This window comes from Marmota flaviventris, chromosome 12, assembly GCF_047511675.1.
Source record: "Marmota flaviventris isolate mMarFla1 chromosome 12, mMarFla1.hap1, whole genome shotgun sequence".
NCBI classification, from domain to species: domain Eukaryota; kingdom Metazoa; phylum Chordata; class Mammalia; order Rodentia; family Sciuridae; genus Marmota; species Marmota flaviventris.
Window position 1 is genome coordinate 78068363 of NC_092509.1, and position 69974 is coordinate 78138336.

General features: G+C 47.7%; 2 protein-coding genes and 5 long non-coding RNA genes across 7 annotated transcripts in view; 4 read left to right on the forward strand and 3 right to left on the reverse strand.

Moving 5' to 3' along the window:
* Btg2 (BTG anti-proliferation factor 2) overlaps positions 1 to 1664 on the reverse strand; it is a 3903-nt gene extending 2239 nt beyond the window's left edge. The window contains exons 1-2 of the mRNA XM_027945623.2: positions 1439 to 1664; positions 1 to 201 (exon numbers count right to left, since the gene is read on the reverse strand). The exon at positions 1 to 201 is cut by the window's left edge and continues 2239 nt beyond it. Coding sequence (XP_027801424.1) covers positions 1 to 201; positions 1439 to 1580 — 343 coding nt within the window. The 5' untranslated portion in view covers positions 1581 to 1664. The remainder of the gene's footprint in view (positions 202 to 1438) is intronic.
* Positions 1665 to 2726: 1062 nt separating this feature from the next.
* Positions 2727 to 7043, forward strand: LOC114100761 (uncharacterized). The gene is made up of 3 exons (XR_003584137.2): positions 2727 to 2950; positions 4292 to 4403; positions 6160 to 7043. It is a non-coding gene; the product is annotated as an uncharacterized lncRNA (long non-coding RNA).
* A 2798-nt stretch (positions 7044 to 9841) lies between these two features.
* On the reverse strand, positions 9842 to 15249 carry LOC114100854 (uncharacterized). The gene is made up of 2 exons (XR_003584151.2): positions 15112 to 15249; positions 9842 to 10410 (listed from the first exon to the last, which is right to left on the reverse strand). It is a non-coding gene; the product is annotated as an uncharacterized lncRNA (long non-coding RNA).
* Positions 15250 to 15666: 417 nt separating this feature from the next.
* Positions 15667 to 25718, forward strand: LOC114100856 (uncharacterized). The gene is made up of 2 exons (XR_003584153.3): positions 15667 to 16240; positions 24948 to 25718. It is a non-coding gene; the product is annotated as an uncharacterized lncRNA (long non-coding RNA).
* A 9910-nt stretch (positions 25719 to 35628) lies between these two features.
* On the forward strand, positions 35629 to 40605 carry LOC117794566 (uncharacterized). The gene is made up of 3 exons (XR_004618460.2): positions 35629 to 35683; positions 39141 to 39210; positions 40070 to 40605. It is a non-coding gene; the product is annotated as an uncharacterized lncRNA (long non-coding RNA).
* Positions 40606 to 56066: 15461 nt separating this feature from the next.
* Chit1 (chitinase 1) lies at positions 56067 to 68913 on the forward strand. The gene is made up of 11 exons (XM_027945566.2): positions 56067 to 56323; positions 56951 to 56980; positions 60453 to 60654; positions 61214 to 61270; positions 62754 to 62919; positions 63112 to 63236; positions 63935 to 64058; positions 66047 to 66232; positions 66567 to 66674; positions 67806 to 67932; positions 68483 to 68913. Exons 1-11 carry the CDS (start codon positions 56299 to 56301, stop codon positions 68725 to 68727), a joined length of 1395 nt encoding a protein of 464 aa, XP_027801367.1. The 5' UTR covers positions 56067 to 56298; the 3' UTR covers positions 68728 to 68913.
* Positions 66899 to 69974, reverse strand: part of LOC139701415 (uncharacterized) — a 13557-nt gene continuing 10481 nt past the window's right edge. The window contains exon 3 of the long non-coding RNA XR_011703992.1: positions 66899 to 67255. This is a non-coding gene — a long non-coding RNA (uncharacterized lncRNA). The remainder of the gene's footprint in view (positions 67256 to 69974) is intronic.

The window sequence follows — 69974 nt, forward strand, 5'->3', positions numbered from 1 at the left end:
CTCCTATGCGATAGGACACCTCGTAAGGGTCCACCCACAAGGTCAACTCGCTGGGCAGCAGGCTATGCAACTGGGGCTGGCTGAGTCCAATCTGACTGGCCACCTTGCTGATGATGGGGTCCATCTTGTGGTTGATGCGAATGCAGCGGTAGCCAGAGCCTTTGGATGGCTTTTCTGGAAACCAGTGGTGTTTGTAGTGCTCTGTGGAGAGGGAAGAGAGAGATGCCTGGTTAGAGTTGCTGGGTGGTAGATATTACGAGCTGGGAAAGTGGGTGAAGGGACAGGAGGAGAGGAAGGGGGCCAGTGGCAATTTCAAGTAAGAGAGGTAGTTTCTCTTATGTTCTGAGAGACCCCTTAGCCGCTCCCAGGTCAGGGGTGTATGTGCTAAAAGAGGATCCCAGAGCTCTAGAATACTCTCCAATGGCCAAATGTATTGCTTTTGGCACACCCCCAGTATAAGGAAGGAAGGGTGTGACTGGGCTGGCAAGTCCAGGCAGGGTCTACAGGACCTGTGTGTGAGCAGAAGTTTCAGAGCCACAAAAGCTATCAACATTGTGAGGCCTACAACAAGATCTCCGGCCCCCATCCTGTGCCCAGTGGGCCCCATGCCTCCTTCAGAAGAGTCACACATCCTTAGCAGTGGCCGGGCGGAGTAAAAAAATGGATTGTTTTGACGAAGCAGCTGTGTTTGGCAGAAGGCAGGTCCTGTGCGGGCACGTTCACAGATGACTATCTCTGTCTAAGACCGCCAGCCAACAGGCTAGAAACAGCTGGGAGGTAGGTCTCTCCCCAGCCAGCCAGAGGCTGCTTATCTCTACTCAACCTCTCAGTCTCACGCCCGCCTCCCCAACACAACAGGGCCTGGAGCAGTTACTAGCTACAATAGATGGCAGACGGCTAAGAGGGACCAAAGAGAAATACAAAGAGGGCCCAGATTCTAACTTCGAGGGAGTTAACAACCGGCAGACCAGACAGGCCCAGCGAAGGCCCGCAGGGCCCAAAGCGTGGCTGGGCCTCCAAGTTGTTAAGAAGGCTTAATTATGCATAAGGACCCCTCGGTTGGGGGGGGCTTCATCGCCCGCAGCACCCCTGGAGGGTTCTCCAGGTCTCAAGGGTCCAGTGAGGGAAATGAACCTTCACTCAGACCGCAGGTTTCCCTTCTTCCGGGTAGAGCCAGAGACTTGGGATAGCACTCCAGGAAAGGGTCTTCGCCCCGGGGACGTGGAGGGGCGCGCTCCATCGGAACCACCTCAGGCCAAGTCCCAAGCTCAGAGCCAGGGAGGGGAGACCAGACCCAGGAGACAGGCAGCTGTGTCGGGGAGGGACAACCGAATCCTGGAGCCGCTCCTTTGGGGGTCCTGACGCGGGAGGGGGAAAGACGCCCCAGGCAAGGAAGAGATCGATCCCCTGTGACGCCAGCCCCTCCGTCGGTGCTCACCTGTTAGTGCCTCCTGGAGCGCCCCACTGAAAACCTTAAGTCTCTGCTCGCTCACGCAGCCCCGGGTCCTCAAGAGGCTGGAGAGGAAGCCCACGGCGGCGGCGATCTCCGGGAGCATGTCGGTGCTCTTCCCGTGGCTCATATCCTGCGCGGCTCGGGGAGCAGGGAGAGGTCTCTCGTGGGAAGTGCCAGTTCTCCGAGATCCGCTCGCCGGGCCCAGGCTCAGGCTCTGCCCGGACTTTCCCTAGACCGCGCCTTTCATACTGTTCGCGGAGGTGGGGGAGCCGACGGCGGCGCCCATTGGCCACGGCCAGCGGATGGGGGCGGGCCCTCCGCCGCGCCGCCCCGCCCCGCCCCGCCAGCGCGCGGCAGCTCGCCCCCGCCCGCCCGGCTGCCGCCGCCGCCTCCCCCGCCTCGCCGGCGCTGAGGTCATCGCCCGCTGACGTCAGTGCTGGGAACCTGCGCTGGGCTCGGGAGCCGGGAGCCGAGGGAGGTGTGCGGAGCGAGCTAGCGCCGCGAGGGGGCCGAGAGTGCTCCGCTGAGAAAAGCAGCGTGCAGAGTGGTCCGCTCGGGGCATGCCCGGACTGGCCTCGCCGCCCACCCAGGCCGGGGTTAAATGCCACCTCCTCCTGGAAGCCTCAATTGCTGCGGCCTCTCCCAAGAGGTCCCCTTTTTTTGATTGCCACAGCGCTTTCCAGCTACACACACAGTCAGAACCACTCACTCGGGCCTCTTGTCACCATTCTGTCGCGTTGCCGTGTTTCTTTCTTCTTGTGATAGTGGAAATGGAAACCAAGAGCTCTCTACCACCGAGCTACACCCCCAGCCCTTTTTGTTTTGAGTCTCTCAAAGTTGCGGAGGCTGGCCTCGAATTTATGATCGCCCACCTCCGCCTCCCGGATCGCTGGGATTACCTGCATGCGCCCCCACACCCAGATTCACGTTTTTCTTAACTAGTCTGAATGGGATCCTCTTGGCTCTTCAGCAATGAGGACTATATTCTATTTTCTTCCATAACATTCCCACCTCCCCCGACAAGTTCTGCTCATCCTCTTCAGCAATGTGTTTTTTTTTTTTTTTTTTTTTTCTCCCTGCGTAAAAACATCCAACTTTCATTACTTGGTGCGCGGGGGTGGGGTTTTCAGGAGTTTTCTGTACACTCGGGTCATTTTCCCAGTTCTCACTTTTCCTTTAAGTGCTCTGAACTGTACGCAATTTTCTATCCACTCCCTCCTCCTGCCCCTCCCCTCATTCCGCCGCTTCCTTCCTCTTCGCAGACCCAGGCGTTTGTAAACGCTGGTATTGGCTCCTCGCGGGAGGGAAGCCGGCCTCAGGTTTCCTTCTCCACCCTCACAGCCCTCCGCCGTCACGGGCACTCTCGGTGTCGTCGGTTGAATGGAGCCACTTCCAATCCCCGTCCTAACACAAGATCGGGCACACACAGATGCCCATATTTGTTCAAGGAGTCAAACCCAGCGGCCTGCGTAAATTCCGGTTTTCCTTGAAACCCAGGTGACCCTCTGGCCACTCCTAGAAGCCGTCTTCTGGTCCATCCCCTGACACAGTGCCCCAGCCTTCTCTGCCTCCCTCCCTCCTGTGCCACCTCTGGATCCCTCCCTGTCCTTTCCCCCCCTCCATCTCCTCCTCTTCCTTTTTCTCCCCTTTCCTTCCCCAAGGAGATCCTATTCACACAGACCCTTTTGATCTTGACTTTTCTACAGTGGACCTTCATTTCTACCTAGTTGTGTTCTTCCATCTTGCTCCTCTTCCCACCTGATCTGTCCCTCCCTGTGAATGTCCTCAAACAGATTCCCTTCCTGATCTTCATTTCTGCCAGAGATGCCTGCCATTTTTCTAGTCATTGCACCCAGAGAACTCAGACCTGTTTTTAGCTTCCCCCTTACTTCATTTCTCAGACCCCATCCCAGAATGGGTTGCTTCTTCATACCTAGATGATGGCAGTGGACTCTGTCCAGTCCCATCCACAAACCTTCCTCCTCTCCATTGGTGGAGTGGCCTTCCTGAAGAATTGTACAGACTTGCTCTTCTCTTTGTTCTATCATCTGAGACAACTTCTCTCCCATTTCTCCACTTCATTAAGTTTGCACTCCTTACCCAATAATTAAGACCTTCTGTAATTTAACCCCACTTGCTTTTTTAGGTTACTGCTACTTTATGCTCTAGTTCACTGTCCTATAAGTATCACAGCCCAGATGCCTCAGCATTCTGCCCATGATCCCCATCTTTGAGCTGGGTCCCCATGCCATGCATGTCTGAACACTCCTGGCCCTCCTGCATCATGGCTCACATCCTTCTCTCCTGGATACCTCTCTGCCACCTTCCACTAGTTTTTTGTTTGGGTTTGATTTGGTTGGTTTTGTTTTATGTTTTTTGCTACTATAGATTGAACCCGAGTGATGCTCTGTCACTGAGCTACATTTCCAGCCCTTTTTACTTTTTATTTTGAGACACTGTTTTGCTAAATTGATGAGGCTGGTCTTGAACTTTCAATCTTCCTGACCCAGCCTCCTGAGTTGCTGAGATTACAGGCACGCGCAACCACACCTGTTGTTGACATCTTGTCCCAACAACAGTTTTAAACTTATTTGGAAACAGGTTATGATGCTCCTAAATCCCATATTTTCAGAACAATTCAGATTTCAAATATTATTCTCCACTGCTTCATATAACTAATCAAAATGCCCTGGAATTCTAACGTTGTCACATTAAACACATCCTTTAGATGGCTTCTTCACTAACTCCTCCCCACAAAATCGGCTTAGGCCAGATGAGACTATTACCTTTGTTTACTAAGGGGGAAGTTTTTTGTTTTTGTTTTTGTTTTTTAAACAGGAAACAGCACTGAATGGGAAAAAATAACCTAGAGGTGCATCAAACCAAAGAGACAGGTGTCATCAAGTCCGGATTTGACCAATGTTAACCACCAAGGAAGTCAACAAAATAGGTCAGAGTATAAGCATCTATACAGGATTGTTCAGGACAGAAATCTGGATTCACTTAACATCTTCCTGGATGTGTCTTTGACCAGGATCTTGTGTTCCTGGCCTGACATCCCACATCCAGAATTAATGGAAAGGTTCGGGATGTAGCTCAGTGGTGAAGCGCATGACTTGCCTGCAGGAAGCCCTGGGTTCAATCCCCAGCTGTAAAAAAAAAAAGGCAGAAGTCATGGGGGGGGGAATGTTTTTTTTTTTTTTGTTTTTTTTTTTTTTTTTACAAACCATGACCTATTTTTGCCTTAGGAAATAGATTTTTCTGTGTTTATGTAAACGTTTATATCAATCACTAGGCCACACAGTGAGTTCTCAGTAGAGTCAGGACTGGACAAAATTTGCTGCCTACATATATGATGTCCTTTTTTGTTTTAGGCCACAGAATTCCTGGGCTCTTGTTACCATAGCCCAAGCTCCCATGTGGGCCCACAGAGCTGCCATTCCATATGATGATGCAGTGAATGGGGCAATAGCCCAAATGTGGGGGACAAGAGCAGGAAGATCATAAACCCCATCTCCATACCCATAGGTCAGGACATCTCAGGTCCTCATTTAAAGTTTCTGAACTTTGTATAAGGCAGAGATAACCCAAAAGAACCAGAGGCGGCTCCTCCTCCTCCTCCTCCTCCTCCTCCTCCTCCTCCTCCTCCTCCTCCTCCTCTCCTTCTCCTTCTATACCTGGGATTGAACCACCAAGCCACATCCCCAGCCCTTTTTTATGTTGAGACAGGATTTCACTAAGTTGCTGAGGCTGGCCACAAACTTGTGATCCTCCTGCCTGAGCCTCCTGAGTTGCTGTGATTACAAGCAAGTGCCACTGCACCAGGCTTCTTCTTTTCTTTCTACACACAAATTCAGGAAGAGGAAGGTTTATTTATCCCACACCCAAAGTTCCAAGTTGTAGGTGGACACAAAACCTTTATTTTATTTTTATGTGGTGCTGAGGATTGAACCCAGTGCTCATGCATGCTAGGCAAGCACTCTACCACTGAGCCACAACTCCAGCTCCTAGATTTCAATTTGTGCCTCATCTAGGTCATGAACTTGGATTTTATGTGACCCCAGACCCACTGACCCTTCTGGTCCTGTTTCCCCTCTTGTCCATTTGCAAGCCCACCTGTGTGAGCCACCCAAGAGTGGCCACAGCATTTCAAACTTTCCTCAGACCAAATTCCCACCCAGAAAACTGGGTCCCTTTCCGGGCCTCTACACTGTTCTTTCCTATGGAGCTATCACTCTCGGGTCAGGAGCAACTAGATCATTGTATGGGATTTCTGTCTTCCCCAGAGCCCTATAGGGTACATGGGGACTTGACTTGGTTGCAAAGCTTACCCCCCTAGTTTTCTGACCGCCTGAGGTAGAATGAGGCAGATCTATAGGCAGAGGCTAGGCTGAGATATTCTGGGAGAATTGACATCAGCTCTCCGGCACAGAACTGTGAGTGATGTTGGTCACTGTGTCGATCATTGTGGCTGGGGGGCAGTCAATCTATTTGAGTGAGTGTACATACTACAATGTGTCCACATGCTTTGAGCTTGGTGAATGGGAAGGAATAGGGATATGTATTTGCAGATGTTAATATGTACTTTATGGGTGTCTGCTGAAGACCACCCTGTGCAATGTGGGTGTTTTGTGGGGTGTGCATTTTGGCATGGTATATCTGCATGTGGCTGCAGTAGATGTTAATTTGATCTTTCCTCTTTTCAGACATTATTGGTGATGACCTTGCTGTGTTGCCCAGAATTGATAAGAAATATCCCCCAGGGAGAACCAGAGGCCTCTTCATCACTTCCTAACCAGAATGAAAATACTACTAAGTTCATTCATAATTTTTCTGCATCAGGACCTCTTTTAGGCTTCCCTGTCACAAAGATGCAGCCAAGATTAACACTAAGCCACCTCGTGGGAGTTACTCTCAAGAATCAATAACTGGGGGTTGTGGCTGTGGCTTAGCCATAGCGCACTTGCCTGGCATGTATGAGGCACTGGGTTTGATTCTTAACACTGTGTATAAATAAATAAAATAAAAGTCTATCAACAACTGAAAAAAGAAGAAATTAAAAAAAAAAAAAAAGAATCAATAACGGGCCTGGCACAGTGGTACACACCTGTAATCCCAGAGACTCATGAGGCCGACGCAGGAGGATCCCACGTTCAAAGCCAGCCTCAGCAATTTAGGAAGGCCCTAACAATTTAACAAGACCTTGTCTCAAAATATAATATAAAAAGGGCTGGGGATGTGACTCAGTGGTTAAGCACCCCTGGGTCAATCCCTGGTACAAAAAAAAAAAAAAAAAAATCAATAACAGAAGCCAGGCATAGTAGCACAGGCCTGTAATACCAATGACTCAGAAGGCTGAGGCAGGAGGATTGCAAGTTCCAGGTCATCCTCAGCAATTTAGCGAGCCTCTGAGCAATTTAGCAAGACCCTAAATCAAAATCAAAAATTAAAAAGGGCTGGGAATGCAGATTGGTGGTAAGGTGTCTCTGTGTTCAATTCCCAGTGTTACCAAAAAAAGAAAAAAAAAAGAAGAATAACAGTCCACAGGGTACAGACACCTGTAATCCCAGAAAGACTTGGGAGGCTAAGGCAGGAGGATTGCTAGTTTGACGACCGCCTCAGCAACTTAGCAAGACCCTTTCTCAAAATAAAAAATAAAATGGACTGGTGATGTGACTCAATAGTAAAGTGCCTCTGGATTCATTCTCAAATACCAGACCAAACCAAACTAAACAAAAAAGTGTCCTCTCCCCCAAGAAAAAAATACAAGAATATCTAATAGCACTTGTCCTGCATTCCTGTTGGGCACGACTGGTTTCTCAGAGAGTACGTCCTTCAGTTCACCCTAGTCCTCACCATTCCCTACAACTTCCCTGTTGGGGCCAAGTGTAGTTGCCATTTATTGTGGATGTATGTTTGGGTTATTATTATTATTATTATTGCAATTAATATTCACATATATCATCTACCTTGACCCTGGAGGGATTTGAATTTGCTTCTCCTAATAGTTTGGAATTTATTCTCTATCCTGATAGAGAATGACCCCAACTTTTCTACTAAGCTCCCAACTCTTTTTTTTAAATTAAGAATTGGACATCTTTTGAAATATTTTCTATTTTAACCTAAACATGAAACAAATCAAGATACTTTTCTTCTTTCCCTGCTTTATATTTCTTTCTCTGTTTCAATATCATTATCCTTCTCTTCTTGCTTTTAGGCTAGGTATGGTGGCACACTCCTATAACCCCATCCACCTGAGAGGAGGATTGCAAGTTCAAGACCAGGCCAAGCATGGTGGCCTACACTTGTAATCCCAGCAGCTCAGGACACTGAGGCAGAAGGATCACAAATTTAAAGCAATTTAGCAAGGCCTTTAGCAATTGGTGAGACCCCCTGTCTCAAGATTTTTTTTTTAAGGGGCTGGGAATATAGCTCAGTTGGTAGAGTGCTTGTCTCACAAGCCCAAGACCCTGGGCTCAATCCCCAGCACCAAAAAAAAAAAAAAAAAAAAGATTTAAAAAAAAATGGTGGCACACTGGGGATGTGGCTCAGTGGGCTCAGTGGTTAAGTGCCCTGGTTTAATCCCCAATTCCAAAAACAAACAAACAAACAAATCAATAAAAATAAAAAGAAGCTGGGGATGTAGCTCAGTGCTAATGGAAATAACCCCATTGGGCTCAATCCCCACAACCATTAAAAAAAGAAGACGAGGAGGAGGAGGAGGAGGAGGAGGAGGAGGAGGAGGAGGAGGAGGAGGAGGAGGAGGGGAGGAGAAGGGGGGAGGAGGAGGAAGAGGGTGAAGAGGAGGAGGAAGGAAGGAAGAGAGAGAAAAGGAGACCATGAGATGAAAAAAGATGCCCAAAGTCCCATGGCTTCGTAGAGAGACAGGGTGGAACTAGAACCTACCTCTGTCACCAAATCCAGTGCCCATCTTGTGACACTGGCTTCATGTATTCATTTCCTTTCTCAATAAGTATTTATTGGGCTCCCTTGGCTGAGACTGGTGGGCTCCGGAGTTGGTCTCAGCATTCAGAGCATCAACTTGGCGTGGGTGTTGGTGGGGTGCAGGAGCAGGAGATGGCTGCTTATGGATGTGGGCTAGGCCTGAGCCCAGGGTTTAGGATGAGCTCAGTTGCTCCCTTGGGTACTGATGCTTCCTCTGACAGTGGCAGGAGTTTGGGGGAAAAAGATAGACTGCAAGCCTCCCAGGGGCTGGATCTTCAGTCACTGAGGACTGGCCAGGGAGGGAGGAGGCCAAGGATGCAGGGCAAAATGGACCTCAGAGAATGATGTTCAAGAATAGGTGTCTGAGAACAGGACAGACTGGGTCCTTCCACCTAAACGTGAGGGTGTGGGGAATGGCGGTAAAACAGGTTCCCCTTGATAGGCTTCCAGGGACCCCGCCATGTTTTAGTTAATGCCAGACGGTGGAGAGAGTGCCTGCAGGGATGGGCAGTGGGAGTTGGAGCAGCAGAGGGCACCCATGCTGTGTGGAGGAGACATTCGCCTGCTGACTCTGGGAGTGCAGGAAGCAGCTGGGGGGATGGCATTGACTCCCTGACTGAACCTCAGAGATGAAAACTGAATTCAGGGTCCCAGCAAAGAATCACGACTCCAACTTGAGACCCAGCGTGTTGGAGAGGGCAGAGAAACAAATCAAGAAGCCACTTTTGCTCTCGGGGGCTAGCCACTGCCTTAAAGACTACAGGGTGAACTCCACATCTTGAGGTGACAGGGCCTCCAGGGATCCGTTGCTCAGGCTCCAAAGGCCTGCTTGGTGCTACCCAACCCCCCTTCCCCTTCCCATCTCTCTGTCCTGTAGGTTCCCTCAGCTGGCTCCACAGCCACCGGGAGGGAGGTGCTGGAAAATGTCAGGAACTCATCAAGCTTGTATCAAGGTGGACTGCATGCCAGGCCCATGCAGGGAGGGCATCTGCTCACCCAGAGGCGGGCATTCCCCTGAGGGCTGCTTCTCACCTGTGCCCCACTAACCCACTAGAGTCTAGGCAGAGGAATTCCTAGGCAGAAGAATGTCCTGGGTTTCCTAGGAAGGAAGGCCGAAGGCACATGAGGGGACAGGGTGTGAATCAGAAATGTGGCAGGAGCTGGGGGAGGGGAGGAAGACACCAACAGATGGCCAGACCAGTACTTGGCTGGAAAGTTCCCTGGTCGTTTTTGCTTCTGTGACTCCCTATGTGTGTCATGGGAGCAAAAGGATGGACACTATCTGCTAAAAGTCTGTCATCCTGGAGTCCCCCCCACCCCACCCCCCGCCAAGAATGTGACCTCCCACACCTTCCCCCTGTGGGCCTTCTCCAATGGTACTAGAAGGTGTGACCGAAAGTGCCGGAAACTCAACAGGGGAACACATGGACTTGGGGACAGGAGCAGATCTGAAGCTGAATTTATTGCCTCTTTCCAAACTTAGAGGACAGACACGTTGTAAACCTCCTAATCCTCACTCCCAGGGGCCCAGGAAGAGCCCCCTTCATCTCCAGACAGAAAACAAGAGAAGAGGCCTGGAGACTGGTGGACTTTGCCCAGATGTTGCTTTGGCGGGGGCATAATAGGGCTAGGCCTCCTGGGGCTGTCTGGGGCAAACAGCTGTGATAGCCCAAGACCTCTGGGGGCAGGAGCTGGAGCCGGGAAGAAGACGGAGCCAGAAAGGCAGACACAGGGAATCTGAGGCAGGGTACGGGGCTCCAGCCTGAGGTATTTCTTTACTGCACCATGCATGGGCTTAGGTCCAGGGAGGCCAAGGATTTGATCCATGTGGGTCAGGAAGGAGCTTGGAGAGGGGGAGAGATGGCCGGACTGGGAGTCGCCTTCCCAAGCCTCAGTTGGCTTATCTGTAACAAGAGAGTGTCGGGCCAGGAGACTCAGCCGGGCTCTTCCTTCATCTGTTATCTGTGGTCTACATTGGCAACTTTTTGGGCCCCAGTAGAATATATGATAACCTGCCATGGAGAAAGAAGTCTCCAGATAAGGTGACAGATAGAGGAGGCCTATATCCTGAGCCAATCTCCCATATCTAATTAGGGGGCCAGTCTTGCCAACTATCCTTTTGAAATAGCTTCTGCTTGGTCCCCAAGCCACAGGCCATTAGATCTTTCTGGGCCTCTCTGTTCCCCTTCATGTCCTTTCCTCAGTCCATACCCTGCTAAACCACAGATCTATCCTGTCTCTGAACTGCTTTAAAACCTTTGCAGGTGTAGTGGCACATGAGCCAGGAATCTCAGTGATTCAGGAAGCTGAGGCAGAATGATCACAAATTTGAGGCCAGCCTGAAGCAGTTTCTTGAGACCCTCAGTAATTTAGTAAGACCCTGTCTCAAAATAAAAAATAATAAAAAGGGCTGGGGATGTAGCTCAATGGTAAATCACTCCTGGGGCCAATCCCACTACCAAAAACAAAAGACAAAGAAAAAACTTTGCAGTCTCCTTAAGCGGTGGAAGTTAGCTCTCAGTTTGGCCTTCGGGCCTTCATAATCTAAACTCAGCCCGATTCCCACTGTTTCTCAAACACGTGCTTTGCACGTTGCACTTTCCTCACAGTATTTGCTCTGCCTGGAATCCTCGTTGTCCACTTCTTCACCTTCTTTCTGATGATCCTTCAAGGCTGCTCAGTTGCCTCTGTGTGAAGCTTTCCTGGATTTACCACCCTCTGCTCCCCATTGGAGTTAGCCTCTTTTTCTTCTGTGTGCTCAAAGACCTTTGTTTGTAACTCTGCAAGTCCTATGAGGTCATACCCTGGAGTTATACTTTATGGTATAGACTTGAGATTGTGAGTCCTTGAAGTCCTGGTTATACATTTGTACTTCAGTGCCTAGCACAAACCTTGGGGCCACCACTCAGTGGGTATTTAGTGAACCTTTATTGCAGATGGTTGAATTAATAATCTGTATGCAAGTGATAGAGAAAGAAAGAAAACATTATCTTTCCTATATTACTGAAGGAAAATAAGGTAGCTATCATTGATGGGCGTGTAAGGAAAGTCTCTAAAAAGGCACCAGGGTGGGGGCCTGGGATGTAGCTCAGAAAGAGGCCCTGGGTTCTATACTCAGCACTTCAATACACACAGGGTATGTGTTGACAAAGAATGACAGGCTGGGAAAGATGGGAAAAGATTCTAAATCCTACCTTGTGCATCCCCTCCACTCAGAATCGGATTGTTGGTGTTGATGGTCTCACTAAATTAAGAATGGGTATAGCTGGGTGCAGTGGCACATACCTGTAATCCCAGGGGCTCAGAGGCTAAGGCAGGAGAACCACAAGTTCAAGGCCAAGCCTCAGCAGTTTAGTGAGGCCCTAAGCAACTTAGCAAGATCCTGTCTCAAAATAAAAAATAGAAAACGCTGGGGATGTGGCTTAGTAGTTAAGCATCACTGGGTTTAATCCCTAGTACCAAAGAAGAAAAAGAAGGAGAAGGAAAAGGAGAATTTGAACTGATTTCTAATTCATTTACTACTTTGTGTTGCTCAGTGCGTGTGCCTTGGAGTAACACTGGCCAGGTTCAAATCCTAGCTGTACTATCTTAAGCAAGTTATCAAAACTCTTTGTGTATCTACTGAGTGAGGCTAATAGTTGTTTTTACCTTGAAGACTTGTGGGAGTATTAAATGAGTTTATAGTACTTAGAATGATGTCCAGCACATGGTGGTATCCAGTAGGTGTTAACTATTAGTACTTGTGATCTATACTCTGTTTCCTTCCAAGAAGAATTTGAGGCAGCATAAGATATTAAATCATAGAGAAAAGATGATAATTATGTGTGTTTATATTATATTAAATATTAGAAATTACTTAGTAATAGGAAGGAGAGAAAGATAGGTATTTGTTCGCTTGTTTGAATTAAACCCCTAAATTTGCCTCTGAGCTTCCAAGAAGCCAAGGCAAAAAGGGACTATACAATCTTGAGGGGTGGTTTACTGGGAATTGAACCCAAGGGTGCTTTACTATTCCTGCTTCAGCCTCCCGAGTGGCTGGGATTACAGGCATGCACCACCGAGCACAGGAGTACAATTTTTACTGTGAAATATTAAAACATCCTGCCCTCCACATCTACACATTTTTCAACATGGGATTGTGGTGTGAATCCCTAAGTTGGAATTTTGGAGCCAAGGATTCTTTTTTTATTTTTATTTTGTTATTGTTGGAGCCAAGGAATCTGAAGTTATTCTCAATTGGCATTTAGTGTCACCCTCAGTGGGCTTAACCCTTTAATGAGAGCACATAATGACAACAGGAATAAGCAGAATCAGGATAATGACTGGGATAATAAGGAGCAGCTCTAAGCTTCTTTCTATCTTCAGCTCAGGGTTTCCTTCCCTCGCTCTGGGCTGGGGACCTCCCTTAGGTTAGGAGTTGAGCCCTGCTGAGTGGGAAATTGCCAGGTGTCCCAGGTGGTTTCCCTGAGGCCCTGGCTGTGTAGGGAAGCAAGGTAGCTACTGGGGCAACTGCTCATGGGATTTTGCAAAGACTGGGCTTCCAGATTCAGAGCAGAATGGTGATCTTTGTGGGGAGGATCAGCTCCTAAAAAGATCACAACTCCCTGTCCCCAGCTTCTGCATTTAAAGAGGAAACTATAAAAAGTCTAGGAAGACCCCTGGCCCTACCCCTCCAGCCTGACGCTAGGCTTAGGAGGAGCTGCTCCATCTTTGCTTAAGACCTTAATCCATGCAGGTATTTTGGGCCCATCTCATGGAATTCTTTGGGAGGCTGGAAGGTTTGGGTGATGGTTAGAAATAGCTAAATTACTACGCAGAAGAAAACAGGAGGGTCGTGTATTTTTGCTCCTAAGAGGAAGAGCCAAAAGAGGAAAAGGAAATGAGACCTCTAAGAGCTCGACTAGCACATGGACCTGGTACGGAGCGGTGTGGGATGGGGACTGGAATCCACATTACTGGGGGAACCCTGGGAAGTTTTAAGAACAGAAATGCCCAAAGCTGCATTTCTAAGTTGTTTGTTCTCTTGCTGCATTAATCCCTGCTATAGACCCAACTCTTCAATAAAGTGGGTTTGGTCCAAGGCACATCAAGCCCTTGGAAGGTGTTCTTATGTAGAAAAAAATGAAAAGGGCTTCAAATGGATGGCCCACAATAGCAAAAGCACTCCTGGGTCAGCAAGCTGATTCCTAAACTGAACTGATTTGGGCAAAACAGAAGCTCAAAGCCAGAAGCACTGAGGAGGAGCCATGTCTTTTGTTTCTCCATCCCCACTCCCAGGGGACTCTGGAATAGTTTGAAGAGCATCCAACCTCCCTTCCATCCTAGAATGAAGGTGGAGCCCAGCCCTAAGGCAGCAGCTGATCTCAGCTGATAGTTGACCCCTGGGAGCCTGAAATGAGGTGTCACCCTCAAGTGCCTTTCCTTTAGTGATAACAACCACCTCCAAAGGGAGGGTACTGCCTGCTCAAGGTGCGGTGCCATCGACTTCTTGGCAACCAGCAGATCTTCCCTGGCAGGATCTGTGGGGCTTGCTGAAGCCAGAGTGGGAAGGAAAAATGGGAGCAGGAGCAAGTGCTGCCGAGATGAGATCTACCTTGTTTGGCTGACCTTGGTGACTCACTGCCATTTATATATCAATCACCTAACCTTGAGATCTAAACACCTTTTGTCCTCTTTGTCTTGAGAGATTAAAGGAAGGGAGTTTGTCCCTATCCTCAGAGGTGGAGGGTGGGGTCTCTTCAGTCTAATTTTGGGAGAAATGGTTTCTGCCCTCTGGACATCTCAAATTCCAGAGGAGGGAGTTGCAATTATAGAGAGTAAACAGACACAAAGTCACCAGCAGACAAATGTGAACAGAGGAGCAAAGCCCAGCGTGGCTCACAATTAGTGAAGGAGGAGGGTTGAAATAAGGGCACCAGCCATTAGCTGGTGTTTATGAGGAAATAGCTTGTAGGAGCTGGGAGGTATGAGCCTGGCTGATTTGGAAGGAGGGAAGCCTTATTAGCTGCAGAAGGCAGAGATGTCCTGCAGCGGCTGGTGCTATAGGAATGGATCATAAGATAAATATTCACCCTTAGGCTTTTGGTCATTCTAGTCCCCCTCACTGGTTGGACTGGAAGGTAATGTAAAAGGTGTCAACTGTCAACATCTGCTCATCAACACAGGCCCCAAACAAACAGCCCTGAGAGCAAGAAGGTCAACACCAGATGCTTTTGTTTACAAAACTTGAGCTTTACAACAGGGTCAAAGGGCATTCCCAGAGTAACTGGGTGCGGCCCCAAGGAGGCAGGTTTGGAGAGGTGAAATCTGTCAGCATCCGAGCCTCTTCATCAGAAGGGCCACCTGGACAGGTTGTTCTCAGTACGCAGTGACCAGTGACAGTGTGAACATCACTTCAGTTTAGGAAGCTGTTCTTACTCATCTGATCTACACTAGGGCAGAGGAAGCCACCCACTATATTTTATGGAGAAGGAAACTGTGGCCTGAAAGGCTGGTTTAAGGTCACACGTCAGGGCCAAGGCTGTTCTTTCCACTACCCGACACTGGCCCTGCCTCACGACCCTCTGGCTTTTGGACTTGAGGGACGCTGAGCCTTCCTGGACTGTGTGCCCCGGCGAAAGGCCAACTGGTCGTCTGCATTTCAATCTAGCTCTGCACATTTCATGAGAAACCCAACGAGGAGGCGGGAGATAACGTCTGGGAAGGCGGCCCACCTGGACTTCCTGGCTTTCAGCGAGGCCAGCGTCCGTTCTCCGAACGCGGCTCACCTCTGCCCCACCAGAGCACTGCTTGGCAGGGGAGAGCCAGCTCGAGACAGCGGGCACAGTCCCCTGCCAGCGCGCCCCCGCCCGCGCCCTCCGGAGTCCGTGCCCATATAAGGCCCGCGCTTCCCGGCGGCCGGGCCGTGACGCGCCGCGGTCCACGTCAGCGGCCAGCGGGAGGCGGCGCCCGCTCCAAAACCAGTGACGCTGCGCAGTGGGAGGCGGAGGCAGCTGCGGCGCCCGCCCGGCCGCGGTTAACCCCTGCGGGGCCGCGAGCTCCCTGCCTGGCCGCTGCTGACTGCCAGGAGGGCTTCGAGCTTCTGCGCAAATGCGGGTGCTGAGCCCGCGCCGGGTGGCCTCGTGCCCTAGCATCCTGTCCCTGGCGAGCACAGGGAGTTGAGTCTCCGAGACCACCTTTGGGCATCCGAGTGCGTTCAGTCTGCACATTTTGCCTGAGATGAGAAGGATGCGAAATTCATGGACAGCCCTAGTAGGTAGTGTGGAGTGCATTTTGGCTCTAGAGCCAAGGGAGTTTGCCCTCTGGGTTGTTGAAAGACAATCTCATGTCCCATTGGTACTTGATCTTTTCCTTCTTGAAACAGACAAAAAAGACCCGTAGGCATCAGTGCGTCTGGAGAGCCCCCAGGAAGTCTATGGGGAGGTGCTGCGGTAAAGGGACCCCCTTCCCACTAGGGCATACGCCTTCCCACCCAGTCCCCAGCCAAGTCAGATAAAAAGGTCTAGCCCCGGAATGATGGAGGAGGAGCCAGGAAAAGGAGTGTTGGGGAGTCCCCTTTCTAGGTAAAGGCCAGGAAACAGAAAAGGAAGAGATACTGTTTTGAGAAAAGCGCAAGACTCAGTTTCAACCGCATTTCATCAGAAGCCTCGTTGGAGATAGGGGTGGCCTAGTTGCTGAGTCCTGCTGTGCTCAGGTGAGACCTATTGGAGCTCCGCCCTCGCCTGCCTTGTCTCACCTGACGTGTGAGTGCGTGCCTCTGTGCATGAGCACCCGGCATGCTCATGAGCGGAGAGGCAAAGGGAGCTAACTGTAATACAAGGACTCCAAGATGAAGGGAGCGAGGTGAGTGAGAGTGTGAGGTATAGGATGCAGATGGGAAGAGTCAGATACTGGCCCTCGGGCTCATAGCCCCAGGACATGTTGGGGAACTTGGCTGACTCTGTCTGGGGGAGGGGCTCGGACTTAGGGGAAAGTCCCGGGGCCTCCCAAACCATCCCTTTACACTCAGGATGCTCACCCACCCACACTTCCTCTTCTAAGACCCACTTCCTCTCTTTTCTCTAAGATCAATCTCTGGTAGAGAATTCGTTGGATGGAAACCTCACCCCATCTCCAAGCTCTGGGTACAGTGACAGAGTAGGCATAGGAGTGTGGGGAGAGAAAGTGGCCCTCCTTGGCAGGGAACTGGTGGCAAGTTTGCTTCTGCTATGGACAGTGTCCCTGATCTTGGTCTCAGGGTGGCTAATCAAAATGGGGCTAAGTCTGGGAACTTAAAAGACTGACAGGAGAGGGGACTTCCTCTGTTTGGTGGGGGTGGGGGGCTTCTTTCTTCAGTGTCCAGGGACTGGATAATGGCAAAATTATTGGAGAACAAAAAATGAAGGGATAATGTTAGTGCCTGCATAGTGGTCATGACTGTGGGCTTTGGAGTCAGTTGGGACTTCAGTTCTGCCATTGGCAATGAGGTCCTGGGCAGATTTTTAACCTCTTTTAATCTCTATGTTCTTGTTTGAAATAAAACTATTAGTTATATTCATTCTTTTTGAGAATTAAAAGAGGTCATGTTTATTAAAAGTTTTGCATATATTAATTTTTTCCATAATATTTAGTACCTGGCACAGAGTGGGTACTTAATAAATAGTGACTGCTGTTACAGTTAGTAGCAGTAGCAGGAATCATGGAAGTCCTCTCCAGGACACCACATGGGGAGTTAGCCAGAATTATCAGGTGTGCCAGTCTTGCCTTTGGTGGCTTTGTGCCTCTCAGATGTCTTTGAGGTCCCTCATCACCTCTGCCACCTCCTCTTCCATCCTGACCCCAGCCTGGCCTGAAAGGAAGAGCAGCAACCATGGAAATACAAGGTGTTTATCTCCGGGCTCTGCCCTTCCCTGTGCCACTGAGCCCTTCTGAGCCTCAATTTCCTTCTCACTGAAACAGGGGGGACACTTTCTGGCTGGAGTCCCTTACCGTGAGAGTCAAGAGAATAAACGCTGGTGGAAATATTTTGAAAATAGCCCCCACCCCTCAGTCCTCCACTTGGTGAATTCTCTCTTCTCATTCTCAGCTACTCCCTGCACCTCAAGTCTCCCTCTGGGTTCTTGCACAGCTTTGATTGCTTGTGTTGGAGAGGTTAGTCTGACGGAACCTCCTCAGGGCAGGAAGTAAGTCACTCATTTCTGGACTCCAGTGTCAAGTCCAGGACAAGGCACACAGTAGGAGCTCAAACAAAGCAAGTTTCCTTTCATCTATCAGCACATCCCAGTGAGGGGGCAGAAGGAGGAGGCCTTGGCAGAATTTGGGGAAGCTGCATCTGTCCTCTGGGCTGACCCAAGTCTTGGGAATGAGAGGATCCATCGGAAGACAGGAGGGGAGCCTTCCCAGAGCAGCCAGACTCAGGGCTTCCGATCATTCACACCACACAGAGCCCAAGACGGTGTCAGTCTCTTTAGGGCCACAGTAGAAACCTCCAGCCCACAGCCTCTGTGGGGAGCCCCACCACCTGGGAGGAAAGAAGCATTCTGCCTAGAAGAGAAGTCACTGGGTAACCAGTTCCACTTCCTCCTGGCAGGAGCGCTCACCCAAACTCCCTCTGCCACCCAGAGCAACCCATTTCTCCCTCTGCTGCCTCATGACCAAGAATAGCTGCCCTCTCCATAATTGGTTTAAAAATAAGACACTTGCCTTACCTCACCCTTACTCTTGTGATTAAAGACCTTGGCAAGCAGGTGACCCTCGGGCCTGTACCTGCTCCCCTGGCAGAAAGAGGAAGACCCATGGCAGCCTGTGGGGCCCACATGTCCTTGTGGGGTGAACTCTGCCTACTGAAGCCACATCCATGCTCCCTGGGAGGACCTGCAAGTTAGACTTGAGTGCCCTCCGCTGCTGCTGGCTGACTTCTAGACACCCACTCTCACCAGTATGGCCCTGGCACACACACTGTTTACTACCATAACTTGTCTCTGAGAGGCTTTGCACAAGATTAGGAGGAAGCAGCTTCCTGAGAAAACCAGGTTGTGCCTGGCGTGGTGGCTCATGCCTGTAATCCCAGCAATTAGGGAGGCTGGGTTGGGAGGTTAACAAGTTTGAGGCCACCCTTGATAATTTAGTGAGGCCCTAAGCAACTCAGTGAGACCCTGTCTCAAAATAAAAAATTAGACTGGCGATGTAGCTCAGTAGTAAAATACCCCTGGGTTCAATACCGGTTCCAAATAAAAAAATAAACAAAGCCAGGTTGTATGCTCCCTGAGGGCTGATCCTCCCAGGAGAGATTTCTCATGACTGTTCCAGGCAAAAAAAAAAAAAAAAAAAGAAAAGAAAAGAAAAAGAAAAAAGAAAGACTAAGAAGCAGAAGCCCTAAATTCCAGGCCACTCAGAAAAACCTGAAAGAGAACCTCAGGAATTTTTTCCATAAGAAAAATGACCAGGGTGGCTGTTAAGACCCAGTGAAACTGTGGTTACAAAGCCCATTGTAAGGGATGCCATCACCGGATCCGTTATTTCTGCCTGTCACTCCCCAGGCCTCGGGTCTCCACCAGCTGCCATCTCTGCAAGTGGTCCTGCCTCCTGAAACCCCCTGCCGGGGCAGCAGAGTGCACCCACCCCAACTCCTCAGGGCTCACTCATTCACAGTTTACCTGTTGCTGAGGGCGGGGGGACATAGCCTCAAGTGTCTTCCACTTGAGTGATCTGCTGCTTCTCTATCCACCACGCCTCCTTCCTTGTCCTGAGGTCCTGAGAGAGGACAAGTTCACTCCCCCAGGGCTGGTCCTGGGCCTCTGTTCCCTAGCAGCACAAGCGAATCACAGTGTGTGGGGAGCGTGTTTTTAGGAGGGGCACGCAGCCAAAAGGCTTTGTGGGACAAAACCTTGTTTCTGTTCAATGGGACTACATAAACAAATCGCTCTCTGGCTATGGAGGGCTTACGTGTGTTCTTTCCTCTTGTGAATCACGCTAGCTTGGGATTCATTGGGATCCTATAATCAACACTGAACAGCTGCTGGCTGCAGGAGGGGCCCTGAGAGCCAGGCAGAGCCAAGTCCTGTGGAACCAGTTAGAGAATGATTGGGGGTTTGGGAAGGGGGGACAGTCATAGAAGTTCCAGATCTCAGTTCTCACCAGGTTGTCCTTCTGGGTCATCTCTCCTCAGAGGTGTGAAGGAAGGCAAGCCACCCAGCAGTTTCCTGTCTGAAAGCCATTGGCACAGCCCACCATTAGTGGGCCGCCCATGTTGTTGGGACCAGTGAACCTCTGAGGTGGGAAGCGCTGGCCAGCACCTGCCCTGTTGGCCAGGGAGCAGAACGTTGTGGAACATACAACTTGATTCCTGGCTTATCAATTAGGAACTGGGATGGAGAAGGGGTTTTGAACATCCCTCCAAAGGTCCAGAGACTTTTCCTTGGGCTTGGTCATTGTAACAAAAGTTTCTCCTCCCCCAGAAAGCTCTGAGACCAAACAGTATGACAGGTGGTCTGTGGAACAGACAGCTGTGGCACACTGCTTGGGCTCAAATCCTAGCTTGGACAAATACTTCATATTTCCTGGACTTCTTTCTTCATCCACAAAGTGGAAATGACAGTGGAATCTATCACATGGGATAGCTGTTGAATAATGAGATAATGCATTGATAATGTTGAATAATGAGATAAAGACCCAGGGCTGCAATAAATACTGTTATTCTAAGAAAGGATCTTGCTTGAGAGTCCCTGTAGTCTTCCCCACCATTGTGAAATATAAGTCTCTTCCGGATTCTGACACTTTGAATTAGGCCAGTGTAATATGTAGGCATACACACATACACATGCATACATATTATGTAGCATATATACGAGGATATAATATATGGGTCTGTCTAGCTGCCTATCTATCCATCCTCTGGCCTCTGAACTCTGGTGCATCAAGAGGAAGTCTCACTTTCTTCATTTGGACCATGGAGAGCACACAGGCACTTTCCCAACAGCAGTAGGGTGATATGAGTCATTCTGGCCCATTGGGAGTGGGGAGGGTTGGAGAACCTTTTCAGTGTAAGAAAACCTGGTTGGCCAATGTGCCCCGGACTATTCATTCAGTCCCTCCCTGTGTCATAATGATATGGATTATCTCCCAGAACTTTCATGTTTATTGTGTTATTTAATTTTCACAGTGATCCCACAGAATAAGCTAAGTTGTTTATTATTAGTCTGGGGATTGAACACAAGGCCCTCTACCACTGAGCTACATCCCCAGCCCTTTTTCTTTTTGATTTTGAAGCAGGGTCTCACTAAGCGGCCCAGACTGGTTTTGAACTTTAGGCTAATAAGATGTTATCCAAGAGGCCAACTGGGACCTGGAGCTCCTACCTCCTGACTCCCTGCTCCAACAAGCCATCCAGATCCCATCCATCTTTGCCCCAGGTGACACTACTAGGAAGCCCAAGGTGATTGCAGCAGGAAGGAGCCTGTGGTCTGTAATAACAGCACGATTTAGTAACAAGTTGAGTCAGGGGTAATTGGGGGCAAACACCGGGCAGAGAAAAGACTGACCCTGTCAGACTTGGCTCATCCTCTTCCCTCTTCAAACACTCCCGCTCAATTGTTGACCTCCAAGCATCAAGGAAGTACGTGACACCACTGCCAGAAACAAAATGTGCGGGGTCAAGTGCACGTCCAGTGTGCAAACAAGAAATTCCAGGTGCCCTGAAAGGGAGCGGTGTTGCTGGCCTGGCAGTCACAAGAGCTTCCTGGGCCTGCATTCTGTGCTGACTGTGGAGCTGGGAGTGAATCACTCACCCTTCACAGCACCTGCCCAGGGACAGGGGCAGAGCCTCTCAGCCTCAGCCCCAGCTCTCCTGCATGGTGCCAGGAGTCAGGAGTGATGTCTTCCTTCCTTCCTTCCTTTTTTTCTTTCTTGTGATGCTGGGAGTGAACCCAGGGCCTCGCGCATGCCGGGCAAGCACTCTACTTCTGAGCCACATCCTCAGCCTTCTTTTGTATTTTATTAGAGACAGGGTCTCACTGAGTTGCTTAGCACCTTGCTAAATTGCTGAGGCTGGCTTTGAACTCGCAATCCTCTTGCCTCAGCCTCCCGAGCCACTGGGATTACAGGCATGCGCCATGGCGCCCGGTGGGAGAGTATGGTTTTAAGCACCTTGAACTCTCTAAATGCTACCAACTTGCTGAGCCTCAGTCCCTCCCCTTTGCCATACATGAGGGTATTGGACTAACTGTACCTGAGGTCCTGTGGCCTGACAGCCTGTGGTGATCTGTGCCAAGTGACCCAATTCCTTCCCTTCCATCCTTTGTGAGACCAGGGTCTCCAGAACCCTTGAGGTGGGAAGGGGCAGAGAAGAGATTCCGCAGGGCCAGAAAGAGTCTCCTTGAGGGACTTGAGAGTGGAAATAGGTTTGCCAGCTTCCAAGAGGAGTGGGGGCAGGGGCAGGTGGTATCCTGTTAGAACCATTTCTAATAAACCAAGCTCTGTACTAACCAACTTACACATACCATTTCACTTCATTCCTTTTTGTTCATTTGTCTGTGGTTCTTGGGATTGAATCTGATGCACTGTGCATGCTGGACAAGCACTCTGACATTGAGCCACATCCCCAGCCTTTTTTTTTTTTTTTTTTGAGACAGGGCCTCACTAGGTTGCTGAGGCTGGCCTTGAACTTGTGATCCTCCTGCCTCAGCCTCCCAACCTGCTGGGATGACAGGGGCACATCACTACACTTGGCTCATTTAATTCTTAGGGCAACTTTTTTTTTTTTTTTTTTTGTACTGGGGATTGAACCCAGGGGCACTTAACCACTGAGCCACATCCCCAGCCCTTTTAAATATTTTATTTAGAGATGGGTCTCACTGATTTGCTTAGGGCCTTGCTAAATTGCTGAGGCTGCCATCAAACTTGTGATCTTCCTGCCTCCGCCTCCCCAGCTGCTGGGATTACAGGTGTGCGCCATCGCACCCTGCTATGGTGACCTTTTGAGTAAGTATTAAGCCCATTTTACAGATAAATTAATGTTCAGGATGCTTAAAGCTATACTATAGAGTCTAGATGAGACTCAAATTCAGGGCTCATATTGTTTCCATCCAACTAACAGAGGGTGAAGGGCATAACTAAGACTATTCTTTTACTTAGAGTCTGGGCCTTTTCTGAATCCTGCTGGCACCATCCCCTGGTTAATGACACTTTCAGAGAGGCAGCCCCTTCTAGGAGTTTCCATTCATTTTTAATGGCCCAGCAGCTGTGGCCTCCCACACCCCATCGACTAGCCCAGGACTTTCTCTGCAACCAAGCGCTCTCACCATGTTGGCGCCTGTCAATGTTTAATGGCAGCAAAGCATCTTATCTCAGTTACCCAAGTCGTTTAGATTACTCCTGCTCAAGGACCTGGCGTGTGGGGGAGGTGGCAGATGGCAGTCTCAACATCACCCCTCCGCTCTGCAGGAGGGGTTATTGGAGTGGAAAGGGTGGCAGGCGAGAGACGCTCTAAGGGACAGAAAGCCTGATTGCTCATTTGCATGGCTCTGGTCACACTTGGCTCCCACAGGGAGCACTCCTGGGTGCCCACTGCATCCCCGGTCAGCGTCCTCCTGGGAGACCCCAAACACATCGAGTGAGTGGATGGCTTTCTGTAGGCCTAAACATAGATGTCCTTTGCTTCCACTCTGATGTCCCCGGAGCATCTGAATCTCTGCTTATTTTCCTGGGGGAACAGCATTCTTTGTTGCTCTTATAAACTGTTGAAAACAAGGACCTTGAGTGTTCCAGGGACAGAAACAGGTTGCAAAGAACACTCGAACCATACCTTTGGCCCAATCCTGCCATGGACCTGTAAGCTGGGGGGTCCCCACACTCTGGGTCCCAGCTCTAGAGTACTCAGGGGGAGGGACAGATTCTTGCTGCTCTCCCAGGGCCAGGGGAATGCCCGAGGCAGATGACCGAGTTCTATTTGGGGAGTAGAACGTCACTGTCCCAACCCAGCTGGGCGAGGCCACTCAGATGTTATTTACAGACTTTGCCTAATGACCCAGCCTCCAAGCTGTGACGGAGAGCAGCGGATTCACGGCCTTCTTCATTTCTACTGCTCTTGGACTTTATCAGGTCCTGTCACAATGCCCCCCTCCTCTACCTTCCCTCTGTCCAGGTGCACTGTGTCCCCACAGCTGATGAGTCACTCACAGCTGGGAGTCTGGATAAAAGTGTTCTTAGAACAGAGGGAGGGGCTTGGGAGCAGAAGAGGGTACCTCACCTGTGCCAGAGGTCAGAGAGGTTGCCAGCCACGGGTTGGAGGGCTGGGAATGGGAGGCAGGCAGGAAGGTGAGGGAGGACAGGAGGGAAAGAAGGCCAATCCTCTCACAGGACTTCTGTAGGTTGGGGAGGGGGGGTACGGGTAAGGATGAATTCACAGTCAACTTTGCTCCTAGTTCAAATGGGAAGTCCGGTTGAATGTAACCAAAATGGCCAGCACATCAGACAGTGTTCACAAAACCAGGGCCCTGGATTCCCGAGGTGGGTTTTGAAGGTTGAGAGTAGGAAAGCCTAAAGGATAATCCTGAGACCCTGTGAAACCCAAAGTATTGCTTTTTGGGGGAAATCAAGTCCCAGGAGGATGGCACTGATTTCCCTCCCAGGAAGGACCTGTGGGAACCTCAAGAAAACCAGACAAACCAGGAGTAGTGGTGCACGCTGGAAATCCCTGCGGCCGAGGAGGCTGAGGCCGGAGGATCACAAGTTCGATGCCAGCCTCAGCAATTTAGTGAGGCTCTATGCAATTTAGCAAGACCCTGTCTCAAAAAATTAAATGGGCTGGGGATGTTGCTCCGTGGTAAAGGGCCCCTGGGTTTAATCCCTGGTCCCGGGGGGGGGGGGGGGGGAAGAAGAAGAAAGAGGAGGAGGAGAAGGAGAAGAAGAAGAAGAAAACTGACAAAGGGCAGCTGCGGCCAGTGTTGCCATTGTTCTCTCCTGGGGTCCTGTCCCAGGACTCCCTCTCCCTAGGGCATAGGTCCAGCGCCCATAGGTCCAGAGAAAAGGAGGTCCAGCAAAGCCACCACTGCAGGGGTTGGGTTGGGCTAAGAGGAGGGGAAAATAGAGTCTGAGGCAGAAGCAGGGTTTGGTTCTTCCTCCTGAGTCAGCTGTGACTGCCCAGGGCCAGAGAGCAGAGGCCTGCGCCCAGCCCAGAGCTTTGGGATGCTGCTCTTCCAGGATTTTACAGCAATCTGAGCTCTTTGTGGTCTCATGGCACTGAGCTCTTGTATAGAGGTGGGTTTGGAAGGTTCAGAGTGGGAAAGCCTAAAGGATAATCCTGAGACCAGTAAGCTAAACAGGAAAGATAATAATCGGTGGATACACACTAGGCACTCTAGGGGATCCTTTATGTCTTATTGGAAAATAAGAAGCGAGTGGCTGTCTTACAGGAGGAGTCTACAGGAGTTGCTAATAGACAAAATGTAGGTTGTGAGAGAAAATAATCGGTGGATACACACTAGGGACTCTAGGGAACCCTTTATGTCCAGTGTCGCAGAAATTTCACAATTATCTTCTAAGTGAGGTTCGATTGTTTTTTCCCACCTCACAGGGTAGGAAACGAACTCCTGGATCGGCTGAGCAGCTGGAACCTCTCACAGGTGGCAGGGGACCGGGCAGGCATTGCCCCAGGGCCTCAGGGAAGCCGGCCCCGGAGCCTGGCAGCTCCACCTTGGCAATCTCACGCCTCCTCTCAGTGCCCCACTGGGCGTCAGCTCTGCTTCAGGTGCTGACCTACGTGTTGGAAACGCGAAGGGGAGTGGGACACGGTCCTCCACCCTGAAGAACTCATGATTTGGAGGACACAGATGTGACTAGGGACAAGTGAGATAAGCGGGCGAAGTCCCCAGTATTCAGGGGCGCTGGATCCTGTGCCAACCCGGCAGGTGAGAAAAGACACCTGTGGGGGGTCACCTGTGGACCGCGTCTCAGAGATGGGACGGCTTTGCCGAAGAAGCGGGGCGGGGATCGCGCTCCTGGCAGGTGGGCTGTGCGCGCCCTGGCGCGAGGTGTAGAGGGCTCGGCCTGGTTGGAGCCAAGGCCAGGACCGTGTTTTGGTTTGGGAGGAGTGTGGGGAAGTCTGGGGGTGACACATGAAATGGAGAAATGAGCAGGGTGGTTCAGAATGCCTGGAAAGATCACCCCGAGGCCAGGGACACCACTGTAGGTTCCCAAAGGGCAGCGGAGCCATAGGGTTTGGGTTTTCCAAAGATCTCTTCTTGCACGCACTTCTGCTTTTTTCGGGATGATGCTGCCTGGGAAATCTGGTACGAAGAGAGAGGCGGTAAATGTTTCCAGGAAATAAAAAGTCCTCTGCTGCGCATGCGTGTCTCTTGTTGTGTCCGGCTATAAATAGACACAGCTGGGCCAGAGTCTCCCCCAGCGCCCGAGGGCAACTTGCTCACACTCGGAGCTGCCTCTGCCCCTCCTCTCCTCCTCCTGGCCAGGCTCAGCCCCAGCAGCCCTTTCATCACCCAGCAGGCAGGGCCCAGGGTTGGCACCAGGACTGTCTGCTCTGCCGTAGCAGATTCCCCTTAGCACACAAAGCCAGCGCAACGCTGCAGCCGGAAGGGTGCGCCTTTGGCCAAAGGGGAAACGTGGTGGCTGAACCCAAGCTGAGCGTGAACTGACCCCTCCGTGGGGTGGGAAGGGGAAGTTGGCTTGAAGATGTGACTCACAGCCAGTGGTTCATAGACCATCCCGATCAGAAGCAGCGAATAGATGAGATGATAACTCTTGTCCCCTCCAACTCCGGGATCCTTCGGGACAGATCAGTGGAAGGAGAGAGACAAAAGAATAGAAAACACACACATGTGCACGTGTGTCCATACACATGGGCCCGCTTGGCTCAACGAGTGGGTCACCACACTGATCCAAGGGTCACAACAGACCTGGTCCCAATGTCTTCAGGAAGCTCTCCCAGGTCCCTGCTTGTGAAGCGGCTCTTGCCCACCATGGGCTCCTGCAGTAGTTCACTTACAAAGTCTCGTCATGGACACACCACAGCTATGTGGACAAATCTGTGAATTTGACTCTTTTGGAACCCTGCCCGGCTGTCAGGATTACAGTTATCATTTATGAATCCCTCCAGGTGTTGGGCAAGGCTTCAGACACTCCACAAGTTTCATCTATAATTCTCTCTTGCTGGGTGTGTGCTGTATGCCTATAGTCCCAGCTACTCAGGAGGGAGGCTGAGTCAGGAGCTTTGCCTGTGCCCAGAAGTTTTGAGCCCAGCCTCAACAGAGTGAGACCTCACCACCACCTTAACAAACAAAATTGGTTCAACTGTAACCCTCTCTAGACTCCCATGGGTGTGTGCCCCAGTTGATAGGTGAAGAAGGTAGTTCCACAAGGGTAAGAAATGCCCCAGGATCACATATAGTAGCTCATGATCCCAGGTCCCCTGGATTTGGAAGTCTGTCTTCTTGGAGGGCGTGTGGTTGAGGCACACCGTGTCTTCAAATCTACTCAAAGAATGGCTCCACCACGTTGCAGTCTCTCCTCCTCCTTCCCCTTGACATGACAGTGATACTAAAATTGTAGCCCAATGAGTTGTCTGGGCACTTAACTGTGCAGAGACAATGCAATAAGGGCCAGGGAACAGCAAGGGCTAGTTGCCAAGGCTGGCCTCAAATTTGCAGTCCTCTTATCTCAGCCTCCAGTCACTGGGTTTACAGACCTGCATCATTGTGCCCCACATGGCAGGGACCTATGAGGGGACCTGGCACTGACTGGGGCAAGGAAAGTCTACTTGTAGTGGGTGGTCACTGTAAAATGGTCACCTGTAGGGACAGGGAAGTCACCCAGCTGCCTGTAACTGGTAAGAGCTGCCACTAGATTTTGTATCTGCCCCCACCTGGTTGTGATATCTGGGCACCTGCATCGTCTCTTGCTCCTCCCTGTGGCTCTCAGGTCATTCTATGATTTATTTCCGGGTAAAGAAGCTGGCACTTGAGGGTTGCCAGAGACTTGGTTTGGGAACCAGGAGAGGTAAGAGTCAAGCCAGGTGGGCTCCTAAGCTGCCCTTTCCCTGGTGTTTCTTGCACATTGCATGCCTCTGGGCCCCGTATGACAGGTTGAGCAATCCTTTGGGGGAAAGCTGGCTCCTTTCCTCTGGCTCTGCGTTGCCAGGACTCACAGGAGGGAATGGGTGGCTTGAGCAGATCCTGGCACTACAGCTGTGGTGAGCGCAGCGGGGCGAAGCCCTGGGTTCAGTCCTGCAAGAGAAAAAAGAAGGAGACAATCCCAACGCCAGCCTTCTGGACAGAACTGCACTCCCTCTAAAGGATCACAGTGGCATTGTCTGCCCGCCTATCTCCTGTGTGTTTGGGTAGGGTAAGCTCGGCCTCCAGATGTTAACCAACTTGGGTGACCTGAGCTAAAATAAACAAAAACAAGCTCTCGACCTGTCAAACCAAGACGGGCCCTGTTGTGTTTACCAGGGTTTGCCCAAGGGAGTTGGGGCAGGAGAAGGGGCAGAGGCTACCTAAAAGACCAGTTGAGGTTGGAACTGGGGAAGTAGAATCTCAAGTCCTGGCTGTGTGTCCTGGGGTAAGTTACTAACTTCTGTGACTTTCCTTTTCTGATTTACCTCACAGAATAAAAATCTGTTAAATAGTTTGGCAAGCTGTAAAGTGCTGTAGTCTGCCCTGAGTCGTCACACCGCTTCTCTGTGTGCCTGCCTGGTCCCCTGGTCCCTCAAGAACAGGAATCATAGTGGGGCCTCCTGTGGTCTCATTGGACAACTCCTCTGGTTCCTTACGACTCGGGGTGACCATGGCCTCTTCCAGGCTCTTAGAGGCCTTTGCAGCCACCACCCCCTTCTTCAGGATGCTTCTTCAGGGCTAGTTCCTCTGTGGTCGTTCTTTGGCCTCCTGCTCTGTAAGCTCCTTGCCTGTGCCCCCAAGTTGGAAAGGAAGATCCTGTGGGGGGCCCCTCAGTAATTGTTTACGAAATGGGGTTTCTAAGCCAGCTGCTGGGAAAGTCCTCTGCTGGCCAAATCTGCTTCACAGTTTGTGTCCTCTTCTTTGCCCCGTAGGACCACAGGCCATGGGCCAACCATTTGCTGGAATGGTCCTTCCCCATGAAGGGCACACAGGGCAACTCCTATAGGCAGAGTCCAAAGGAGGTGCATCCGCAGCACCAGTAGCACTGTTTCCAGGCCTAGGGACCATCTGCCTGGACACTGCATGGAGCCCAGAATGTGGGCTGGCCAAAGTCCTACCCCAGCTGGGCACAAGCCCAGAGTTACACAGGAACAGTCACACAGTCACTGTGCACATGCACCGCCAGCCCTGCACGCACCCAGAGGAAGTCAGACGATGAGAAATGGTGACTGGCTTTAAATAAACATAGCCAGCTATTTCAGATCGCAGGAGATTGGGGGCCTTTTCTGGGCTGAGACACACCTTGCCTGGAGCAATACCTGTTAAGACAGGACACTCCCAGCTCCCAACCAGGGCAGCTCAGACTCCAAAATGGGGGTCTGGCTCCCCCTGCTGGTGTACTTGGGAACACACCAGCGTGCCAAACATCAAACTGGATTCTACAGGGACACAGAGAGGAAAACAGACATTTGGTGCTCTCCCTCTCTTTCTATTTCAGAGAATCATAGTGATTTACCTTTGTTCATCTTCATGAAGGCAGGACTCACCTCCCTGTCGTACAGAAGTAAAGATGAGGTTCAGAGTTCAAGCAAGTCTTGCAGATCCCACAGCAAGGTGGGGAGTCTGTCTCCTTCACCTGAGGACCCAAGAGGAAGCAGGAGTACCCACTGACATCACTGGTCTCCCAGACCCCAGCCAGATATCTCATCTGGGACTTTCCTTCTCTATCAGCTAGCACCTTTCCTTTGTCATGTCCTCTCTGGCCAAGAGTGAATACCAGATCCATTCTGTATTCTGAGCCCACTTAGTGAGCACCTGGGCCGGGCTAGAGGGGTCACCCATGTTTAGCAGATAGTCAGAGATGCACAGAGAAACAGTTGCAAGATAGGCACCATCCCTGGGGAATAAGGGCTTACTGGGCTGGGGGTCCTGTTGTAGAACTTGGGTCTAGAACAGGGCCTTGAAAATGTCCCATTGGGCTGGGGATGTGGTTCAAGCAGTAGCGCGCTCGCCTGGCGTGCGTGCTGCCCGGGTTTGATCACATACAAACAAAGATCTTGTGTCCGCTGAAAACTAAAAAATAAATATTAAAAAATTCTCTCTCTCTCTCTCTCTCTCTCTCTCTCTCTCTCTCTCTCTTTAAAAAAAAAAAAGAAAAGAAAAAGAAAAAAGAAACTGTCCCATTGGGACCACTCCTGGGAGGAAATGTCCAGATAAGTCACACCCCTGCCTTCAAGCAGGGGGCAGAGTTTCTAGGAAGAGATGAAGTGGCCCCGGGGTGAAAGTTGGAGGCTCCCTCTGCAGCAGAGGCCAGCCAGGGAGGGAGGACCATCTAGGCTTGGGTGCACTTCTCCTCATCAGGAGCCTCCTATGTTATCCTTCCCTCTGCTCTCAGAACCTCCTGGGTTAAAGGAGCCACTAGCTTGTCTTGCTGGATGAGGCCTCTTTCTTCCCTCTGGAGAACAAGCAGGTTGAGAAGGTGTCTGTGACTAGCTTGATCTGATGATTCTCCTGGACACGCCTTGGTTAAGAGGCCTTTAAAATAAAGCTTTAGGTGGTGAGCCTTAGGGACCAGGTCTTAATGCAGGTTATAATATAGCCCTTCCCCCCCCCAGGGATTTGGGTCTTCCCTGTGCTTATCTGGTCTTGGATTTCTGCAAGATGAGGAGTGTACAGGCAGGTCCCATGTTATGAGTGACATCGGCTCTCCAGCCTCTAAGTACCTTCCTAGCCTGGCTTCATGGTAACTGCTGGAGGTGGGGACCTGTAGTCCCCAAGGCTCATCTCCTCAACTAGAAGAAGGCTTTCTTCTAGGGACCATGAGTCCCTGATTCTCTCAGGTAGCCAAGATCCCTTAGCTGGCTTCCTTTACTGGGTGAGGGTCAGTACCTTAGGCAGGGAAACACCTGCCTACCTCAACGCAGTGATTACAGGACAAACTGGGAGCCAGGTGGACCAGGCACTAAATCCCAGTTCAACCAGTTCCTCCCTGTGTAACCTTGAGCAACCTGCTTAACCTTCCTGACCCTCTGTTTCCAAATCTGTCAGGACAAGAGTTCCCACGGCCTGAGGTTGTGCAGGAATGAAATGAGATTTTTCAGTGACTCAAGGGATACAATCACTGTGCCCAGGACAGGTGAAACTAGAGATTAAGTGTGGTATATTTTGATGGAGTGTTAATTTTACTAGGAAAAAGAAATGGGGACATGTCTTTTGAGCTAAACCTGCAAAATGTGAATCTTGAATTTTTCAGAAGAAAAATATGACTGAAGTGTTTTGAGAGCTGACAGTAGTTCTGTGTCTGTGTCTGTGTCATGTGCCTGAGCCTCTTGGGGAGGCATCACCTGACTGCATGGGAAAGAGACCCAGGCTTCTCTGAACCTGGGTCTGGCACAACCACTGTGAGTCAAGGAGACCTTCCCCGCTCTCTGGATAATCAAGAATTTTGGCCTGACCTTTGAGCACACACCAAGATAGTGAGGAGCTGGAGGAAAAGCATAGACCATGGCGTTCAGCACATGTTCTGCAGGTCCAGGAGAGGCCTGCAGTATTTTACTGGAAACCCACAATTATGAAATCCAATGAGAGCCCATATCACGGTGGCATATTCTTTTCTTTTTTTTTTTTTAATTTTAACTATATTTTCATTGATATTTCTTTTTTTAAATAATGTTCTTAAGAGCATTATTCTTTTTTTTTTAAGAGAGAGAGAATTTTTAATATTTATTTTTTTCAGCTTTTCGGCGGACACAACATCTTTGTTTGTATGTGGTGCTGAGGTTCGAACCCGGGCCGCACGCATGCCACGCGAGCGCGCTACCGCTTGAGCCACATCTCCAGCCCGGCATATTCTTTTCGACAATTCATTTTCCTACAGTCTACACCTTCAAATCACTTGCATTTACATTTCAGCAAGAACTTCTCATCCAAATATTAACAGTAATGGCAGCAAAATTCTAAAATCAAAAAGTCTCAAAATTTAAGACCACAATGCTGTATTTTTTAAAAAAATTTTTTAGTTGTAGATGGAAACAGTACCTTTATTTTATTTGTTTATTTTTATGTGGTGCCAGGGATCAAACCCCATGCCTCACGATGGTAGGCAAATGCTCTTTTACTGAGCCACAACCCCGGCCCTGCTGTAAGTATTTCTAAAGTTTTTTGGTTGTTTTGTTTTGTAGCAGGGATTGAACCTAGGGGAGCTTAACCACTGAGCCACACCCCAAACCTTGTTTTTACATTTTATTTAGAGACAGGATCACGCTGAGTTGCTTAGGGCCTCCCTAAGTTGCTGAGGCTGGCTTTGAACTCTGATCCTATTGCCTCAGTCTCCCAAGCTCCTGGGATTACAGGTGTGCACCACCATGCCTGGCTCTAAAGTACTTTTATTTATTGGTTCACTGCTGTGTGATCCAAACCCAGATGATCCTTAATGCCAGAGTACATACAGATCTATAAAACACACAGAGATAAGTACAACACAACATCTCGGGAATAGATACTGCCTTAATGTCAGAATCACCTGCTTAGAGCTGGAGTAGACTTTAAATTCCTGTTCCTTTTTTGGTTTTCTTATCCAGCTGCTCCCCTACCAGACCTCATCTTTTTAAATTTTATTTTATTTTTTAAATATGTTTTTAGTTGTTGATGGACCTTTATTTTATTTATTCATATGTGGTGCTGAAAATCGAACCCAGTGCTTCACACATGCCAGCCAAGTGCGCTATCGCTGAGCCACAGCCCCAGCCCTTAATTTAATTTTTTGTTTACCTCCCTCCATTCATTCCCATGCTCATTTGAGAAGATTTAAGATCTTTCAGCCTTGGACAAAAACTTATTTTAGCAACTGTAAAGTAGTGGCAAGAGAACAGTTGCCCAAGTTTCAGATTAAAAAAAAAAAATGGAGCATGTATATTATGTGGCCAATGTCTTCACTCTAACTTGGTTATGAAACTAAAACCATTCCCTACTGTTCTAAGATGCTCAAAAAGTCATCAGGAGGGGAGGAAAATGGATGCTCAGTTGTTACATCAAAGGAAACAGCATTATTCTAGCAGCATCCCTTCCGTGTAAGCCTTCCGCTGTGAGCGATTTGAGGTCCCATGATATACTTGATGCTCATAACCGAAGTGGCTGGAGGATTGGGACTGTATTTATAGCATCAGCAGAATGGAAAAATGTGATTTTTTTTGTTAATGCATGTCAATGGAGGAATGACCTGTTCTTGTTCTACAGAGAATGGAAATTGGAAGCCAAATGTTCTTTGTATTCCAAAATAGGATCTCAAAACATTTTGTTACTTTCGTTTAAATTGTTAGGAAGCTGGAGACATTAGTTCATGTGTCCTCCAATACACTGTTTAATATAGCACTGAATAAATGATAAGAGTTGTCAATGGATGAGTGATCATCTAATAGTTCTGCTAGTAATTGATTAATTTTTCTGCAACAAAGTTGCATTTACACACACACACACACACACACACACACTCCCAAAAAAAGAAAAGTTTTGACCTATGGTCACTTGTTTTGGGCAACACTCTAAACTTGGGAGACAGGGATTATCTAGCTAAGGATCAACCTCTCTGCCTCTGGGCATCTTTGGATAGAAGAATCTGCACAAAGAGGCAGCTCCTTCCTGGAGCACAGGGAGCCCTCTGCCTTGCTGCTGCCCTCAGCTTTCCCAGGCTGGAGAATGGCTGAGGCCTTTCCCTGAATCCGTCCTCGCACTCTGTTCTCGGCCACCAGTCAGGACAAGACTGGAATCTGGGGCTGTGGTGAGGGCTGGGCAGGGGTTCTCTCATGCAACCTTGCCAGCAGTCTCAGAGAGGTGGGGGAAGTATGTTTCCAGACTCCAGGAAGGTCAGTATAGGGCTTAATTAGTCTACTAATGCTGAGGTTTGGCTCAGAAGCTCTGGCAAGAAGTTTCTGGCTGACTCTGGGAGTTTGGGAGGGCTCAGTGCTCAGGCCCTGGCTGCAGGAGCTGTGGCCACATTTGAGAGTATGAGACCTACCACTACACACTCCAGAAAATCTGGAGATGGGGGGAGTAAAGTGAAAATTGTCTGTATGTCCCAGACTCTGGGCTGGATGTTGTGTGTATGAGGCTTCCATTAATACAACCTGTTTATGGTAAGATAGCTTTATCTCCAAGCCCAGAGAGGTCAGGAGGATGGCCTAAGGCCACACATGCCAGTGGTTCTCCAATAACTTTCTCCTACATCATCCAAGACAAATTTTAGCTAGAAACATGGCTGCCCAGATCAGAGACTACATTTCCCAGCCTCCTATGCTGTCAGCTGAGGTCATGTGACCAAATTCTGCCAATGAGCAGCAAAAGGATGTGTCTAGCCACAGTTTCTGGGAAACTTCCTTACGTCATAGCTTGTGCTGCAGATCTCTGACTTTTTTTTTTTTTTTGTCCCCACCTCTTTTGTGCTGCTTGGCAGGTGGGTGCTTCCCTGAACCCTTAGGACAAGGGCCACTCACTGACGTCAGAACAGCCACTCTTGTGATTTTTTTTCTGCTGTTTCTACCTGTTTCTAACTGCGATGCCCAGGAAGTGATGCGATGGGGGATTTGGACTGAGCCTGGTTTCCCACCATAATGTGAGGTTTCAGGGGCTCTTCTATGTGCTGCTGTAACACAGCCTCTTTGGAATTAAATGTTCTTACTTCCCAACTCCATGGTAACAGCTTTTTTTGCATGCTGTGAATGGAAACTGAAAAGCCACCCCCTGACCCTGGCTGGGCACAAAGGAAATGGAAATTGACATATTTCTGACTAGCACAGCCTAGTCAGAAATATGTTTTCTGCCTTTGGTCCCTCAGTATCCCCTCTTCTTTTGTAAAACTTGTTTATGCCCCTGAGCCCCCCATAGATAGAGATAGGAAGCAGTGAAGGTATCCCCTAACTTCCTCAGGGTCAGCTTTGAAGAAACGTGTTTTACTTCACCAACCTGCCTCTTGAGCTCTGGTGGAGTGGTGAGGAGCAGTAGGACCTTCTGTGGTGACAGCTGCATCCTTTGACAGTGGCATCGCATGTGAATGTCACAGAGTGTGCCTCGAAAACCCGAAGGTGCAGGGCAATCGATCCACAGCCTCCATTTGCAGCCAAGAGATGCAGTGGACACGAGATGCCTGAGTTGCTGCCAGTGAACACGACACACTGTTTTACAGTCAACTTTTTTTTTGGTGCTGGGGATTGAACCCAGGGCCTTGTGCTTGCGAGGCAGTCACTCTACCAACTGAGCTACATCCCCATCCCCCAATTTTTTTTTATATAAGTAGCAGGCATATACTCTAAAATAATGATTAAAAATATAGCATGGCATTGAGCTGCCGTGGCCAGAGCTATTTAAATGTCCATTTTGTCTCCATGACTGATAGACTTTGCTTCATCATGGACTATTTGTCATCAGAGGGATTCGGGTGGAGGGTCAGTAAGTTACTGATGAGTCTCTGGAAAGTATAAGGAGAATCCTGAGTTTGGCCCTTGAGTCTCAGGATGCAGGAATCAAGACCATCACAATGTGGCTGAGCAAGGAACCATTAAACCACAGAGAAGACATGGACCAGATGATATAGACACGGGAGGCACCAAGAACTTTAATAGAACTTAACAGTCGCTGTGACCTTTGCATTGATCCTGTCATGGAACACAGAGCTGGGAGTTCAACAAGGCTGGTAGGCACACGGGGAGATGGCGGAGACCTCAACTCACCCAGCAATGTAGTAGCAAAGCAGCCAGCCAGGGAACAAGTGGTCAGGGTCACAGCCATGGGAGCAGCCAGCAGTGGAGACATCAAACCTGTAACTCATGGTGCCAGAGAAGGTGACACAGAAGAGCCTCTGACTCCGGTGGGCAGTGTTCTGGGAAACCTAACAACCTGGCCCTGGAAACGGACAAAGAAACGGAAGCTCAGTGTGGACAATAGCTGGACACAGAAGAGGCCGACATCAATGAGATGGATTCGACACCAGCAGAGCCTGAGCCGAAAGGCTGCAGCCTCTGCCACTCTTCCTCTCTTTTCTGGCTCCTCCATCCAGCCATTCCCTTGGCCAAGCTTGACATTCGGCCCCTCGCTCTTCTACTGAGGAGATGATGGGGAGAAGTGCTAGAGGGGCACCAGCCTCCCTACTCTCAAAAAAAATTTTTTTTGAGGGTCCGCTCAGTATTCTGAGGTGAGTTTTGTAGTTTGGTTTTGTGTTGGGGGAAGACAAAGGGCCAGGGAAGAGATCCAAGGTTGTGACCTCAGTAAACACCTGCAGGCCACAAAGCAAGAAGTGGCAGGGCCATCATAACGATCTTCTTGGGTTTAGTTTTCAATTTAAGTTGCAGGTTTTGCCAGTTAGATACAAATCTGGTTTTTGAACTTTTATACACAATATATTTTTTATCATATATCACAATTTTTCAACCTTTTTTTGGTACTGGAAGTGGAACCCAGGAGTACTTTACCACTCAGCCACATCCATAGCCCTTTTTATTTTTTATTTTGAGACAGGGTCTTGCTAAGTTTCTTAGGCCCTTGCTAAGTTGCTGAGGCTGACCTTACATTTGCAATCCTCCTGCCTCAACCTCCTAAATTACCGGGATTACAGGTGTGAGCCACAGTGCCCAGCAGCCTTGTGTATTGAACTATGTCCAGAATCAAGTTTATGCAGATCTAAACTGTTGTGAAAATCAAATCAGTATTAGTCACCTTTGAAGTTTATCTGCAAACTTCCAAGTTGTCAAATCGGCTCAGTTTGATCAATAACCACTGCTTGATCCTTACAATTAAATTTTGTAACTAAAAAAAGATACAGTCTAGTAAATACATAAACCAGTAAAATAATTTTTTTTAATCATCAAGTATTATGCACGGAATAAAGTTGTATGTGATGTACTTGAATACGACTGGCAGTGCAGTAGGTTTGCTTACACCAGCCTCTCCACAGGTGATTGAGTGGTGCATTGTACTTTGACGACACTGTGCAATAGTTTTTCAGCTCCACTGTAAATTTATGGGATACTTGTCTATGAATGACACCTCGTTATGCAGGGCTTGACTGCACTGGAGACTCTGATGGCTGGTTTCAGAGGAGGCGGGGAGCATGTCCAAAGCGGCTCCTTAAACTCATTCATTCCATAGGTGGATTGAGGTTCTTTGCTGGATCCAGAGGCAGCTTGGGGGCAAAAATCCCTGAGAAGGTAGGGTGGGCGATGCCTCCCCTAAGATCCAGGAAACTCCAGCCCCTGTGATAGGACCCCTGCACAGCTGGCTCTGTGGCAGCTCTTAAGCAGCCCGGGCTCTTTCCCAGGCCTGAAGCCCTGGTCTCCTCTGACGGAATCTGAGATACCCCCGAGGACACCTTGCCAAGCTGCCGAACAGGCAGCAGTGCCTATGAGAATCTTCATTCAGGGCAGTCCTGGGGGAGCACTGCAAGCCCAGGAGGTATCACAGCCCCTCTCCTGGGAGGCATAAGTCCCTTTACCTAATCTCAGCAGGGAGGCCACAGCTTCAGGCTGTGCAGGACTCAGTCTGAGTTCAAAAGGCTTGGAGGGCTGAGGAGAGGCCCCACTGACTTTAACCTGAGAAGATGCCATTTACAAACACATGACATGTCTGCTGGCTGGGCAGTCCTGAGACGGCTCCTACCCTCTTGTTCGTGAGATCATGATGTCTATTTCTCAAGGTTATTGCCACCTGGAATGAGATCATGAGAGCAAAAACACTCAAAATTTACAAAGTGTCTACCAATGTGGAAGATTACGATTCTGCATTCGGAAAGCAGAAATAATAGTACTGCGGTTGATATTATGGGTGCCCAATCGGCCCTCTTTTCAGGGCCATGCACTCCCTAGCTGTTATGAGGGTCCGCTGCTAACAGTTCAGTTGCTCCCTCTCCAGAGTGAATGGACACTGCCTTATTTGGGGGTCTCACCTGATGATTGCCTGACATGGCTTGAAAGGCCACTTCCGTCCCTCAGTAGGGCAACTCCAGTGCAGCACCGGCTCCAGCCAGCGCTTCCCATGAGGTAGGGCTGACGCTTGGCTGCAGCTGAGAACTCAGCCTTGCTTGGCTCCTCCCCCTACTCTGTCCTGCTCCTTTGTCTTGATTCTGAGGATTCTTCTTCAATGGAGGACACACATTCAGATCTGCCTTGGGCTCTACTTTTAGGAAACCTGACCCAAGTATATCCTTTACAAAGTTTATATATATATATATATATATATATATATATCTCCACACCCACACACATGTAAGCATGTGATCCACCAATAAGCTACACTACCAGAATAAATTATATAATATAAAGAAATTAGTCCAGTGCCTGGCATGTAGTGATTACCCAATAAATGTTAAGAGATTGTGATTGGGGAGGAGGGGACAGGGCACAAGGCCCTGAGTCCCAGCCCCAGCACCACCACCACCACAAGAGTAAGAAGTCAAAATACGGTGGGTTGGTCAGTTGATTGATTTTTATATGCTAAGGGAAAATGGTAAGCAGAGAACAGCAGCTGTGTTTTCTTGAATATCTTTGCTTCTATTTTGGCCCTTACACAGCTAATTAAGTTTCAGTCATGATATACATTTCCCTCACCAGCAGAGGGAGCCATATACATGCAAATAAGTGCTGTTTTCTCCCTCCCCTCAAGCAGCCTGGGTTGGCAGGAAAGATCAGGTACAAGACAGAGCAGAGGTGGGAAGTTCCTGGAGATTGACACAGATAGTAGGAGTGAGCAGAACAGGGAGGAACACTGAGTCAAGCTGGTCGGAGGCTCTTGGGGGCAGGGACAGGGAGGCTTCTGCCACTCAGGTGGTCAGGGCCTGGCCTGGGCAGGGTGGTGGCAGCAAGGTGGTTAAGGGAGGATATTGATAATGGAATGGAATAAGATGGCGCCAGAGATTGTACTGTGTTCTTGGCTCTTGTGTTCTTGCATGAGAGGATTTCAAGCAAGACATGAGACTAAGTAAGAGTATAGCGAAGTTTATTAGAAAAGAAAGAAGAGGGGGAGCACCCTCAAGGGGGAGAGTGGGTCCTCCCAGAGAAGAGAGTGACAACTCACTTCTTTGTGAGTTCCGTTTTATTGGGGTAGGAGGGGAGGTTTCAGGAGAATCCCACCCAAGCAGTACCTCTGAGCTGTTGATTGACAGTTGGACTGCACATGTTTTTACCTAAAGGCAACTCTCCGTCCCTTTGGTTTCTATAAAGGTCACAAGGCTCTCTTTCATTAGGGTCCAGTAGGGATTCTGCTGTTTTTTTCATGGGTGGGTTTTTGGACCTGCACTTCTTAATCCCAAGAAGGAAGAACAACCCTGAAAATAGCAAGCTTGTGAGTCCAGGATCGTAACATACTGTTATCTCTTTTTTAAAAAAAATTTTTTTAGTCGTCAGTTGACCTTTATTTGTTTATATGTGGTGCTGAGAATCAAATCCAGTACCTTACACATGCTAGACAAGCGCTCTGCAACTGAGCTACAACCCCAGCCCTACTACTGTTATCTCTTAAATCACAGCCAGGTCAGAATGGCCTGCTGTGGCTGCTGAGACAGGCTGAGGGTTAGCACAGTCTATGGCTCAGTCTATAGAATTACCCTTTAAACTCTATGTTCGCCCACTGCCCACTTCTGTTTATCTGCTGTCTAACAGGTATGGACACCAAGTCTAGCCAAGCAGTCCAGAAGAATAGTGGACCCACTGATATGGAGGAGAAGTTGAGGTAGGTTTTATAGAACACCAAGGACATTTCTCTAACTGGTTTGACCGCCCTGTTGGTCTGCAGTGATATCGTCTTACATGGTACCCTTCCAGCAAGCTGCAACTCTGCAGGATTCCTGTTCTGCATGGATTCCAGAAACCAGCGCAGTACTCAGAGGTGTTTTGTTTTGTTGTGTTTTTTGGGTACCAGGGATTGAACTCAGGGGCACTCAATCACAGAGCCACATCCCCACCCTATTTTGTATTTTAAAAATAGAGTCAGGGTCTCGCTGAGTTGCTTAGTGCCTCGATAAATTGCTGAGGCTGATTTTGGACTCACAATCCCCCTGCCTCAGCCTCCTGAGCCGCTGGGATTCCAGGCATGCGCCACCGCACCCAGCTTCAGAGGTGTTAATAGCATAAGGATTCCATTGGGAGTAGAGGCCAAGAAGTGTCCCATAGCTCACAGGGATTGTGTTCCAGCGTTGGAATTAAACCTCTAGGGTGAATAAATGAGAACATTAAAGAATCTCCTAGGGGTGATAGGGAGTAAAAATAAAGAAGGAATGAACTTGAAAGTGGGTGGCCTCCCTAACCCTGAGATTTCGTCCTTTTTGGAGGTGTGGTTGCAGCCTCCAGATGGCAGAGAAGGTCTCTGGGTTGTTCCTGGACAGAACTAGAACACAGATAAGAGCCAAGACTGGGCAGAGAACCACAGGTTGAGGCTGGTGGGCTGCAGGCCTCCTCCTGGGCCACCTACAACATCCCCCAGGAGGCTGCTTTTGGAGGATGCTGCTGGACCTACAGGCTCAGGAAAGGGAGCTGCCTCAGGGGGCTGGGCTTTCCTGGAAACCAACTGGGTCACCCTTGTCCTTTACCAGGAACCCACCCAAGAGAGCAGCACTGAACTCCCCACAGGCTAAGAGGTGGGATGCCCTCAGAAAGAGCTGTGAAGACACCTGTGGGTGTGACCTTGGAAACTGCTGAGAGGAGCTCCGCTGGCTTCAGAGACCCTGGAGCAAGTAGCAAGCAAAGCACAGATGGAACAGGAAGCCTCTTCTTTCCCCATCTTCCGCTGCCCTCTACAGACAGTTTCATGTTGTGCCAGATGGCAAGGGGAGCATAGGCCCAGCACCCATCAAGGGTGGACTGGGCACTGCCACGCAACAGATGATTAACTGTGCAGGATGCTGGTGGACGGCACTGGTGGAGAGAGCTCTTTCATAAACACTTTTTGAAAATGTTTGCTTGAAGGACTATTCCTGCCCGTTGAGAAATTATTCAAAACAAAGAACTCAACGGAAAAAAAAAATTAAGTGTAAAAGAAAAAGCAAAGAACAATTAAATCAAGAAACAATGCAAACTAAATGATTGTGATTAATACGGTATAAATATCAATAAAAGTGATGAAAAAGTATTCTTCAAATTATGCGTAATAACTCATGATTATAAACTGGGTTTAAATTTTTAGTGCATTATAATTATACATAATAGGGGACTTTATTTTTACGTTTTTGTACATGCACACACATAATTTGGTCAGTTGCGTGCCCAGTACCTCCCCTTTCCTTCCCTCCCCCTCCCCTGGTACCCTTCTTCTACTCCACCAATCTCCCTTCAGTTTTCATGAAATCCATCTCCCCATTTTTTCCCCTTTTTCTCTAGCTTACATATATGAGAGAAAACATATGCCCCTTGACTTTCTGAGTTTGGCTTGTTTCACTTAACTTTGTTAACTTTAGGCTTTTTTGTTGTTGGAGGGTGGAAGTACTGGGGACTGAATCTAGGGTGCTTAACCTCTGAGCCACATGCCCAACCTTTTTATTTTTTTATTCAGACATAGGGTCCTGCTAAGTTGCTGAGGCTCGCTTTGAATTTTCGATCCTCCTATCTCGGCCTCCTGATCCACTGGGATTATAGGTGTGCACCACCATGCCTGGCAAAATATCACTCTTAGTTTTTTGAAAGTTGGAAAAAACCAAATAATTAACTAATGATGGCAGCTTCTGGTTTAGTAAATTAGGTGTAATTTGGCTTTTTTTTTTTTTAAATTGTGGTACTGGGGATTGAACCCGGGACCTCATGCGTGTTCTGCCACTGAGCTCTATCTCCAGTCCCAGACTAGGTAATTTCTTTTTGTTTGTTTGTTTGTTTGTTTCTTTTATTTATTTATTTTTTTTTTTTGGTACTGGGGATTGCACTCAACCACTGAGCCACACCCCAGCCCTATTTTGTATTTTATTAGAGACAGGGTCTCACTGAGTTGCTTAGTGCCTCACTGTATTGCTGAGGCTGGCTTTGAACTTGCAATCCTCTTGCCTCAGCCTCCTGAGCTGCTGGGATTACAAACATTCGCCACTGAACCTGGTGCCCAGACTAGGTAATTTGAACTGGCCCTCCCACTAAGGACAAGATGAGCTGAACAAAAGTTTAAAGCACCCACTGGGAAGCACAGAGACACTAACAACGTGTGCAGATTCACAAGCCAGAATCTGGAAGAAAACAGATGCAAGTTGGGCACCTGGGGGATTGTATGGCAATCCAGTATAGGTGAGCAATCTCGCCTTTCTCAGAGTTTAGCAATCAAGAATGGGCAGTGGAGAGCCTGAGCACAACTTCTGACAGCCCATGGAGCCAGTGGACAAAAGGTGGAATCTAAAACCTCCGAGATGACAGGCCTGATTATACCCGTCACATGCATACAGACACACTTTGGGTTTAAATCCTAAAGGGCTGCATCCTAGAAGCAAAGGTCATCTGGATGACCTAGAAAAACTCCAATTTCTGAAACTGGATTAAAGATATTTCAGACTGCTAGCCCTCCTAGCTCCCTAGGCTTGGAAGAAGTCAATCATAATTTTCTCAGGGAAAAAAAATGACATATTTCAGGTCTCCATTATTCCTACAAACAGTTTTGCAAGTACAATGTGCTGAACATGATTAAAAAAAAAAAAAAACCACAGCTGGGGGCGTTCTGCTCCCACTTAGGAGGCAGAAAATCCTAAGAGAGCCTCCCTCCCATTATAACATCATGTGCTAGCTGGGACACCTATAAAAATCATAACATAAAAGCCCATCAGAGAGCAGAAGTGAGGCTGTAAACAGAACAGAACAAAACAAATATAAATTAAAATTCTAGAAAGTCATAAGATGAGTCCCACAGTGCTTTCCGGGGAGGGAGAGGAAGCCGCCATGATAAGGGGGAGAAGAAACCAGTGTGGGCGGCCAGATGGGAGAGAACCTCAAGGAGCCCAGCTTCAGAGAGAGTCTGCCCTGCTCCCTGGGACTCTCCATGGGCCTCCCCAGAGAAGGGTCGGGGGAGAGCTTGGGACCTGAGAGCCCTTCTCCTCAGGGGACGCACCCAGGGCCTGTTGAGTGCAGGAGATTAACTGAGGAAAACCCTCCCAGGGACTCTGGGCCTCACAGAGGAATAAGCAGAGGCTGCCCGAGATGTGAGGAGGCAGGGGAGCCCAGAGGCCTCCCTGAGGATCACACGGGCAGCGTCTGCTAGGGCTGGGAGCAGGAAGGAGCGCTGAGCATCCAGGCATGCTCTGGTCACGCCCTGAGTCTGCTGTCTGGGCCTTACAGGGTGGAGAGAGATCTCCAGAAGGTTGGGGATCTGGATTACGGAGGGAAGAAAGCTCCCCAAAGATCTCAAAGCTAGCAGCCAGTCTTTAAAGCCAAGTGGTATATTCCCCTAGTTCAAAAAACTATAAGTTTGGTGGGCTGTAATCCCAGAGCGGCTCAGGAGGCTGAGGCAGGAGGATGGCACATTCAAAGCCAGCATCAGCGAAAGTGAGACACTAAGCAACTTGATGAGACCCTGCCTCTAAATAAAATACAAAGTAGGGCTGGGGATGTGGCTCAGTGGTTGAGTGCCCCTGAGTTCAATCCTCGGTACCCACCCCACCCCACCCCCCAAAAAAAGAAAGAAAAGAAAAGCTAGGCGTTAGACTGTAAAGCACGAAGAAGTTTCTTGAATCTCCTGGTATCTGCCAAAGGGAAGGGGCTCATCTTGCCCTCAAATTACTTGAAACTAGTTGTGAGTGGAATCCAAATAAAGCTTCCAAAAGCCCAGTCTCAGCTCAATGGCATATCAGAGTGGCTCTGCCCATCACTCTGACACCCCAGGAGTAATGGCTGCCCCTCCTCAAGGCACAGGCTGACTGACGTAGCCTCTACCGTTCTTTCCTGCACTGCTGTAGTTTGGACATTGAACGTCCCCTAAGGCCCACGTGTTAAAGGCCTGGTCCCAAGGGTGGCACTGTTAGGAGGTGGAAGAACCTGTGAGAGGTGGCACCTTGTGGGAGTCCTTAGGTCACTGAGGTCATTGGAGGTGTGCCCCCAAAGGAGGTGGTGGGACTTCAGGCCCTTCTTCTATTTTTGGTCTCCTGGCCATGAGGTGAGCGGTGTGTTCTGCCGCCAGTCCCCACCATTGCCATCCCCCGCCCCCACCAGAGGCCTCAAAGCCAGGGGTCCACCTGATCAGAGACCCGAAGGTCCAAAACTGTGAACCAGCTCAGATAAACCTTTTCACTTTATGAGTTAGTTATCTCACATATTTTGTTTTAGTCTCTTTTCTTTAGTGACAGTCTTAAACCAGAAAACAGTAGCAAGATAGCACAAAAATTTCTGAGTATTTGCAGATTAAACAGCACACTGCTAAATGATATGTACATCAAAAAAATACACGGCAAGAGGAAATTTAAGATATTTCAAAATGAACAAGGAAGAAAAAGATATTTCAAAGTGAATATCAAAAGAAATAAAATAATAGAGGATATAGCTAAAGCAGTCCTTAGAGGGAAAATTGTCCTTTTAAATGGCAATGTTCCAAAAGAAAAATCAATAAGTGTATCAAAGATCTATATTTCCATGTTAAGGAGATAAAAAGAGAAGAACAGTAAAGTAAGGAAACAGAGGAAAAGAAATAATTTAAAACAGGAGCCTGCATCACTGAAAATAGGTAGATATTATGAAAAAAAATCACAAAATTGAAAGTAGTAGTTTTTTCTTTTCCTTTCTTTCTTCTTCTTCTTCTTCTTTTTTTTTTTTTTTGGTATCAAGGATTGAACTCAGAGATGCTTAACCACTGCAGCACATCCCCAGCCCTTTTTTATATTTTATTTTGAGACAGGGTCTCGCTCAGTTGTTTAGGACCTTGCTAAGTTGCTGAGGCTGGCTTTGAACTTGCAAACCTCCTGCCTCAGCCTCCCAAGCTGCTGAGGTTACAGGCATGCGCCACTGCACCCGCCTAAAGTTGGTTCTTCATTAAGACTAATAAAATTAATTAAGCCCTTCCCTTGTAAGACTATCAAGAAAAAGAGAGAGAAAACAAACACCCCAACAGATCCTACAAACATTAAAAGGACCACGTGGAGAGACTATGAACAACTTGATGCCAATAAAATCAATAATTTGGATGAAACTAAAAATTTCCTTAAAAAGTAAAATTTACTAAAAACAGAAAAATATATTAAAATCTGAATAGTTTAATATATTTTAAGAAAATTGAATGTTTAATTTGAAACCTTCCTCTGGAAAAAGCTCTCAGCACAGATGGCAGATGGTCTCAGCAGCAAATTTTATCAAATATTTGAAGAATAAGAAATAATGCCAACACTTCAGCAACTATTTAGTTATATAGGAAACACTCTTTTTTGTTTGTTTGCTTGCTTGTTTTCAGTACTGAAGGGTACTTTACCCCTGAGTTACATTCCCAAACCCTTTTGTATTTTTGGCAGGATTGAACCCAGGGTGTTTTGTTGTTGAGCTACATCCTCAGTCTTTTTTGGAAAAGACCCCCCCCCCCCCAAAAAAAAAAAAAAAAACCCACAAGAAATAGCAAAAATAAACCAATGGGATTACATTGAACCACAAAGCTTCTACACAGCAAAGGAAACAATCAACAGACTAAAGTGATAACTGAGAGCACGGGAGAAAATATTTTCAAAGTATACAGTTAACAAGGGGTTAATATCCAGAACATATAAGGAAATTCAAAGACTCAGCGGCACAAAATAAGAAGTAAAACAACAACAACAAAACTGGTTTTAAAATGTGCAGTAGACTGAAACGGATATTTCTCTAAAGAAAACATGCAAATAGTTGATAAGTGTATGAATTCCACAGTTGAAATTACTTATTTGAAGTTTCAGAATAAAAGCGTGGTTTTAAGCCATAAACAGGTGTGGTGGCACATGCCTGTAATCCCAGTGATAGGAGAGGCTGAGGCAAGAGGATCACAAGTTCAAGACCAGCCTCAGCGACCTATCTCGACAAAGATTTTAAAAATATATATGTATGTATATGTGTATACACACACACACACACAGGCAAACAAGTGAACAAGCAGGATTTCCAAAGCAAGGGAATTTAAACAAGAAACCACCACATTGTATCCATAAAAAATAGTTTGCTTTGGGGCTGGGGTTGTTGCTCAGCGTTAGAGCACTTGCCTTGCATGTGCGAGGCCCTGGGTTTGATCCTCAGCACCACATAAAAATAAATAAATTAAATAAAGGTATTGTGTCCAACTACAACTTAAAAAATAAATATTAAAAAATAGTTTGCTTTAACATCAAGATGTTTTATTTCATGTAGTTTCTTTTTTTAAATTTTTAAATTTGTTCTAATTAGTTATGTATAACAGTAGAGTGCATTTTGTCAAATTGTACACAAACGGAGCACAGCTTCTCTTCCTCTGGCTGTACATGGTGCAGAGTCACACCGAAACATGGTCATACATTTGTATAGGGTAATAATGTCCATCTCATTCCACTGTCCTTCCCACCCCACACTCCCTCTCCTCCTCTCACTCCCCTCTGCCCAATCCAAAGTTCCTTCATTTTTCCCTCCCTCCCTGCCCCATTATGGATCAGCATCTGCTTATCAGAGAAAACATTTGGTCTTTGTTTTTTTGGCTTTGGCTTATTTTGCTTAACATGATATTCTCCAGCCCCATTCATTTATCAGCAAATGACATAATCTTCATTTTCTTTAATGCTGAGTAATGTTCCATTATTTTTATATACCACATTTTCTTTATCCATTCATCTGTTGAAGGGCATCTAGGTTAATTCCATAGTTTAACTATTGTGAATTGAGCTGCTATAAACATTGTAACTGTAGTATGCTGATTTTAAGTCCTTTGGGTATAAACCAAGGAGTGGGATAGCTGGGTCAAGTGGTGGTTCCATTCCAAGTTTTCTGAGGAATCTCCAAACTGCTTTCCATAGTGGTTGCACCAATTTGCAGTCCCACCTGCAATGTATGAGTGTACCTTTCCCCCACATCCTCACCAACACTTATTATTGCTTGTATTCCTCATAATTGCCATTCTGACTGGAGTGAGATGAAGTCTTGGAGTAGCTTTGAATTGCATTTCTCTAATTGCTAAGGATGTTAAACCTTTTTTCATATGTTTGTTGATCGATTGTATCTCTTCTTCTGTGAAGTGTCTGTTCAGTTCCTTAGCCCACGTATTAATTGAGTTACTTGGTTTTTTGGTGTTAAGTTTTTGAGTTTATTATATATCCCGGAGATTAGTGCTCTATCTGAGGTGCATGTGGTAAAGATTTGCTCCCATTCTGTAGGCTCTCTCTTCACATTGTTGATTGTTTCCTTTGCTGAGAAGAAGTTTTTTTAGTTTTAATCCATCCCATTTATTGATTATTGATTTTACTTCTTGCACTTTAGGAGTCTTGTTAAGGAAGTCAGCTCCTAAGCCTAAACGATTAAGATTTGTGGGTCTGGGGTTGTGGCTCAGTGGCAGAGTGCTCGCCTAGCATGCATGAGGCACTGGGTTTGATCCTTAGCACCACATAAAAATAAAATAAAGATATTGTGTCCATCTAAAACTAAAAATAAATAAATAAATATTTTTAAAAAAAGACTTGGACCTACTCTTTCTTCTATTAGGCACAGGGTCTCTGTTCTAGTGCCTAAGTCTCTGATCCACTTTGAGTTGAGTTTTGTGCAGGGTGAGAGATGGAAGCTTAATTTCATTTTGCTACATATGGATTTTCAGTTTTCCCAGCACCATTTGTTGAATAGGCTATCTTTTCTCCAATGTATGTTTTTGGCGCCTCTGTCTAGTATGAGATTCATATGAGATAACTGTATTTATGTGGGTTTGTCTTGGTGATTCTATTCTGTACCATTGGTCTATGTGTCTATTTTGGTGCCAATACCATGCCATTTTTGTTACTGTAGCTCTATACTATAGTTTAAGATCTGGTATTGTGATGCCTCCTGCTTCACTAGTCTTGCTAAAGACTTCTTTGGCTATTCTGGCTCTCTTATTTTTCCAAATGAATTTCATGATTGCTTTTTCTAGCTCTATGAAGAATGTCACTGGGATTTTAATAGGAATTGCATTAAACCTGTATAATGCTTTTGGGAGTATGGCCATTTTGACAGTGTTGATTCTGCCTATCTAAGAGCATGGGAGATCTTTCCATCTTCTGAGGTCTTCTTCAATTTCTTTCTTTAGTGGGTTCTTTTGTTAGATTTATTTTTTGAGGCTTTTGTGTGTTTTATATAATTTCAATGTTAATAACTGAGAAAATATCTAGAGAATATAAACAAAGGGAAGTGATATATCACTTCACAGATGGCCTTAGGACAACCACTATTAACAGAAAATAACAAAGAGGTGGAGAAGTTGAAACGCTCATGTAATTGGTTTGTAGGAATATAAAATGGTGCATCAATTTGGAAAACAGTACAGAGATTTCTCAAAAAATTAAAAATAGAATTACCATAGTATCCAGGAATCTCACTTCCTCCAAAATAAAACTCAAAGAGATATTTGCACACTCATGATCATCAGAGAACTACTCATAAAAACCAAGAGGCCAGGCGTGGTGGAGCATGCCTGTAATACCAGTGGCTCAGGAGGCTGAGGCAGGAGGATCATGAGTTCAAAGCCAGCCTCAGCAATTTAGCGAGGCACTAAGCAACTCAGTGAGACCCTGTCTCTAATAAAAAATACAAAATAGGGCTGGGGATGTGGCTCAGTGGTTGAGTGCCCCTGAGTTCAATTCCCGGTACCCCCCATCAAAAAAAAGGATGTGGGGGAGCAACAAACAAACACACAGATAAAGAAAATGTGATATATACACATCCTTTGAAAAAGAACATCATGGTGGGGCTGGGGTTGTGGCTCAGTGGTAGAGCACTTGCCTAGCATGTGCTAGGCACTGGGTTTGATCCTTAGCACCTCATAAAAAATAAACAAATAAAATAAAGGTATTGTGCCCAAGTATAACTAATTTTTTTTATATTTATAAAAAATAAAAAAAAGAACATCACACCTGTTGCTGGGTGTGGTGGCACACATCTGTAATCCCAGCAGCTTGGGAGGCTGAGAAAGGAGAAGGCAATTTAGCAAGGCACTAAGCAATTTAGCAAGACCCAGTTTCAAAACAAAAGATCAAAGGGGCTGAGGATGTGGCTCCCTGGTTAAACACACCTGGGTTCAGTTCCTAGTGCCAAAAAAATAAAAAAGAAAGAAAGAAATCCTGTCATATGCCACAACATGAATGCACCTCAAGTACACTGAGGTAATCCAGTCGTAGAAGGGCAAATATTATACAATAATGAAATATGAAGTATCTGAGTCAAAAATCACAGAAACATAATGTGAAAAGATGGTTGTCAAGAGCTGAGAGAGATTTGGAGGGGGAAATTAGTGTTTAGTGAGTATAGAGTTTCAGTGTTGCAAGAAGAAAAAGCTTTATGATGAAATATTATCCAGCCATGAAAAGAATTAAATCCTGCCCTTTGGAAATGGAGGCCATTATGTTATGCAAAATAAGCCAGACACAGAAAAACACGTTATCCCTTATTTGTGGAAGCCAAAAAGTCGATCTCATAGAGGAATGGGGTGGAATAATAGTCACTAGAGACTAGGAAGGGCCCTGGGTAGGAGGGATGGAAAGATATATTTCAAAATAACTAGAAGAATATAAAAGTTCATGACACATAGACATGATTAGCATTGGAGGAGACGGAAGGGCTTGTACCCTGATTTGACCATATCTACTGTACACATGTACTAGATCATCATACCGTATCCCATAAAGATGTACAAATATGATGTCTCAATAAAAAAGAAAAATAATAAAGATAAATCCAAAAAAAGAAAAATTCTAGAGATCTCTCATAGAAATATAGGGAACTTATAAAATGGTTAACATGGTAAAATTTATATCATTTTTTAAGCATGATAAGAAAAATAAACAAAACCACAGACCAGTAAAAAACACTCCCAGCACATACATCTAAAGGTGGATTTCTACCTAGAATCCCATTACAATGCCCACAATTCAATTTGCAACTCATTGACTATATGGATGACACGCTTGAACTGGCATTTTACAAATGATATGCAAGGGGACAATAAACACATGAAAAATGCTCACCATCATTACTCAGCAGAGAAAGAAGAATTCAACCACATTGACAAACCACCACATGCCCACTGGGAGGTCTAAAATTAGAATGACTTGGTAGCACCACTTGGCAAGCATTTGACATAACGGAGACCTCAGACTTTGCTCTTAAATGTGTGAAGTGGCACAAACAACTACTTGGGAAAGCTTGGCAGTTTCTTATAAAATTCAATGTGCCGCTCACCAATGACTCTGTAATTTCACACCTATATATTTATTCAGAGAAAATGGAAACATGTCCAAGAAGAGATTTAAGCCTGAATATTCACAGAAACTTTACATTCATAAAAACTCCAATCTGGAAACAAGCCAAGTCCATGAACAGGAGAATAGATAAACTGTGATATATTTATAAAATGAATCATTTCTTGAAATGAGAAGAAACAACCTACTGATACACAATGAAGTGGATGAGTGTCAGAAACACCGTGTTGATGGAAATAAGCCAGACACAAGAGCACAGACTTTATGACTCTTTACATCTGATTCTAAAACACAAAACCAATCTATGGTGATCGAATAAAATCAGTGATTTGGATGTGGGAGTTTGCAGTTTAAAAAAGAAGGAAGTGTACAAAGGAACTTTATGGAGTCGTAAAATTTTTCTGTAACTTGATAGAGATGTGGGCTATATCAAAACTTATTTAACTGTTCACTTAAGATGAATACGTGAAGGGCTGAGTGTGAGGCTCATTGGTAAAGAATTTGCCCAGAATCTGTGAAATTTTGGGTTAGACACTCAGCACTGAAAAAAAAAAAAACATTATACTCTATAAAGTGTATTTCAATGAAAAAGAAAAATCAATATAAAATTGAACTTGGCACTTGAGACAAAGCTACATGAATGCAAATCAGTAGAAATAACAGAAAGCAGATACAGAACCATAAAGGCTTTGGATATTGGAGTAATCAGAACACACCTTGAAATAACTGTGCTTACTATTTTTGAGGAAGTAAAAGACAAGATGGATAATTTTGCAGAGAACTGGAAACTATCTAAAGAAAAAAAAGCTTACTTGAAAAATACCCAAATATAAGTTGTAAAACTTAAAAAGTAGAATCCTGAATTTAAGAATTCCAAGAAATAATTTAGCAGATTAGGTACAGCTCAAGAGAAAATTAGATCATTGCACACAATGGAGCACAGAGGGGCAAGAAATGGAAATGAATAGAAGAGGGTACAAAAAGTAGAAAACATAGTAAGTGGAAAAATTTAACCTACATTTGATTGCAGACTAGGAAAGAGAATGTAAGAAAAGAATGTATGAGGAGAGAATGAATAAGAAAGTTTTAAAAATGGTTGGAAGATGAGTCCAAAGATTCAAGAATCTAATGAACCTCAAGAAGGATAAGTGAGGATTGGGGGACATAGCTCAGGGGTAGAGCAGTTACCTAGTATGTGCAAGGTCCTGAGTTAGATCCCCAGCACTGGAGAAAAAAAACACAAATGAAAGGAAATTCCCTAATATATATATATATATATATATATATATATATATATATATATATATATATATATATGAAATATAAATAAAATAGCATAAAAAAAGAAAGAGAAAATCTTGAATTTATCCAGGGGAGCAAAAAATAGACTAATAGGCAATGTCTCAACAGGGACATGGAGGCAATTTGCTTTAAGGATGAATATAAAATAAAGACATTTTCAGATAAAGAGAAAATGAAAGAAAATCCTAAAGGATATTCTTCAGGCAGAAGGAAAATAATCCCAGATGGCAGGCTAGAGATAGATAAAGGATTTAGAGCAACCAAAAGTCTACATTCATAGGTAAATCTAGATTAATATTGTATATGTGACAAAATAACTCTTTTAAGGATGCAAAATATGGAGGAATTTCATGGATTAAAAGAGGCTTAAAATGAATTAAATCATTACACAAGCATTGCTGAAAAAAGGAGAGAAGTATCAATTCACTTTAGTATGAACAGCAAAGTTTTTCAGAATTATAAAAGATTATGTAACTTCTAAACTGAGAGAAAGAAAAAATAAAATAATAACAATGCTTAGTCCAAAAGTAGGCAAGAGAGATAAAAGAGGAACATGAAATACCTGCAACAGAAAGAAACCACATTGTTAAATATTTTTTAACTTCAGTACCTCTTGCTACCGTTCAAATGATGTGTCCCCTCCAAAATTCACGTAGAAATTTTATCCCCAATGCACCAGTATTAAGAGGCATGAACTCTGGGAGGGGATTAGCGCCTTTATAAAAGGGCTCAAGTTTGAAGGAAGCGATTTCTTATCCTTCCATTTCTTACACCAAGTGAGTACACAAAATAAGGTGCATCCTGGAAGCAGCACGTAGCCTTAGATGACACGGATCCTGTTGGCACTTTGGTCTTGTGTTTTTAACTTCAAATTCTAATTGTTCATTATTGGCATTTGGAGAACAATTGACATTTTCTTTTTTGTGAAGCTGAGGCTGTAACCCAGGACCTCACTCAAGACAGGCCGATGCTCTACCACTGAGCCACATCCCCAGCCCAACAATTGACTTTTGTATTTTAATCTTGTATCCTATAACTTTGTTATAATTGCTTATTAATTCCACAATTTCATTATAGTTGTTTCTGTGGGATTTTCAACATAGACAATCATGAGTTATAGTTATTCCTTCTCAATCGAGGAAATGCTCAATAAGTATTTCCTTTTCTTTTCTTATTGCATTAGCTAGGGCATCCAGTACAATGTTGAATAGGAATGGTGAGAGACGACATCTTGCTTTCCCCCAACTTGTTTCCCCTTATTAGATAAAAAGCTTCTAATTTCTATAATTCACATGTTAACTTTATTAACTTCAGGCCTTTTTTGGTGGGGGAATACTGGAGATTGGATCCAGGGGTGCTTAACCATTGACCCACATCCCCAGCCCTTTTTATTTTTTATTTTGAGACCGTGTCTCACTAAGTTGCTCAGGGCTTCACTAAGTTGCTGAGGTTGGCCTTGAACTTGCAATCCTCCTATCTCAGCCTCCCAACCTGCTGGGGTTACCAGTGTGCACCACCTCACCTAACAACTTTAGGCTTTTTATAAATGTTCTTTATGAAGTTGAGAAGTTCTCTTTCAACACTACTTCATTAAGAGTTTTTTTTTAATGAATGCATATTTGATTCTGTCAAATGCTTTTTCTGTATGATCATATGATCATATGGTTTTTTTTCTTTAGTCTGTTGATACTATAGATTACACTAATTGATTTTCAGATGTCAAGCGAGGCTTGCATACCTGTAATAAATCTCAATTTGTTGTAGCTTGTAATTACTTTTATATACTCTTGGGTTTTATTTGAGTCTATATTTTTAAGAGTTTTATGTCTATGGTCATGAGATATATTGGTCTGTAATTTTTTTTCTTGTGAAGTTATTATATGATTTTGTTATTAGGACAATGATAACTTTATAAGATGAATTAGGAAGCATTTATACTGCTTCTATTTTCTGGAAAAACTGTAGAGAATTAGTATCATTTCCTAAAAATTTGGTAGGATTCACAGCTGAGTGTGGTGATATATGCTGTAAGCCCATCAACTCAGGAGGTTGAGGCAGGAGGGTTGGAAGTTTGAGGCCAGCCTCAGCAACTTAACAAGACCATGTCTCAAAATAAAAAATTAAAAGGGCTGGGGAATGTATCTTAGTGGTAAAGTACCCCTGGGTTCAATCTCTGAAAAGTCCTCAGAAAAAATTGGTAGGATTCACCAGGGAACTCATCTGTCCTAGATTTTTTGGGGACATTATTAATTATTGATTTAACTACTTTAATATATATAGGCCTGTGTGTATTATTTATTTCTTCATGTGTGAATTTTGGTAGTTTATATCTTTCAAGACATTGATTCACTTGATCTAAGGCACCAAATTCATGGGCGTGGAGTTGGATCTAATTAACAGAGTCACTTTCTTCTTGGTTAGCCTGGCTAGGAGTTTATCAATTTTGTTAATCTTTTCTAAAAACCAGCTTTGGGGCTGGGGATTAGCTCAGTGGTAGATCTGGGTTTGATCTTCAGCACCACAAAAATAAATTAGTCAATTAATTAAAAAAATAAAAACAAATTTTGCATTTCATTACTCCATTGATGTCCTCTTCTTAATTTCATTGGTTTCTGCCATAATTTTTATCTATTTTCTTCTATTTGCTTTAGGCCTACATTGTTCTTTCTTTCCTAAGGTAGATGCCTAAGGGTACTGGTTTTAGATCTTTTTTTTTTTATTACATTCAATGCTATTAATTTCCCTCTAAGAACTGTTTTCTCAGTATCACACAAATTTTGATATATTGCGTCTTTCATTTTTCCATAGCTTTTATATATTTTTCACTTCTCTTGAGACTTACTGACCCATGTGTTATTTACAAATGTGCTGTTTAATCTCTAAATATTTGTAGATTTTCCAGTGATCTTTCTGTTATTGATTTCTAGTTAAGCCCATTGTAGTCTAAGAGCATACTTCACATGATGATTATACTTTTAAATATGTTAATTGGCTGGGCATGGTGGCACACACCTGTAATCCCAGCCTTTCAGGAGGCTGAGGCAGGAGGACTGCAAATTCAAAGCCAGCTTCAGGAAGCTAGAGAGGCCCTGAGCAACTTAATGAGACCCTGTCTCTAAATAAAATACAAAATAGAGTGGAGATATGGCTCAGTGGTCAAGTGCCCCTGAGTTCAATCCCCGATACCCCCCCCCCCAAATAAATAAATAAAAATGGGCAGGGGATGTGCTCAGCAGTTAAGTGCCTCTGAGTTCAGTCTCAGATACCCCCCAAATAAATAAATAATAATGGGCAAGGGATGTGGCTCAGCGGTTAAGTGCCCCTGAGTTCAAGCCCTGGTACAAACAAAACAAAACAAAAACAAAAGAAAGAAAATATATATATCTACATGGGTGTGTGCGTGTGTGTGTGTGTGTGTGTGTGTAGTGGTGTTTATGCTTTAGAATGTGCTCTGTCTTGGTGAATATTCCACGTAAGCTTGAGAAGAATAAGGATTATGCTTTTGTTGGACTAATTGTCAATTAGAGTCAATTGCTTAATGATGCTGTTCAGTTCAATTACATTCTTACTAATTTTCTGCCTACTGTATCTATCAATTACTGATAGGGATGTTAAAGTCTCCATAATAGTGTATATGTTTATTTCTCCTTAAAGTTCTCAGATGTTTGCTTATTTGTTTGTTGGTTGGTTGGTTGTTTTGGTTTAGTTCATGATAAGAAGGCTCCCAGGCTCTCCAGACAGCCTCTTGTTTTGGGGGCTCAGGAGCTCCCAGTCCTCACTCCCTATATCCACCCAGCCCCTTCTACCCTGGTACCTAGGTACCATAGCCAACTGCAGGCCACCCCGACCAGGCCTCTTTCCAGGGTCCCCACTGAGTCAGGAAGAAGCCCTGAAGCAAAGGCCCTGAGCTTGGCCAAGAAGGGAGGACACGGAGTCAGTCTCTCTGGGTACCAAGGCGACCCTCTCGGGGACCTCAGAGAGGTTATCTGATGGATCTCTGATGCTCAGGAGACTGGTCAGAAGTGCCAGCCTGGGTGGAACCAGGAATGACACCACATGTGGTGCCTCCACCGCACTCCTCCCAAGAGCCCCCGTCACAGGTAAAGACACTGGAGCTTGGGGAAATTAAGGAACTCACTCAGGGGACACAAGTAGTCAGTGGCAGAGCTGGGATTCACACCCAAGGACATGACTCCAGAGCCTGCTGCCACCAGACAAGCCCATTGGCCTTCTGACCACTCATTCTCACCATATTAGATGGGGGCAGTTCCTCTAGATGCTGCAGGGTTTTCCAGGACCCAGGAGTTCAGGCACTCAACAGATCCTGTCTACAGACAGGATGAATAACAGGCATTCACACAGGTCCTGAGATGAGCTGGACGGTGTCCCCCAAAAGATCTCCATCCAGAATCTCAGATTGTGAAATGACTTATTTGGAGTAAGGGTCTTCACAAAAGGAAGGATGTCAAGATGAGGTCCTCAAGGATTAGAGCATCCTTGTAAGAAACAGAAAGAAGATAGACATGGACAAAGGGAAGGGCCACATGCAGACAGGGTTGGAGGGATGCTACCACAGGCCGTGGCAGGCCAGGAGCCACCAGACGCTAAGATGAAAGATGGAAGGAAGGATTGTCCCCTAGAGCCTCCAGAGGAATATGCCCTGCCACCCCTAGAGTTCAGATGGAAAGACTGAGTTCAAGAGAGGGCTGCAGAGAGGCAGAAGATCTAGAACTCAGCCACCCAGGCTTGTGAATCATTTCTCCTCTCCAAAACCCAAAAGGTTTGGTGCCACTTGTGGTCCTTGTCGACCCACACAAAGATCAGAGTCATGCTCAGCCAGCAGGAAGTTTACAAACACTTCCTACTTTCCTCTTTGCCTCCCCATTTGGCAACATTAAGAGTTCAGTTTACACCCCGTGATTGTTCCAGAAAAAGCAAAAATTACTAAAGGCCATTGTGTCACGTTTGCTCAATCCATGCTACCTGACACCCTACTTTTCCACTTGCCACCACCCGCAGCCTCCTCTCTCTCCTCCCTCCAGAGCCTGATTTCAACATTCCTGACCAGCGTGGGATGAAGCAGTCAGATAAGAGCAAGACCCAGAAATCTGGTCTGCACTGAAGAGGTCTGCCGCTGAGCCAGCATTATGGTGTGGTCCATGATCTGGACAGGTACGTGTCCACGGAAGGGAGAGTGGGCTGGACCTCAGGGGCCATGGACCCCTCAGGAGGTGTGCGTGGCCTGTGACTCCTTGCTACTGTCTGCCAGGAAGCAGGAGCACTCCAGAGAACTTTGGAAGGTCATTCCATCCATCCCCCTGCCTCTTGGCTTGTAGCGCCTTGATTACCTTTCCTGTGGGTGCTTCTCTTTCAGCTCAAGAGTCTTTGGCTTGCAAGGAGTGGATCCTTAACCGAGCAGAGGCCCCATAGCCTGCAGGGACAGAGGATCTGCCGCCCCCAGCCCTTCCCCCAGGCTCTTTCTGCCCCGGGCAGGCTTTCTTCTTTCTTTCTGAATATGTCCAATGTCAGTAGTTTTCCCAGGAGCTTCTTAAATCCACATGGTCCTCCACTGAGGCTCTGGAGGAAGAACCTTCCATTGGCTTCTGGGGCGATTCCTAGCCTCCTAGTGTCTGGCTTGTGCGAAAGGATGGACACGGTGCCCTTGTGGGTCTTTTCAGAAAGGAGAAAGCTTTATTTGGGTAAAACCAGGCCCCCCTGACCACCTGTACCACCCCCGCCCCCAGCGTGTGGGGCAGTGAGAATGACCTTGTGACTTCTGCTTTCTCTCTGTTGCTCCAGGTGTGATGGCTCTGCTGATGACCCAGTGGGGTAAGTGGCATTTTTCTCAGGCCAGGCGTTGGCCCTCTCAGTCGCTTCCTGGATTCTGCTGCACCCACCCTAGCCTCTACACACACACACCAAGAGCCCCTGCCAGATTTTAGAGGGACTGTCCTCCAATGCTCAGCCTTTATCCCCCTGACAGCCCTGTGGCTCCTTTTCCCAGAAGGGGCCTTCCCTCCTTACCCACTAACTGAACCCCTGCCCTGCATATCGGTTTAGGTGCCTCCCCACCAACTCTGAGCCCCTGGAGCTGAGGAACCCCGTCTTACCCACTCTGCCTCCTCAGCCTCTGAGTTCAGCAAGAATGACACACTTGTTCCTGTGTTTGTCAATGGCTCTGGAGTTTGGGAGAGGCAGAAGGGGACTCCTGTGTCACAGAAAAGAGGGGGAATTTTTAGCAACTCACACTCCCAGGTCTCCTTCCCATCCCACCCACTCCCTGCACATCGGTAGCCCAAGAATCTGGCTCCAGACCCCCATCCTGAGACTGTTTGCCTTAAGCTGCTGGTGACATCAGATACACATTTTCCCTCTTGGTCTTACAGGAGGGGACCAGCAGGGGCCACAGAAATAACAAGTATGGGGAGGTAGGAATGCTGGAGACCTCTCAAACAGTTGGAGTTGAGCTGCTCTTGGGCTTTCCTGCACCATAACAAAAATAGTAGGACTTTGTGGCCAGCTGTGGTGGCGCATGCCTCTAATTATGGACTCCCGAGGCTGAGGCAGGAGGATCTTAAGTTCAAAGGCAGCCTTAGCAATTTAGCAAGGCTTTAAGCAACTCAGTGAGACCCTGTCTCTAAATAAAACACAAAATAGGGCTGGGGATGTGGTTCAGTGGTTGAGTTCCCCTGAGTTCAATCCCTGGTACCAAAAAAAAAAAAAGTAGGACTTTGTGTAGTCTCGAGTTAATTAATGCAAAGCACCCTGAAAGGAGCTCACTGGGTGCTTTCTGGGGGTTCACATATGTGAACTCTTGGCCACACAGATGTCCGATGAGGCACATTGTGTGTGAGGTACGATGGATACCATCTCAGAAGGAAGCCAAGTTCCATGACCAATGACTCGCAGAGCTGGGATTCAACCCAGGGCTGGCATCCCAGGGCCCTGCTCCTACCTGCCACACTTGACAGTTTCTATCTACAAAAAGCCATACAGAGCATTTGCTGTAGGAGAGCAGGATGGGCTGACAGCGTCCCTGGCTCCCTCCTCGTTGCTCCGGGGACGTGCTCTGTGGGTCAATCCCTTCCTTCTTCCTTTTGCTTGGGGGAATTCACCAATCCTCTTTCTAGATCACTGTAAGCTACACCCCTGTAAGGGTCCAGCGAAGCGTCGGAGAAAGAGACCACCAAGAGACCACTCATGCAATTGGCAGAAGGGGATTTTTTGATCCAGCATGCCGGGGCTCCATGCCTACTCGAGAAGGGAAAGCAGCCCAGAGCCCCGAGCAGGGGCTGAGCACTACTTAAGTACACTTTTTTGGGGAGGGCAGGACTTTACATACATCACAGTCTCCTTTAACAAATCATCATACACCGCAGGAAAATCAAACAACAATTCCTAAACATGATTAGTTCATTCATTGGTGGGAACAGGTCGGGTGGGGGTGATAGGTCAGTTCTAAAGCGGGGTACACATTCAAACTGATTGGTCCAGGCCCTGCGATGCCTACGTGCAAGATCGTACAGGGCCCTAAGTTATTAAACAACCAAGCGGTCAGGGGGAATATTTACTGGGCGGTTCCAAGCATTGTCTTAACAGCTACAGGAATTTCAGGTTTTGCATGTAGCATAGAAACCTAACAATACCTAGTCCTTTACATTTTAACTCAGGCCTTGCAGCTTAGAAACTTTACAATGCCCGGTCTTTTACACTTTAACTTCAATTTCTTTTACCCTTACACCCCACTCTGTCACCTGCTCCATTCCTGGGTGACCTGTGTCAGGCCAGAGACCACCCCAGCTCCTCTTCCTCCTCTTCCAGGGCCATCCTGTGTCCAGGGTCGGGTCAGACCTTCTGCTCCCAGGGATCCAGTTGAGGCCTGAGCTTTCTCTCATAGTCACCTTGTACTCCACCCTCTCACAGGCCCCAGGGGGACTGGAGGGCGAGCTGAGAGGGACAAGGGAAATTCCTGGGTCTAAACATGGCCAATGTGCTCCTTCCTGTTCAAACTCACCATTCCATCAAGTCCCTGACACAGAATGTCCCCCATATATCCTGGAGCTCAGGACAGGAAGGAACCTCAGAGTCATTTCAGAGGGGCCTGAACCCCAGGAAGAGATGCCCATTGGTAGATGCAGGAATGAAGACAATCACCCCTTCCCTCGTCTATCCTTCCTTTCCTCCCCCTCCCCCTCCCTCTCCACCTCTCTCTCTCCTTTCCTTTTTATCTTCTTTTTTTTTTTTTTTTTAATATCTAGGGATTGAACCCAGAGGCACTTTACCATGTTTTCTACTCCTAGTCCTTTTTTTTTTTTAATTATTTTGAGAAAAGTTTTCATTAAGTACCAAGGCTGGCCTCAAACTTGCAATCCTCCTACCTCAGTCTCCTGAGCTGCTGGGATCACAAGCATGTGCCACCATGCCCAGCAGCACTCTTGCTTTCTGATGTCCTAGTCCATCCAGCATAGGGCTGGCCTCTGAGGTGGCCATCCCCATGAGACTTCACTGGGAACATAGACTCCCCTGCAAAGCCTTCCCACATCCCCCATTCTAGGGGATGCCAGGGAGACAAACTGTCTTTTCTTAGATAAAATAAGCTCATTAGTACTTTCACAGTGATGTTTATAAATGTAGATTCTCTACCAGGGACATAAGTAAATGCAAATAGCTTTAATGCAACATTATAAATAAATAAATAAATAAACCCTGGCCTGTAACTGGGGCTTTCTCTCTGCTACTCCATGTATTTGCATTTTAACCAACACTCTGCAATATTCCAAACTGTGTTTAGTGAATTCTGCCTCCCTCCCTTGGGCAGATCAACATGCCCTGTTTAATTCCCTGTGGGCTGGACATTGGGACTGCCTGGGGCTACCTTCTGTGACATTTCAGGCCCTGGAGGAGAGAGTGTAAATGGGGGTAGGGAAGCTTGCCCACCAGTCCCCAACCCTGGGGACTTGGGCTCTGAGCTTAGGGACTTCCAGGGATGTCAGGGGTCAGGACACTTCGGTCCTTAGACTGGGATGAGTCTGAGCTCAGGAGTCTCGGCTTCCACACAGTGACATAAGGATGGTGGCCATGGTCCTGTCCACTCAGGTGTCCTGAGGGCCTGAAACTGGCCTCTGAAAATGCCTTCCTAACTGTGAGGTGCTGCCTAAGCAAAAACAGGAGCGTCTCTGCCGGGACCCTCACTCTGGGCGTGTGATAGGCAAGAGCACTGTTTGCTCCCGGGTGGCGGGGGAGCTCCTGTTCTCAGAGGCCCTTCTGACAGTCATTTCTTGCCTTTGCCCCAACTGCTCAGGCTCTGCTGAAAAGCTGGTGTGCTACTTCACAAACTGGGCCCAGTACCGAGAGGGGGCGGCTCATTTCTTGCCCAAGGATGTGGACCCCAACCTGTGCACCCACCTCATCTATGCCTTCGCTGGCATGAGCAGCCACCAGCTCAGCTCCATAGAGTGGAATGACAAGACTCTCTACCAGGAGTTCAATGGCCTGAAGAAGATGTGAGCCACCGGGGAAGAGGGGTCACGGGTGGTGAGGAGGGCAGATACCTCCTCTCAGAGTCACCAACCTCCCCCATCACTGCCATAGAACTGCTGTGTGGCTTTGGGCAAGTCACATCACCTCTTTGGACTTTCCTGCACTTATATGGAAGAGGCGGGGGTGCCTTAGGGAACCCTAAAGGGCCCTTCCAGCTTGGGTCCAAGTAGGAGCTGGATTGAGAAACAGCTTCCCTCTCCCAGGCGTTTCCTGCCTCTGGGGAATGCCCCGAAATCAATGGGTCCTTCAATCCAAGTTCACTTTACAAAGCTGCTCTGAGGACCTCTGATCACTTGTTTCCTGAATTCCTAGCGTCTCCCCAGTTAGATAGGAGGTTCTTCAAGTCACAAACAATGTCTGTCTCTGCCACCCACAGCTTTCCCACAGTACAGCCTCTGTGCATAGGGACTTATGCAACCCTTCTCCCCTCCCGGTCCGTCCCCACCCCATCGTCCCCACCAGGAAGCCCTGAAAGCTGGGATGGCGGTGGGGCAGATTTTCACTTATCTCTTGTCTTTTCAGAAATCCCAAGCTCAAGACTCTGCTAGCCATTGGGGGCTGGAACTTTGGCACTCAGAAGTGAGTGGACTGTGGGCACCCGTGTGGGAGAGCCTCTGTAGGGGGACCTGGTGCACTGGCCAAGAGAGCACTGGTCAGGAAGTCCGGCCAGGCCAAAGTGTGTCCATGGTGAGGGGGGTTGAGCTTATAGGAATTGACTCTCCTTCTGAGTTCTTGGTGCCCCATTGGTAGGGCAGCTGGCCGGGCTTGGCTACAGGTTGTCATCCACCCAGTCTTGCCAGAAGCGTAGGATCTAAGACAGCCAGGAGGGTTCTGACCTTTCCAGGCCTCAGTCTTTCCTTCCCTGAAATGGGGAGAGAGGATGCCAGCTGACCCCAGACGGTGTGCAGGGTGTGTATTTCTGAGCTCTGATGTGGGATAACTTGTCCCACCTCTAGATATCAAAGGCAGTCCATGAGATGGAACTTGCATGCCAAATGATTGGCATTTCTGGGAAAATCTTGAAAGTCTATGAAGATAATAGTTAAGACAATATTTGGAACTAGACTTTTTCTAGAAAATTCAGAATTTGGGGTTCCCAAAGCTGTAAACGGTCTTCCTAAAGCTTTTTTGGATCATGAACCCTCTTGAGAATAAGACGAATGTTATAAGCCATCTTCCCCAGGTAATGCTAATTCTGAGAGTTTTCATTGACACACGGGGTTTTCTTTTCTCCTCCCCCCGGCCTGTTTTTTGTACTAGGGATTGAACCCAGAGGCACTTAACCACTGAGCCACATCCCCAGCCCTTTTTAAATATTTTATTAGAGACAGGATTTCCCTAAGTTGCTTAGGGCCTCACTAAGTTCCTTAGGCTGACTTTGAACTTGAGGTCCTCCTGCCTCAGCCTCCCAAGCTGCTGGGATTACAGGCGTACGCCACCACACCTGGCCTACACACAGGGGTTTTCAATCCAGCGTCTCCAGGCATGTGGACCCCACCTAAAACATGCTATTAATTAAGCTAAATGACAAATTAATAAAAGTAAATTTAAAAAGGATCAGTTACAAGGAACTTTAAGACCCTCATGAAGTTCATGGATTCCTTAAGGGGCTGCTGAGGAAGGAAGATGTGGAGAAGGGGTTCCTGGGGTGGCCTGGGGGTTTCAAAGAGCTCTGGACTGTCATAGTCACAGCACGAAGCACTCTTCAAATGCCTGTTGGTAAGAAGAAAGGTGACCAGGTTAACCCGCCAGGGAACTTGGCTCACCTGGCTGCACTTCTCCCCTCCTCCGCATCTCAGCATGCCTCGTCTTCATGAGCTCTAGTGTATAGTAACGTCTGTGTGCCCTAGTGACACACCAGTGTGGGGGTAGGAAGCACTTCTATTGTCCCTTTCCCTTAACCACGCCTATAACCCCCCAGCAGAGCTCCCCAGTAGCCCCTGAAGCAGCCTTCCCAGACCCCCTCCTGGCTTTAGGCACCAAAGCATCAGCATCCTGAGGGTTTCACCTGAGGGAGATGGTGGTCTCCTGTTTGGCCCACACCTCCGCCATCACCTCACAGGTTCACAGACATGGTGGCCACAGCTAGCAATCGGCAGACCTTTGTGGATTCAGCTATCAAGTTTCTGCGCACGTATGGCTTTGATGGCCTTGACCTTGACTGGGAATACCCAGGAAGCCGGGGGAGCCCTGCTGTGGACAAGGAACGCTTCACAGCCCTGGTCCAGGTATGGCTGGTGGGCAAGGGTCACCCAGCCTGCCAGGGAATGCAGAGAAGTGGTCCCCCAGGCCATGAGTGCTGCTCTGGCTTCAGGGTCCGATGCTCAGACCGGCCCTGGGGTCAGTTTTCAGACTCCCAGGAGTGAACACCCACAAGGGTCCACAGGGCCTGCTGGGCTTACTCTGAGCTGTCCCTGCAGGACTTGGCCAAGGCTTTCCAGCAGGAAGCCTCGACTTCAGGGATGGAACGACTCCTTTTGAGTGCAGCCGTCCCGGCAGGGCAAGGCATTGTGGATGCTGGCTACGAGGTGGACAAAATCACTCGGTGAGTCTCAGGCAGGTTACTGGATACGGGGGTCCATGTCTTCCTCTGCAAGATATGGCTTTGGGACATACAAGGTATTCTGGAAGGCTTTGCTACCTGGGTCTGCTACTCCACTATTCTAGGTCCTTCTGTTGAGATCTGTGCTTTCTTCCTGGGGACCTCAGTCTGAAAGTAAAAATGCCCCTGGGGGCGGGGGAGCAGAGAATGATGCCTTTAAGCAAATTCAAAAGAACGAGCATCTGGCTCCTGGCTCCTCTGTGGGGCCCACAGCCCCCACAACCCCTGGGAGCCTGTTAGAAATGTGGGTTCTCAGGCCCACCCCTGCTGAGCAAGCATCTGCATTTTAGTGATATTCCTGGGATTTTAATATGCATTAAAGTTTGAGAGACACCGAGCTAGACTCCCCTCCAAGATATCAAAACGGCATCAATTTTCCAGCGTGGAATAGGGAGGGCCTGAGGGTGCTGAGGGGAGGAAGGAGAAGTTTCCAAGACTCCAACCTCACAGTTAGAACAAAAATGGCCCCAGGGGCTAGGGGGAGTGGTTGGGGAGTGCTATCTGCAGAGCTGGGGGAGCCTGCCACCCCCACCTCTGACCACAGGTCCCACCCCAGGTCATTGGCTATGAAGGGAGAAGAGGAGAGGGACCCACCCTGATGCCTATCTCACCCCCTGTGCCTGTTCCCACACCTCCTACAGGAACTTGGATTTCATCAACCTTATGGCTTACGACTTCCATGGTTCTTGGGAGAAGGTCACAGGGCACAACAGCCCTCTCTTCAAGAGGCAGGGAGAGAGCGGTGCAGCCGCCACATTCAACGTGGTAAGTGGCCAGAGAGGAGAGGCAGGACTTCCCTGTGGGACAGGCCCGGTCCAGTGACCTTTGAACCTCAAGGTCCTGGTGGAAAATTAAAACAGGAAAACCAAGCAGAGCGCCAAGAAATCAGGATTGCTTGTTTGCTTGCTTTTTGTTTTTATTTTCATGTTCTCTGCCACTGCCAAGGGGAAGCCTCCCTTCTGTGCAGCATCATGGTGGGTAGTAGGCTTTCTTTTTTATTTTTCTTATGCTGGGGATTGAACTCAGGGCTCTCTGCCACTGAGTACACCCCTAGCCCTTTTTAATTGTTATTTTGAGACAGGATCCCACTAAATTGCCCAGGCTGGCCTCCAACGTGCAATCCCCTGCCTTTCAGCTTTCCTAGTAGCTGGGATTGCAGGTGTGCACCACTGCTCCAGGCCCCACTCTGTATCCTAAAAGTCAAGAGTAGTCATATGATTTCTCTTTCTTAAACACACAGGACCACAAAAGCCTCAAAATGCCGTTTACTTTTGGGGAGCCCACACCTCTGCTTCTCAGATGGAGCGGGACATTTTTGCCGGTGGCTCTATCATGAAGCTCCCTCTGTGGGCTGGTGAGTCAGGTGTCCAGGTTTGACCCTGGGCCTGACCCTGAGTCTTGTCCCATCTGGGAAACCATGTGAGTTTTAGAGGAAGCTGTCCCTCTAAGGATCCCCCAGCATGGTGAGGAGACACACACAGACATTCAATTCAGAAGCTAGTGAGCTCCAAGTGTTCTCTAGGTTGCATGCCCTGTGTGGAGGCAGGTCGGGAGGCCCTTTTCTTCCTTCTATGCACCACACTGTGCATCTGGGGATTGCTTCTGGTCAGAGGGGTGATATTTCCAAACTTGTGCCAAAGTACCATCTGCATTAGCAGGGTCTGTCAAAGATAAACTATGTAGACCAATAAAAAGAAGTGCACACCTAGAATCCCAGCAGCTCTGGAGGCTGAGGCAGGAGGATCGCGAGTTTGAAGCCAGCCTCAGCAACTTAGTGAGACCCTGTCTCAAAATAAAACATAAAAAGGGGCTGGGGATGTGTTTCAGTGGTTAAGCACCCTTGGGTTCAATCCCCAGTATTGGAAGGAAGGAAGGAAGGAAGGAAGGAAGGAAGGAAGGAAGGAAGGAAGGGAGGGAGGGAGGGAGGGAGGGAAGGAGGATCGATACAGTGAAACTGCCCCATTTCCTAAGTGCTGAGGGTGAAAGTAATGAGACCTGAGTCACCTAGAGCAGCTTCTTTGGGAATGTGAGCTGTAAGGAAAGAATCTTCACCAGTCATTTATCCAATGTGCTTCCATCTGGAACCTGCTCCTGTCATAGGCCTGGGGTCTGACATCTAGTAATTCATGATTGGGGGACAGTCTTGTTCAGAGGTGAGTAAGGAGGCTGCCTACACCATTGATCTATTTGAACATCCAAGTGCCAGGCATTATCCTTGGCCCCGGGGAGGCAGAGATAAGTAAATAGCCCCAGTTCCCTGCTCTTGCGCTCAGGTGGAACTCACAGCTACAGTAATAATGACGACCGTGCTGGCTCCCCTGTACAGCTCTGTCCTTGACCTCGCCCCTGTGTTATACCCTTTAATTCACACGGTGCCCTTAGAGATGGCTGTTTTTATTATTTCTATTTAAATAAATTGCTGGGGAAGACAGGGAGGGGTCTCTGTCTTCTTTGTTCACTGATGTACGCCAAGCATCTAGAACAGAGCCCGGCCCACAGTGGGCCATCGACCAATATTGACGTGAATGTTGTCTGGCTCCAGAGCCGTGCTCTTTGGCTCTCCTGCCACCCAGCTTCTTTCACGGGGCCGAGGGCCTGAGACAAGATCTGAAGTAGATGGTCAGGTTTGGAACACTGCTATAGACCCTGGGATCTCCAGCTGAGGAGTCTCTGCCTCCAGGCCCTTTCTGGGACCCAAAAGAACCAGGCCAAAGGCAGAGGAGATTAATGGGCTCCTCCTTCTCCACCACCAGGATGCTGCTGTACAACTGTGGCTGCAGAAGGGGACCCCCGCCAACAAACTGATTCTTGGCATGCCCACCTATGGACGATCCTTCACCCTGGCCTCCTTGTCAGACACTGGAGTGGGGGCTCCAGCCACAGGGCCTGGTGCTCCCGGCCCCTTCACTAAGGAAGGAGGGATCCTGGCTTACTATGAGGTAGGAAAACTCACAACTACCCTGAGTATTTGTGGGGGAGGGGCATGCCTGGGAACTAGAGGGCTGCTTCCCCCACAGTTTGAGTAAGGATGCAGGCACAGAGAATTCTGGCCTGGTGAATTCCATCCTATCCCCACCATCTTTGATTTATCCTTAAGTCCAAGTGCTAAAAGATTAAATTCATGCTTCCAGGTCGCTCACTCTAGAAGCTCCTATGTTCTCCAGACTTCCTCTGACAGGAGTTTTCCAATCTCTGGCCTCCTCCTTGGAGGGAAGGGCAGGCACCTGCCGGGGTCTCCCTCCTCCTTCCCAGCACAGCCTTCTGTTCCTGCAGGTGTGCTCCTGGAAGGGGGTGCATAGAATCGAGGACCAGAAGGTGCCCTACGTCTTCCAGGACAACCAGTGGGTGGGTTTTGATGATGTGGAGAGTTTCAAAGCCAAGGTGAGGCCCAGCCCTGCTGGGAGGGGGGATGTCCTGGGCAGACCCCAAGACCTGTCAGTAATATCATATGACAACATCCAGAACCTCTTCAAGGACGAATCTCCTTGTCGATGTCCCAATGTTTCACAAATCCCCATGGGATAGCATTTTGTACCTTTACCACCTATTGATTAAGGCACAATGAAAAAATCTCCCTACATGGATCAGCATTCTTAAAAGGATTTGGATTTTATTAAATACAACCAAATTCTGCAGACACATGAAGAGGAGATATATGCATAATTAGGCCTATGATTTTATTCAGTCCATGGAAACATTTGGAGCATGTTCAAACCATGGGCCTTGGTTTACCTATAGGACCCCTTCCTCCTGCCCAACATGTTTCCAGGCCCCTCTCCAGCTGAGACGTGAGCTACTGAAGAGGACACTGCTTGTCCTCATATCCCACGTCAATTATGATGTAGAGTTGACAGTAGCAAATTCTTCTAGGAGTAGACAGACAAAGTACTCTGGGAGATTCCAGGGGGGAGTGGGTCACAGATGGCAGAAGGGATGTGGTGGCAGGTTCTGGGAGACAAGTCCTGAAATATTCAAGGTAGGCATTCTTGTGGGACATGGCTGAGACGGGAGGGGAGGTGGCTGGAGAGTGAGTTGAGGCCAGCAAGGGTTCAGACCAGCCCCCAGCCACACTCCAGGGGTGAGCACCCTGCCCCCCTGGCAGGTGAGGGGATAGGGAAGCCCTCTCTTCTAGAGAGAACAGCCATACTATGCTCCTTCAGGAACCTCAGGGAGGGCAAAGGTATGAACTGGGAAGAAAACTCCATGCAGACTTTTCGGGAAGCTTAAGCGTTTTCTTTGGTACCTGAACACATCACAACCAGGAGCTCAGCCCGAAATGACCAGGATGTTGAGGCAGGGCCACCCACCATCACCACTCCTCACCCCTGCCCCCAGGCCCTCCCAGGCCATGCTTGTGCCCAGTAGGGTCAGGTCTCAACTACCCAGGCCGTCACCCCAGGGCCATTTCCAGAAACCCCCACTGCCCATAGGACTGAAGGTCCTGGGCGCCAAAGGCCCTGGGTTCTGGGACTGGCCTGGCTGGCTCCTGCACTCCCATCCTCCCCGACGTAGGTCAGCTATCTGAAGCAGAAGGGACTGGGCGGGGCCATGGTCTGGACCCTGGACTTGGATGACTTTGCGGGCTCCTTCTGCAACCAGGGCCAATACCCCCTCATCCAGACCCTGAGGCGGGAGCTGAGTGAGTAAGGGGCCGGGGGGCAGAGGGGGGATTCAGAGTGGGTTACAAACCCTTGCATCTCAAACCACAGGGGCTGGGCCCTTCTGAGAAAATGACTGGGCCCCAACATTGTGATTTTGCATAGTTCATGCAACCCTGGAGCTGAGGAGACAGTTGAAAGGATTTTCTTTTTGCACTCTCTCCTCTTCCTCTTCCTCTTCCTTGCTGTGGCAATGCCTGCCAGGGTGTTGTGACAGGGCTTCCCTCCACAGGCCCTCATAGGGCCCTTGTTCTTCTCTTGTCAAGAGGAAAGTCTGTGCCCAGCTGCTGTGTGGGACCCCCGGAACCCCTTGTCAGTATACAGTTGGCCTTTGCAGTGGTATATGGCCGTTGAGTGCCATTACATGTGCAGCCCAGGTGTGGTCTGTTGAGCTGTGCCCAGCTCAAGGTGCAGCTGTGCTCCACCTGTGGGGTGTGGAGTGTTGGGTTCCTATAGCGGCTGCCTGTGTGCTCCGCCTGTGGGTTTGAGATTTTTTGACTGAACCTTAGCTGAGTTTCATTGTCTTCCCAGGTCTTCCATATGTGCCTCCAAGGTCCCTAGAGCCTGGAGTTCCTGCACCAGGTCATCCCTCTGAACCTGAGCAGAGCCCCAGCCCTGGAAAAGACAACTTCTGCCAGGGCAAACCCAACGGGCTCTACCCCAACCCTCAGAATCCGTCCAGCTACTACAGTTGTGCAGACGGTTGGCTGTTCCAGCAAAGCTGCCCCCAAGGCCTGGTGTTCAGTGCCTCCTGCAAATGCTGCACCTGGAAATGAGTCCCTAGGACCCATCCAATGCCATGCCAAAGCTGGGGCCCGGGATCACGTCTCAGCGTGCCTCGCTGTCTTTCTTAGGGCCTCCCTGTGGTCTTTCCATAACCAGGCTTCCTGCTGACTGCCTTTTCTTTTCCCTGTGACTTCTGGATTGCGTCTTTTACTTGAAAAATAAATATCTAATTTGCAGCCCTCTCTCCCCAGATATGGTGACTCAAAGTGGTTCTTAAAGCCCACTGTTGATTCAAAAACTGCCCTGGGGAGGCCAGTGGGGAGGGGGGCATAAGGCAAGCACAGGTCAGAACAAGGTGGGAAGGCAGTCCATTTAGGATGTGAACTCCTATATATCAGGTCTCACCTCCATGAACCCACCTTCAGTTACCCTGTTATTGGAGCCTAGGCCAGAGGCTGCTGGGGTCCCAACTAACTGGATTTGGTCACCTACCTACATCAGAAATGAGAAAGAAAAATATAAAAAGGAGAGATGAATTTAATCACAGTTTGGTTCAAAACTGGGAATACAACTAATATGGCTTGGCCTTCCTACAGAAACATTTTAATTTATGAGAACAAAAAGTCAGGAAATATACATATGTAGATTCAACCAGGCTCAGAAGTCTTTGGAGAAAGCACTTTTTCTGCTGACCTCCACTAGGGTGTTATTCCCAAGATAAACACTAGATGGCAGCAGAGAAGAGCGTTTTGCAGCTTAGGTGCTCTGCTTGCAGTCGCTTTGCGTTAGAGGACGAATTGACTCCCAGGACCAAGTGCTGGCTTTGAAATAAACCCTTCACATGTCTCATCTCACCTACTGCTCCCATTCGTTAGATGACACCGGAGTAATCATTTTCCTTACCGTGTAGGTATTTAACTGTAGACTGATTCTAACCTGCTCTGAGTCTAGAACAGAGGGAGGCCTCAAAGGGGCCAAGACAGGCCAGAAGAGCATGCGCACACAGCATCACTGAGTAAAGAGTAATCTAAATATCCCTTGTAGCTTTGGGTTGTATCTTGGTAGTTCTATTTGAAGAAAAATTGCACATAACCTAATAGTCCAGCCTGTCACTCTCAAAGCTGGTTTTGGGGTGAGGCACAGGTGCACAGCTGAGACGGTGAAGTGACCAGGTCCCTCCCTTGAGTGCACTCAGCACTAGATGGCCCTGACAAGACCTTCTCCACTCCTCTGCCCTGCTCTTCTGCTGGCCAGAGCAGGCTTTTTACACCCATTCCCATCCTCTGCGTTCTCAACC

What these genes read in the sequence shown, in the direction of transcription:
- Chit1 (XM_027945566.2), top strand. Translation starts at nt 56,299, where the DNA reads ATGGTGTGGTCCATGATCTGGACAG. An exon ending in GTGGTCCATGATCTGGACAG is followed by an intron (nt 56,324 to 56,950) that starts GTACGTGTCCAC and finishes CTGTTGCTCCAG; the next exon opens with GTGTGATGGCTCTGCTGATG. An exon ending in TGGAGAGTTTCAAAGCCAAG is followed by an intron (nt 66,675 to 67,805) that starts GTGAGGCCCAGC and finishes TCCCCGACGTAG; the next exon opens with GTCAGCTATCTGAAGCAGAA.